This window comes from Akebia trifoliata, chromosome 14 (assembly GCF_017979445.1).
Source record: "Akebia trifoliata isolate Shusen 1 chromosome 14, ASM1797944v1, whole genome shotgun sequence".
Taxonomy (NCBI): domain Eukaryota; kingdom Viridiplantae; phylum Streptophyta; class Magnoliopsida; order Ranunculales; family Lardizabalaceae; genus Akebia; species Akebia trifoliata.
Window position 1 is genome coordinate 13,400,285 of NC_141388.1, and position 72,089 is coordinate 13,472,373.

General features: G+C 35.1%; 3 protein-coding genes and 1 non-coding gene across 4 annotated transcripts; 2 read left to right on the forward strand and 2 right to left on the reverse strand.

Moving 5' to 3' along the window:
* Nucleotides 1–3,143: 3,143 nt before the first annotated feature.
* LOC147386361 (U-box domain-containing protein 1-like) lies at nt 3,144–5,267 on the forward strand. The gene has a single exon (XM_086423757.1). It carries the CDS (start codon nt 3,175–3,177, stop codon nt 5,260–5,262), a length of 2,088 nt encoding a protein of 695 aa, XP_086279883.1. The 5' UTR covers nt 3,144–3,174; the 3' UTR covers nt 5,263–5,267.
* A 7,040-nt stretch (nt 5,268–12,307) lies between these two features.
* Nucleotides 12,308–33,769, forward strand: LOC147386362 (ALBINO3-like protein 2, chloroplastic). The gene is made up of 14 exons (XM_086423862.1): nt 12,308–12,796; nt 22,919–23,025; nt 23,637–23,764; nt 24,448–24,519; nt 26,641–26,742; nt 27,356–27,415; nt 27,538–27,603; nt 29,106–29,153; nt 31,581–31,754; nt 31,850–31,905; nt 32,007–32,124; nt 32,265–32,354; nt 33,037–33,146; nt 33,288–33,769. The coding sequence occupies exons 1-14, from the start codon at nt 12,357–12,359 to the stop codon at nt 33,424–33,426; spliced, it is 1,710 nt and encodes a 569-aa protein (XP_086279988.1). The 5' UTR covers nt 12,308–12,356; the 3' UTR covers nt 33,427–33,769.
* LOC147386363 (small nucleolar RNA Z247) lies at nt 21,073–21,217 on the reverse strand. Its single transcript, XR_015172372.1, has one exon. It is a non-coding gene; the product is annotated as a small nucleolar RNA Z247 (small nucleolar RNA).
* Nucleotides 33,770–42,405: 8,636 nt separating the features above from the next.
* UGP3 (UDP-glucose pyrophosphorylase 3) lies at nt 42,406–56,405 on the reverse strand. The gene is given in 18 exon segments (XM_086422040.1): nt 42,406–42,775; nt 42,910–42,970; nt 43,995–44,157; nt 44,251–44,342; nt 44,447–44,521; nt 45,121–45,216; nt 45,427–45,504; nt 46,762–46,856; nt 46,994–47,085; nt 49,664–49,822; nt 52,214–52,380; nt 52,794–52,860; nt 52,983–53,155; nt 53,495–53,656; nt 53,771–53,920; nt 54,177–54,360; nt 55,743–56,327; nt 56,329–56,405. Coding segments are annotated over 18 exon segments (2,592 nt in total). The 3' UTR covers nt 42,406–42,659.
* Nucleotides 56,406–72,089: the final 15,684 nt, after the last annotated feature.

Genomic DNA, 72,089 nt, shown 5'->3' on the forward strand with positions numbered 1-72,089 from the left:
GAGAGATGTTTGCAAGTATTGAAAAAAGTAAATGCTCCATGGAGGCAATTTGAGGATTTATTTTTTAAAATACCTCCTTTGACAAGGAGGCATATTCGATATGCATCCCTCCTTTAAAAAAATTTTGGACTTTGAACATGACCCATTCAAAGTTAATATAATGAGAGAGTATGACTTCTATAATTCCAAGTAGCTTAGTAGCTTATCCTACTGCCTATCTCAAGTCTAATATCTAGAATCACCAGTCAAGATGAATTTTGTGGGATATGGCTCCCAAGCAATCAGACTAAATAGTTATGGATCGGGTTTAAACCCATAGCTCTGTTGGTTTGTCACATTGCCAAACAACTTTGAGGTTGAGGCCTCGTGGATTCAAGCCCAACTTACTCATCAAAAATATAAAAATAAAAATCATTGAGATCCCAAAACCCCACTAATTCTTGAATTTGATTTGTTTTTTTTTTTTTTTTGTTTTTTGTGAGAAAGAGATTGAGAGACGTAGATCCGATTAAATAATATTATTTATTACGTTCAACTTATCAATAAGATGCTTTTTGACCGCTCAACATTGATCTTCATAAAGTATTCCAGGTCTTATTATGTGGATTTTCAAGTCTTTGGGATAAAGCTCTGTTGACGATTATATGAATATATGATAAATATTGTTCTAATCCATTTTGAAACCAATTTGATTGTTATTCAAGATTCAAGAACCCATATGTTGAGATCGGATTAAATCTGATCCGAATCCAACCCATTGACCAGGGCAATGGGTCTAATACCTTGTTGGAGTAATTTTTACTCTTTCTTGAGTAAAAGGTCAAAGAAGAGAGACTTAATTTTTTAATTGAGGGATGTGTACACGAATATCTATCTTTATCTAGGTAGGTAAATGGGAAAACTCATATTCTTAACGCTACCGCCTACACATGGTTTTCAGAACCGGTATCTCGAGTCTCCCCTCCGGATGCTGAGTTGACTCGTTTAAGTTATTTCATTTTGAATGAGTTAATCTATATAAAATAATATATTTCTAATCAAATAATTATAATTTTTCTTAGGGAGATACTGTTTGCACCCACTTTATTGTTTTTACCAACCACCAACCAAAAAAGTTGTTGAAAGATGTAATTTGAATTTTACTGGTTTCACCATTCTATCTTAATGTAATTTGGCCTTCTTCATTTTTACTCTCTCTCCCCCTCTTTCTTTCTTTTTATTCTTCTCTACATCTACGAAAGTTTCAATTAGGATTTTGTGGTACAAGAAGTAATACCTTAGAACTTGCAAATTAAGCTAGAAATGATTGTAGAAACCTCCACTCCTAATTGAAGGGTTGTTTGAAAATCTCAGCAATAAAAAAAAAATATATCAAATAACACTTCTTTTGATAGGACAGTATCAATTCACCAACATTGATTCAATAGGTTCTTACAATGTCCCAATCAAAAGTTTCCCTATTGAACCCTTTCAAGTAAATTTGATAAGATCTTATCGAGTTTCAGTAAAAATTTCGAGAGTTTCCTACCGAACAAAAAGTTAGTCTACTAAATAAATAAAAAATTGTCTTTTTTTTTTTTAAGTGTGGTGAGTAATTTAGAAAATTACCCATTGAGCCACCAGTGAGGGTGCACCCTTACTTACCTGGTGCGTGTGATACGCAAGTATTGCACGTGCCTCGAGACTAATCCTTGGACAAGACCATGGTCTATGAATCGGGCAAAGTCTAGATATGAGCCCTGTCTACAGGGATATCCCGTTATTTTAAAAAAAATGTAAACACAGAGACAAACAAAAAATGTGGTTGGAAATAGTCCAGCCTTTTTTTCTTATCATAAGGTGAATTACTAGATGCACAATCAAAAAATCTTATTTTTAGAGATATTAATTATTTAAATCATTAAAAGTTTAATTATTTATATCAAAAACTATAAAACCCATATGACTTGACCAATATTTTCAAAATAGCCATAATGTATGTGGCTGATATGGCAAGGGTATAGAATCATAGATCTTTTTCATTAGGATACACATGAAAAAGATGCATGGTTTTATACCCTAGTCACGTCAGCCGCTTATCAAAATTGTGTGCATTCATCATCATTCTTTTCAGAATATAGGATGAATCATCTTAGTTCTCGTATGAATCAATGTGATGAACAATCCACATCGGTTATCCCACCCAATTGCCTCTAAGATTGGGATGACTTAGTCGAGTCATCCTTGCATTTGACGAGTTTTCTAGCCATCAAAAGGTGGTTCATCATTGGATGGTGGAGATTGCTTATAAAAGAAAGTGTATCATTACTGTTCCTAGATGAAACATAAAAGTATCATTCCTCCACCTTATTTAGGGGTGAATTTAGAGTAGAGGTACTCGCCCCACAAGAGTTTTTAAATTTTATGGATTAATGTGCTATTGAAACAGATTTTAACCACGGACAAAGAAATCTGTCAGTATTACCCTCCCAAATATTTTTTTAAATTTTATGGATTAATGTGCTATTGAAACAGATTTTAACCACGGACAAAGAAATCTGTCAGTATTACCCTCCCAAATATTTTTTCCACTCTTAGTTGCCCCCCACAATTATTGTTTCACTCTTAATTGTCCCCACAAATTTTTTTCTACTCTTTGAGTGCCCCCACATGAGCAAAAACCTGGCTCTGCCCCTGACCTTATTGTGTCATTTAAAAATTTTCTGATACAACCGATGAGATGGCAACCGTTAGATGAGAAAATAATCAACAATTCAGACGATTGGCTACTGAAATTCAGCAAAATACGGTTGTTTAAAACACCGTAGATCATAGACTTGACTGCTTCTACAAATCGGTCGTCGTGTCCTTAGTTAAACCCACTGGTATTTGGAAATTTGGACCAATGCTTCTGGAATTATGCAACGGCTGCCGAAAATCAGCTTTGACTCAACAAATTTAAATAATAAAAAAATGGCGGGAAAGATAACAAATCCAACAAATTCTGTATTTCCTCCACGTGGCAGAAACCCACAAGGTCGTCCTTCTCTCCACCACCTATATTTTGTCACATTCATTAGCTAGTGCACAAACATAAACTGTCAAAAAATGGAACATTTTTTTTTTTTTTCAAAAAAAAAATTATGAAACAATGGAGGAATTCTCCCTAAGTAATCCAAACCCTAACCCTAGAAAATGAACAAGGAGAGTTGGAGAGAGTTCATGATGGCTTCCTCCTCAGGTTTCCTGCCTACTGGTTCCCTAATAGAGTCCTTAATTCACATCTCTAATGAATTATCTTCCATGGACAAACTTCCAATATTACAAGCGCGAAACATCGTGATGATGATGAGACGGATCAAGCTACTTTCTTCGTTATTTGAAGATATTCGAGAAACCAATAGCCCACTTCCACCATCATCCATATTATGTCTCACTGAGCTTTTCTCTATGATTCGAAAAGTGAAGCTTTTGATCCAAGAATGTATTGAGGGGAGCTCTTTGTGGAACCTTGTACAAACGGAATTCGTTTCGAAGCAATTCCATGTGATGGTGAAGGAGATTGGGAAGGCACTTGATATTCTCCCCTTGAGTTTACTTAATGTAAGTTCCGATGTTCGAGAGCAAGTAGAGCTTCTTCACAAGCAAGCGAAGAGGGCGGACATGTTTGTTGATCCTATGGAGTCCCAAAGAAGAGAAGAGCTGATACAAGTGATGACAAACACCTATGAGAAGAATGGAAAAAAGAGAGGAATTGTTGATTGTAAGAAAGTTCAAGAAATTATGTGTGACATTGGTTTGAGAAGTCCGAATGATTACGATGTAGAAATTTTGAAGCTAGAGGCCGAGGCACAAAAGCAAGCTGGGACTGGTGGTCTCATTGTGGTTTCCAATATCAACAATCTTGTTTCCCTTGTTTTGTATTCGAAATTTATGATTTATGGGGACAAACGAAATGAAAACACCCAAGAAGACTTGGAGCAACAATGCTTGATAACGTCAAATAGCAATCAAGACTGTTCTTCGTCATCTCAATCGACAATTTTCACCATACCTGATGAGTTACGGTGCCCAATTTCTCTCGACTTAATGAGAGATCCCGTGATCGTAGCATCTGGTCACACCTATGATCGCAATTCAATTGCACAATGGATCAATTCGGGTCACCACTCATGCCCAAAGAGCGGGCAAAAGCTAATTCACATGGCCCTCATACCCAATTATGCACTCAAGAGCTTAATCCATCAATGGTGCCAAGATAACAATGTCCCGTTGAGCGAATCGTCTTCTTCCTCCTCTGCATCATCCTCAGATTTGGAGCGAAGTAGCAGTAAACGAAAATTATCGGAGAAGGCCGTGGACCACATCTCGGCCACAAAAGTCGCTATGGACACTGTCAAGATGACCGCGGAGTTTCTAGTTGGAAAATTGGCAACCGGGTCCTCTGAGGTTCAAAGGCAAGCAGCTTACGAACTTCGATTACTAGCAAAAACAGGGATGGACAATCGTCGAATGATTGCCGAAGCGGGCGCTATCCCATTTTTAGTTATATTATTAAGCACAAATGATCCAAGAATCCAAGAGAATGCCGTAACTGCTTTACTCAACCTATCCATTTTCGAAAACAATAAGGTACTTATAATGGCAGCCGGTGCAATTGACAACATCATAGAAGTTTTGCAATCGGGGAAGACCATGGAAGCGAGGGAGAATGCAGCAGCAGCGATCTTCAGCTTATCGATGATCGATGATTGCAAGGTTACAATAGGGGCCCACCCCAGAGCAATTCCAGCCTTGGTGGGGCTATTGAGGGAGGGGACTACGGTAGGGAAGAGAGACGCTGCCACGGCCCTTTTCAATCTTGCGGTTTACAATGCTAACAAGGCAAGTGTGGTGGTTGCGGGGGCGGTTCCTTTGTTAGTTGAATTGTTGATGGACGACAAGGCAGGAATCACCGATGATGCATTGGCGGTACTAGCTTTGTTATCGGGGTGCGGTGAAGGATTGGAAGAATTGAGGGAGAATAGGGTGGTGGTGCCTCTTCTTATTGATTTAATGAGATTTGGTTCACCGAAAGGGAAGGAAAATTCGATAACTCTTTTGTTGGGGTTGTGTAAGAACGGGGGAGATGAGTTGGTGAGGCGTTTGTTGATAAACCCACATAGTATTCCTTCTCTTCAGAGATTGGTTTCAGATGGATCACTCAAGGCTAGAAGGAAGGCTGATGCATTACTTAGATTACTCAATAGGTTCTGTTCTCAGCCTCACCATTCTCTTGGATGAATGATTAAGGAAATAAACACAAGCCTTGAAAAGAGGAAACTTGTAAATCTGTGATATCTTTACAATGGAAATGTTGTTTTTATTGGTTTTACAATAGTTGGAAGTCCCTTCATATGAGATGGGACTTATTGTTTGGTTGTATTTTGAATGATTTGATTCTAAGTGTAAACATCATGTTATTTTCTTTGATATATTGCACTTTCAGAAAAATTGACCATTTTTTCCAAATATCTGGAAAAATATCCAAATAAGGACAAGTCAATTAAATGAGCGAATCGATCCTCCTCCCTCATCAAGAACAATCTTCAAATTTCAAAAACAAGATAGGGATTTTAAGGAGGTTGACTGTGATGTATTTTTGGGACATTTGAATAGTCCCCAAAAATTTTCCAAATTTTTTTCTGAAACTTTCTCTGATTAATCACAATCAAACTAAAGTGACCCCCACCGAATAATTGCTGAGTCCGAACTTGGTTACTATGATATGTGAATGTAGATGGAGTTTCAATGGCTAGAAAGTCAACAAATGAAGTGGAGATTTAGGGCACACTTCAGATTTATAGTTGGAATCTTTACATTAGGCTACTTTTTATATATTGGTTGATCTAATATTTTTAAGACTAATGATAAAATGTCTCTCTAAAACATACACGGTCTGTTTGTGGTTGATGTGGCAAGTGGACAGAATCGTAGATCTTTTTCTTGTGGATCCCAAAGAAAAAGATCTATGGTTAGTGCACTTGCCACGTCAACCATGTACAGACCAAGCATGTTTTTTCAAGTCAGATTATCATAACTCTATATTTAAATACCCTACTAGGGTTCATGTAATAATTGTGGCTGAATTGTCCGTCACTGGACCTTAGGAGCTCGGTCTATGGAGGTGGAATGAAAACTGTTCGCAGTTAGAACCAAAGCTCAGCCCAAAAATGCATAGGAGCGTGAGATTGAAAACGAATAGTAAGTGCAGTTTCAACAAGGTGGCGATGTTTTCGCTCGGCGACACCATTTTGAGCATGGGTGTGGGGACATGATAGGCAGCGTACAATGCCACTTGAAGAAACTCTTTGTTTTGATATTCTCCACCACCATCACATTGAAAGTAACAACTATTGGCATTGAAGGCATTTTCAACCATCCTTTTAAATTCACAATTTTGAAAAGACTTTTGAACTAATGTACATAGGGTAAATCCATGCAAACCTCATAAAATCATCAATGAATAATGCATACTAATGATAACCTTTGGAAGATAAAATTGAAGAAGGGCCCCATACATCTGAATGAACTAGTTCAAAAGGTTTAGTCGAACAAGTATTTGATTGATGAAATGGCAGTCTATGATTTTTTCCATATTGACAACAAGAACAAAAAGAAACATTTTTTAGACTACCACTAACTGTCAAACATTTATTGGAAAATAAAACTTGGAGAGTCTTTGACATGGGATGTCCTAGACGCTTATGCCAAACATCAGCTGTAGTACGTTGTCCCACCAAACCAAAGGATTGAGTGATTGAATGTGAAGAAATTGGATAAAGATCATCTTTACTTGCCCCGATGAATAGAATTGCCCCCGTTGGTAGATCCTTGACATGAAAACCCCAAGGTAAGAACTCAAAACTACAATGGTTATCACGAGTGAAACGAGAAATCAAGAGCAAATTCCTTTTGATGTGTGGAACACAAAGAACATTGTTTAAATGGAAGTTTCAGGAAGGGGATTTTAAGAAGTAATTGCCTATGTGAGATATGGGAAGACCTGCACCATTGCCTACCAACACATGATCATGGCCAGTGTATTCAGAAGTTTGAGAGAGATTTGATAAATTCGAGGTCATATGGTTTGTGGCTCCACTATCAGGGTACCAATTGTTATCAAGCCCATGCTGAAAAGTCATTGTTGCAAGCCCTTGATAAAGAGAGTCAGAATCAACAGCATGATTGAAATGGTTAGGACACATAATTGTTGTGTGATTATAGTGCCACGATTGTGATTGTGAGTATTGACAGAATTGACTTCATCATGTTGATTTCTATGATTATTGAAGAAATGAATGCCACAGTTGCCACGATTAGAGTGAGAACCACCACTACCACGTCCACGCATGGTGAAAAAGGCGTGATTATCAGCAGGAGCATTGTATCATTGAGGAAGATCCTCGTGACTATAAAGAAATGAGCGGAACTCATGAAATGTTGGAAGATTTTCTTGAGTTGAAATTGATGTATTGAAATCTTTATATTCCGGTCCAAGTCCAGCAAGAGTATAAAGAACCATATCATAATCAAAAACAGGATTTTGAATCATGGCCAAAGCTTCTGTTATAGACTTCAATTTCTGGAGATAGTCATCTACAGAGAGTGCTTCCTTCTTGAAAAATAATAATTGCAAGTGTAATTGCAAAACCCGGGCTTGTAAGCGTTGGGCGTATTGAGAAGCAAGAGCATTCCATACTTCACGTGAGGATGACAATCCAACTACTTGTGATATAGCACTGTCAGTCAAGGTTGCATTAATCCAATTAAGAAGAGTCATATTGATTTTTCTCCATGATTGGTATTCCAGGTTAAAAATTAAGTTGCCATCTATATCTGTAATTGTTGAGGGAGGTGGGGCCACATTATCATCAATAAAGGGATGGAGGTCATTAGCACAGAGTATAGGTAACAAGTTACTTTTCCATACAAGATAATTGGAATGGTCAAGCTTAATGGAAACCATATGAGCAATATTAGGCATGATGGGAAGAACTTTAGTAGAAGATGAGGTTGATGAAGCCATGCCTAAAAAAAAAAAGATGTTCGAGCCAACCTATTTTATATTGTGACAATATTAGTGCGGTCTATCTCTCCTCAAATCCAGTATTTCATGCAAGAACTAAGCATATCGAGATAGACCATTACTTCATTCGTGAAAAAGTTCATCAAGGTGATTTTCACGTTCTTTATATCTTTGGTGTTGATCAACAACTTAGGGAAGTGGCTCTGGAGGTTTGGGGAGGAAAGGGACAGTCTGTGGAGGAGGGTCATTACGGCCAAGTATGGGGAAAAAAGACTAGACTGGTATAGAAGTGAGGCTAAAGGTACGTATGGGTGTAGTGTTTGGAAGGGAATTCTAAAAGTGAGAGAGGAGTTTGAGAAAGGGATCAGATTCAAGGCGGGCATGGAAGATAAAATCAGATTATGGGAGGGTAGTTGGTGCGGCACATCGTCTCTAGCGGCTCAATTTCCGTCCTTATACGCTTGTTCTCAGAAGAAAAATGAAACAATCCAACAATGTTTGATTCGCAACAACTCCAGCTCTACTTGGGATTTGAGGCTTAGGAGAAACTTTAATGATTAGGAGCTAACTGAGATGACATCTTTCCTTGATCTCTTACATTTGCGTCTTCTCAATGTAAGTGAATATGACAGGTAGGAATGGACGAGGGCAAAGGACAAGAGATTCTCTGTCAATTCTTTTCATAAGTGGCTCAACCCTTACGCCCGAGCGATCCTTTCTGGGATCCATTATTTGGTTCAACTTTGTCCCTTCCAAAATTTCATTTTTTGTATGATAAGCTTTTCTTAGTAAAATACTAATGATGGATAATTTGATTGTTCGGGGTTGAATTACACCTAATTGTTGCCTGTTATATTTGAAGGATGGGGAGTATGTCGACCATATATTAATCCATTGCCCCTTTTCTCATCATATTTGGTCAAATTGTTTTGGTCTGTTCCATATTCAATGGGTTTTTCCTTGTAAGTTCTCCTCGTTGGTAAAAAGGCGGGTCAGTGATGCTTTCTCTTCCAAAAAGAGATTTGGGCTATTCTTCCCTCGACTATTGCTTGGGGGGTGTGAAGTGAGAGAAATAATAGGGACTTCAATAGTAAGATGAGAAGTGTTCATGATAGCTTCTTGGAGATCTTGGGCTTGTTGTACTTATGGTCGAAATAGAACATAGAGTTTAAGGGGACTACTTTTGATGACTTTGTCTTTAAATGGAACTCTTTCTATAATCATTGATGCTTTAGTTTTTCTTTGTTTTGTAGCTCTTTGAGAGGCTTCTTCAACCTCATTGTACTTTTTTTCTCTTCTTTATCAATATATTATACTTATCAATTTTTTTTTTTATTTTTACTGAAGGCTTATCTGGATCACGTTTTAAGCTTTTATGTAACAAGTTGTTGTCCTCATTACAACTGGCATCAACTTGAGGGAGGGTGTTAGCAATTAGAACCAAAGCTCAGCCCAAAGGTTCTCACACCTTTTGCAATTATAATTAGTAGCCCACATGTTCACATGTAAAATCATCAATGAATAATACATAAACCGATAAAACCAAGCACGTCGTGCCCGTTTCAAATTGTAAATGGCTTTATTAAACTTGCACACATGGGAGGGAAAAAGTGAATCGACAAAACTGAGTGGTTGTGCCATGTAAACTATTTCTTAGAAAATCGCATGCAAAAAGGCATTTCGCACATCAAGTTGGTGACTAGGCCAATGTTTCACCACGTCAAATGATAAGAGAGTTCGAATGGTAGTTGGTTTCACCACAGGACTAAAAGTTTCATCATAGTCAATGCTCTGTTGTTGGTGAAATCCTTTAGCGACTAAGCGCGCTTTGTACCATTCAATGGAACCGTCAGATCATCGTTTGACTTTAAATACCCACTTTGAACCAATAACATTTATGTTAGAAGATGGGGGGACAAGTGTCCATGTACATTGCACAATAATGCATTAAATTCTTCAACCAATGCAACCCTCCGCAAAGGACTTTTAGAGGCAACTGTGTAAGATGTGGGTTCAGATTCATTAGTACCGCGAGAATGAGCCACAAGGCATGTGGGTTACTAATTATAACTGCTGAAGGTGTGAGAACCTTTGGGTTGGGCTTTGGTTCTAACTGCTAATAAAAACTTAAGAGTTGGATCAGGTACAAGTGTTGCAATCAAGTCAATTGGCAATTTAGTTTTAGAGCTACCATTAGGGAAACTTTTGATTTTAAAATACTGAATTTACAAGTGTTGCAATCAAGTCAATTGGCAATTTAGTTTTAGAGCTACCATTAGGGAAACTTTTGATTTTAAAATACTGAATTTACGAAGGCCGGTAGGAATTTTGTTTTTGTATCCAAGTTATTAAATTTAGATTACATCTTTTGGTTCAAATGTTAAAATAAAAATTGCTAATGTAACCTTGTAAGCAGTTTTTACTTAATTTTTTTCCTAGTAAATTCAAATTATATGTCAAAGGTTAACATTGATTATTTCATTGACAAATCAATGATCAAGAGATTAATAAAATATCGTCCTTTGAGTTCACTCAAGTTAGAATCATTCTCCACCCTGAAATCATGTCTCCAAGATAAGATGGCCAAGAATGCTTATCCCAAAGTCGAGGAAGTTGTAGATTCTACATAGTTATGTATGTGATTTTATAAATGTCATTGAGAGGCGATGTCGGTATTTTATCAAATTTATCAATAATTATGCTACCTATGTATATGCCTTTGTCACACACGACAAATAACTGTTAAGGTAAGTGAGAGGTTGTTAGGATCTATGTTACCAGGTTTGTTAGTTTGTGTCCAAGTTCATAGTTCGCCACTCTAGAATGAACCTAGTATGTAGAGGTCATTTCATCTCGGGATTTAGGTTATATACATTAGTCTTTGAGAAGAAGAGTTAGGTCAAATGTTACAAAGGATGTCCCTAATACTGCCCAAATCGTGGAGGTATAGGTTGTTTTCCACGATAGGGGCCGTTGGCAGTTTCGGGTAGATTTTGTTTTTTTTAATGTTTTTGTCTAGGCAAGCAAGGGTTGGTTGTACCCTATACCCTAATGGGACTCCACTAGAAAGGAGTAGGCTAAAAGTTGTACCGCTCTAGTAGCAAATTCCGACTTTCAAGATCCTCTAAATATCGGGTCAAGAGGACAAGTGAATCTTCATTCAATCAAATTTCAGACATGGTGAAGTGAATTAGAATAAGGATCCGAAGGAGAGGTAGTTCTTTGATTAAAATTTTCTGCAGTCCAATCTTCTCTTGCTTGGATTTATTTTACGTTCCTTTTTAAGAAGAATCACCAACTCTTTTAGGTCCTCATTCATTAATTGAAAAAAGCCCCTAACCTAATTAGGATACGACCGACATGACATAATACAACAAACTCTTGAATTCCATATTCAAAATGTTAGGCATTCATGGAACATAGAACGATTTGATGCCGCCCAATGCTTTGTACTATAACCCTCCTCATTCTCATCTTTTTGACGTTTAAGCTCATCATCTGACGTTGACCTAGAACGATTATGGAGATCCTTGAATAGAGGATCAAATTACAACAAATGTAGTGCATTGAGACGCAAGTAGATTCAACAGGATTTGAATCTAGGTTGTGAGATCAACACTCCTCCACCCTTTATCAACTTAGCTAAGTTGGCACTTTCATTTCACATTTTATTACTATTATATCCCAAAAAATAAAAAGAATCGTGGTCTATGTTATACAATAAACAAGGGCTATGTTATAAAAATTGTAGGAACAAAGGATTTCAGATACAAAATATATAAATGGGAACAAATGATTTTATATTCAATATTAAAAAAGATAAAAGGGTTTTGTAAGAGATTTGAGTCTATTATGAGTAAATGAGTAACCAATTAGTCTAACGTCTTAGAATCCCTTTCACGACATTGGTTTCAAATCTCGTCCGGGACTGAGATGACTCCCCGAGTCCTAATTGAATTGTTACTAACAAGATAGATTTACTTCACAACATCGCACAAGACAAGACGATTCAGATGATACTTTGAAAATCTCATACAAGTCACTAAATCTTGGCCACGTCAATTGAGTTTTTGTGTTTTTTATTATATTAGAAAACTATTATTTAAATAAAAAATGATCTTGTCATTAAAAAACTTTGTAATTATTTATACGTAAACACATTTTAAGTAAATACTTGTAAATCGAGTTAAATGGTTTATCGAGATGACTCGTCCGATATAACTCTGTCTTGTTAATCACAACCCTAAAGGCTAAAACGGCATTTTAAATTTTGCCTCGTTACGCTCTCCACAGTCCATCCCCGCCAATTATGGGGATACCCAACAAGCTCTTATACGAGCTTCGTCGATCGCGACATCTATCGTCTTCATTCGTTATCGCTCGCTCGATTCACTCTCAGAACCCTAATTCACTCTTATCTCCTTCAAATGTCTGCAACAACCACTACTCCAACTTCAGACAGAGATCTCACTCTCAATCTCGATCGAGTGCGACTGAGAATTCTCTCGCGTTTTCGAATTTCATGTTGTTTCGGTCCCTCTCGATTTCTTCTTCGACGGACAGTCCCGAAAACTTGGATTTTAATCCAGACGTAGAATCTACAACCGAGTCAGAGGTCTTGAATTTAGTATTTAAAGGTGGTTCTGAAGTTGCGGAAGGATTGATCGGTGGAGATGAATGGTATGATCCAGTCGTTCGTACACTTATTTCTTTGATGGATGGATACCATGATCTCAGTGGTCTTCCTTGGTAAGCATCGATTGATTTTTTTTTTTCTTTGTTCTTTTTTTTGGATGAGTTTGTCTGTTCTCTGGAAACTCATATTTGTGGATTGTAAATTAGATTCTTAATGGTATGTGATCTATATAGTCAGATTATTGACAAAATGGCAGTCCAAATGTTTAGGGTTTCAAGGTTTAAGCCTCTAAATTATGCAGAATTTGATTTTAGACTTGAAAGGTAATTATATTGGAAGCAATGGAAAGAATGCACAGTCTTGACCAGGCGTTTGAGTTCTATTCATATTTATAGAGCTTTTACAAATACAAAATTTCATAGAGAGAATCCCTCCTCAGATCCTAAAATTTTTCCTCTCATGTATTTTACAGTAACAAATTCAAAATTCAGAATACAAAATACTTTTCTAAATAGGGAAGACATTAAGTGCAGTTTCCTAAATCATTGGAGGAGATTTCCTCATCTACATGAGGTGAATCAATCTCTTTCAAATTTTCTGGAAGAGATAGAGATCTGTTAACATGCACCCTCAAGCGAATGGGAAGAGGCTGAACCATAAGCTTGTTGCGAAGATTTTGAAACTGAGCTGATGTAAGACCCTTTGCAAAAATGTCGGCAACTTGATCGAGGATGGAAATATACTTGACGACAATATCATTCCTCACAACTTTCTGACACACAAAGTGATAATCTACCCCAATGTGCTTGGTCCAGACATGAAACACAGGGTTAGATGCAAGAGATAAGGCACCCACATTGTCACACCATAAGACTGGAGAAGAAGGGAGGCGAATATGTAAGTCATTAAGTAACATTCGTAGCCAATATAATTCAGCAGTAGTAGTAGCCATGGAACGATATTCTGCTTCTGTACTAGATCGGGAAACTGTTGACTTCTTCTTGGCATCCCATGAGATAAGACATGGACCAACGTATATACCAAATCTAGTAGTGGAGCAACGGTCATCAGGACCCCCTGCCCAATCAACATCAGTGTAAGCCATCAAGATCAAGGAACCTTTACCAAATAATAAACCATAATCAAGATTCAAGACTGCCTTTTAGATAGCATAGTATTCTTTTAGCAGCTGCCCAATGTGTCATGGAAGGAGAATGCATAAACTGGCATATCTGATTGACTGAGAAAGCGATATCAGGATGAGTAAGGGTCAAGTATTGAAGAGCTCCAACAATCTGATGATATTCAATGCCAACAGGAAGAGGATCACCCTCAAGATGAGATAATTGACTTTCGGAAATTGTAGGTGCCGAATAAGTTTCAGCGCCAATCATTTTTGCCCTTTGTAATATATCAACAGTGTACTTGGATTGGAGGAAAAATAATCCAGAAGAGTCCTGGTATGCCTCAATACCCAAGAAATAACTCAATGGGCCAAGGTCTTTAATTGAAAATTGATCCTGTAACCTTGAGATTAGGGAGGTTATGGCCTCATGTTTGTTGCCTGTGACAAGGATATCATCAACATAAAAAAGCACAATAATGGTGATATTGTGACCATGGAAAGTAAATTAAGAACAATCAACTTTAGATTCAACAAATCCAAGCTCTAGAAGAGAAGATGATAACCTAGTGAACCAAACATGTGGAGCCTGTTTTAAGCCATAGATGGTTATATGCAAATGACATACATAATCGGGAAAGTTAGAGTCCATGAAGCCTTGGGGCTACTCCATGTAGACTTCATCCTTTAGAATTCCAAGTAAAAATGCATTTGAAATATCAAGTTGTCGAATAAGCCAATCATAGTGAACTGCTATAGCAATGACCAACCAAATTGTAGTGAGTTTGACCACTAGACTGAAGGTTTCAGTATAGTGAATGACATCCTGTTGATCGAAACCTTTAGAAACTAAGCGTGCCTTGTAACGATCAATGGTCCCATCGGATTTTTGTTTAAGCTTATAAACCCACTTGCTATAGACCACATGCTTATGAGTGGGACATGGTGTGAGAGACCAAGTGACATTATACTGAGGAGCATAAAACTCATCTCTCATACCCTTCCTCCATTCAGGCACCTTATTTGCTTGAGAATAAGAAGTGGGCTTAATAGGTAATGTTTGAGCATGGAAAGCTTTTAGAGGATGTTTAGAAGAGTAGTACAACTAATAATCTTGTAAGTTCTTGGGACGCCTAGTGCTTGTTTGAGAACGTGCGACCATTGGGTGAGACAATTTAGTAATATGGCACGAGTCAGTAGACTAGATGCACTAGAGTAGTAGTCTCTCGAGAAACAGATGGAACAATGCCATCAATTGATGTAGGTGCAATTAATAAAAAGATGTTTTATTTCGCCAAACCAGTGTTGTATGTTTAAAGCTCAGGCGGAAATGGTGGATACTTACTCATTCATTACCGGGTGGCTCATTTGATTTGGTCTCACTTCCTATCGTTGTTTGGTCTCAAAGGTTGTTTTCCCAGATCAGTCAAGTCAGTGTTGGAATCGTGGCTGATGTGGAGAGGATCTTTCTCGTCCTCGAAGCGGATTCTTTGGTTCTTGGGTCCATTCGCAATTTGTTGGGGTATTTGGAAAGAGCGCAACCGTTGCAGTTTTGAAGGGAAAGAGTCTACCCTGGATGGTTTAGTTCTCTCCGTTTTGGAGCTCATGTTCTCTTGGAGCAAACTTTATAAGGAGTTTACAGGGGTGTTCTTTGAAGATTTTGTAGTGAGGTTGGTCTTCTCGACCCCCCTCGTTCGCTTTTAATAAATTTATCTTTATCGATCAAAAAAATTGATGTAGGTGCAGGATCATACCCCACATCAAAGTCCAATGGCTGGGGTGAATGAACCAAGGTTGGGGGTGAGAGTGCTGCAGGGGAGATGGGTGAGGAGGGAATGTTCGAGGGGTTGGGTGAATGATGATGAGGAGACAAGAAGGATGGGAGCAAAATAAGTGTTGGGGTTGGATTCTCACGAGTAGATCCTTGTGACATAGTAGTATCCCGAAAAGGAAAGGAGGTTTCGTCAAAGATGACGTGCCTTGATAGAAAAACTCGATCGGAATTTGGATCCAAACATCTATACTCATGATGATTCAAACTGTACCCTAGGAACATATTTTTTACATTGAAATTCCATTTTGTTCATGTTGTATGGATGAAGTAGAGGATAACAAGTGCAACAAAAAACACACATGAAATAGTAATCATGAGAAGTATTAAAGAGCTTAGTGAAGGGATTGTTAAATCCTAAGGGCCCGTTTGATAACGTTGTTTGCTTTTGTTGTCAGATTCTACAATTAGAAACAACTGGAAAAAGTTGGAGCAGTGAAAAACTTGTTTGATAGAGTCCTAGAAAAGTGTAGTGTTGTTTTTCAGAATTTGGTAATTATTATTTGATACAAATGCTGGATTCTTTGTATTCTGGTGAAATGACTAAAATGCCTTTAGTGTCTAAAAATGTACCAAATTGCACCAAAATACATAGAATTACCTCAATAGTTACACAATTATACTAAAAATATATAAATTTAATAATTTTTAATTAAAAATTAGAAATAATTAATTAATATTAATACATTAATTATATTGATGAAAATTTTAACGAAATTTCGGTAGCTTCTCCCTTAAAATCCTAGTATAATTTTTTTTAACCTAATAAAACAATACCTGCATATGAAATAAATAATATTTAAACCCATCAGCAAGCATAACATCATCCAAATGAAATCATAAAAAAACTATTTACTTGTCTAACCCATGGGTATCAACAAAACCTTATATCAATCCATTCAACATACACAACCACAAAAAAAAGTATATCCAAAATACAATGCATAGTTTCACCTAAATAACATTGCAATCATGAAAAATGTAATAAGACCACATATGATAAGACCCATAAAAACTATACTGCCCACCAATGCATGGATAATTTATTTGTCTTTTTTTTTTTCTTGAATAATATTTTTTCATTAGTTCATCAAAATCACCCATATCAATTTCACCTGCCCAAAGAAATGAACCTGCATATCGTTGTAATGCAAATAATGGATGAATGTTACCACATAGAAAGAAATATTATCTATTCTTTTATTGAATGATACTTATAAGGATACCTAGCAACTAGTTGTCACCATCCATCATAAAAGTATGCAATAGTAGTCACTATCAACCACACACAGAAAAATATATAATAACCCATGATCAACATAAAAATATAATAATATAAAACATAATACCCTACTAGTAGCATAGCATAATGTAAAACAAAGTATCATGTAGCCATAGTATCATGCACCCTATTGGTGCCATATGTAGAAAATGTATATTGCACCTTGTCGGTGTAGAAAAGAGCATTATAGCCCTATAATCAAACAAACATGTCCGTAGAAACTTAAAGGACCACTATTGCCTAGCCAGAAAATCAATCATCTCGCTTTCCAGCCACTCGTGACGAATATCAACTGATCGCAACCCACAAAAGACCTCCCTAAATTCTTTTTTCTCCAGCACAAAACAATAGAGATCAATGATGGGGGTTACATCCGTAAGTTGGTCCAAGAGGTCGATGCAATCTTGAATATAGGATGTTTTAACAAGCATGTTAGTAGCAGACGTCTGGGTCTGAACTACATCAACGAGCCTATCTAGTATCTAATCAAATCGCAAAGCATTAGTCATCTTCTGCCTACGGGCAAAGGGATCTGGAGTAACTCCACCTCTATGACAAACGGGCCCAGTGCGTGTGGATACAATAGGGGTAACATCATCATTCTCAATATAGCTGGCATCATCAGGAGTCAGTTCCAGAGGTGTCTCAAACTTTGGGGGCTGGGTCTTGAGTACATAATCTATATCCTTCTCATGAGCTTTTGATATAGGTGGCATGCTACAGGATGCATGCGACCACATTCGCTCACCATTAGCATATGTGCCCCCAAAGATGAAATCAAACTCCTTTGCAAACTTCAAAGGCTTCTCTCGAAATATTTAGTCTTTTGGATGATGCTATAAAAACAATATTATACCCTAAATTATATAGAAAAACACAAAAAAAACTTTAAAAAGAAATTAATCCAACAATTATATACCTCTATCACCCATCCCACCATTGCTTGAATGCATCTATGTTGCCAGTTTCAGGATTATAAGCAACGCGGTGCCAACGCCAGTATTTGAACAAATTTTGTTCTAGCGTACCCATATTCCCTTTTATCTATCCCCCCACTTATTTTCATTTGCCCTCTCTCATATTCAACACCCGTTATTTTTTTGAACTTACTAAAATTCCATAACCAATTTTGTCAAGGACTTTATGTGGTCTCCTCCCCAATTAACAAATGCATGGCATATTTCAATCCAAACTTTGTATTGTTTGGGGGTCCAATTTGCTTTTAGACCCTTTGCATTGTCAACCCTCCATTTGACATGGCCAAAAAATCGTTATAAAACCCATTCTCATCCACTGCAATACTATACAAACATCATGAAACTTTAGGGTTTTAGACCCCATAAGAAAGATTGAATTAGTCTTAAGACAATCATAAGTTATAAACCCTTACAGTCCATGAAGTCTGTTTTACAATTGATATTTCTTAAAAAAAAAAAAATCATCTTTAAACACATTTAGAGTAGATGTTTATAATCGATCGATCTTGTTTAACACTTACATATGTTTCTTTAAAAACAAAAAAATCATCTTTTATCTATCCCCTCCACTTATTTTCATTTGCCCTCTCTCATATTCAACACCCGTTCTTCTTTTGAACTTACTAGAATTCTATAATTAATTTTGTCAAGGACTTTATGTGGTCTCCTCCACAATTAACAAACGCATGGCATATTTCAACCCAACTTTGTGTTGACATGGCCAAAAAATCATTATAAAACCCATTCTCATCCATTGCAATACTATACAAACATCATGAAACTTTAGGGTTTTAGGCCCCATAAGAAAGATTGAATTAGTCCTAAGACAATCATAAGTTATTAACCCTTACAGTCCATGAAGTCTATTTTACAATCGATATTTCTTTATAAAAAAAATCATATTTAAACACATTTATAGTAGATCGACTTTGTTTATAATCGATCGATCTTGTTTAACACTTACATATGTTTATTTAAAAAAAAAAATCATCTTTATACCCATTTACAATTGATCGATCCCAACTAAAACCCTTAATAGTCGATTGATCTTGTTTTAAACCCTTAATGTATGTTGATCGACCGGTACATTGATCAATCAGAAAGAAGAAAAACAAAAACATCTTTTATACCAATTTACAATCGATTGACCCCAACTAAAACCCTTAATGTGTGTCGATCGACTGGTACATTGATCAATCAAAAATAAAAAACCATCTTTTATATAGATTAACAATCAATCGACCCCAACTTAAACCTTTAACAGTCAATCTACCCCAACTACCCTTAATAGTTGATTGTTTGAAAACATATTTACAGTAGATCGATCAACCCTTAACAGTCAATCGACCGGTACATTGATCGATCAAAAAGAAAAAAAAAACCATCTTTACAAATATATTTACAGTAGACCGATCAAACGTCAAATCGGTATAAAAAATGAAAATACCTGAAGATTACATTAGATTTTGAAGAAGATTGGTATAGTATTGTTGTCATCGACCAATCAGTGTTCGAACAGTCTCACGGAGATGTGTTTTGGGGTAACGGAGATGGGTGTTAGGGCTGCTGTGTTCAATCGATAGATTGCATGGGAAAGGGAAAAAAATCACAGAATTTTTTAATTTGTTAAGGGGTAAAACTATATTTTCTCTTCGAACCATTTTCGATATTTACTTTTCCCACAAACGCACTTAAGAAAAGCACCTGGGACCTATTTTTCTAAATAGCAGTTTCAGTGGCAAAATGTAACACAATTTTTTTCGGTTGGAGCATAAAATAGAAGTGCAACCACACTTTTGAACCGCAAACGCGTCAAAAGCGCTGTGCGGGAGCTCAATCAAATACCCCCTAAGGTATGTGTGGGTAACCTAATGATGAGGTAGAGTGAAGGGTTAAAGGTTTCACCCAGTATTTATGGGGAACATGAGAATGAGCTAAAAGTGTTATGCCATTTTCAACAGTATGTCTATGTTTATGCTCGGCTTTGGGGAGGGTGGGGAAATATGATGCATGATGCCATTAGTAGCAAGAAAATTTTGAAACTGTTTGCTACTAAACTCTCCACCAATTCTCAACAAGGCATTTAAATTTGACGAAGCATTCAAAAAAATTGGATATGAGATGTAAAGGGAAATGCCACAAGTAATGAGAAAAGTCATCGATAAAAATTACATAGTATCTACAACCACTTTTTGATAAAATGGGAATAATCCACAAATCACAATGAATTAGTTTAAACGGAGACTTGGATACTCTAGACGAAAGAGGAAAAAGTAATGGTTTACTTTTTCCCATTTGACAAGATTCACAAACGCCATCAAGTTGAACCAATCCTTGGATGGGAATTTGATGAGAACAACTAATTCGTTGAAGAATTGGGAGAGCGGGATGACCCAAACGATGATGCGAAATAGTTGTTGGAGCTCGAACATCTAGAAAACAGTATGACGGTTGGTTTTAATTGCGGAATGTGGTTGAATACAAATGGGATACATGCCATGTTCACTTGGTCCTTGGAAGAGAATCCTCCCTGTTGAGTTGTCCTTCACAATGAAACAAGTAGGTTTGAATATAAAATGGCAATTGTTATCTATGGCAAATTTGTGAACAGAAAGCAGTAGGACAATGCAAAATGTTATTTAGTTGAAAAGAAGATTGTGGAGTGGTAAGTGTTGTTGAACCTGTATGTGCAATGGGCAAACCTGATCCGTTTCCTATAGCAACATTGTCATGACCATGATATTCAAAGTGAAGAGAGAGATTACTAAGATCAGCTGTAATGTGATTGGTAGCACCACTGTCCGTGTACCACGTTTGAGGAGAGATTGATGCATTAGATTAAGTGACCATGGCTGCAAGTTTTTGAGGTGGGTGTTGATCTTGAAAGGCAAAATCCGTTCTGCAGTAGCAATCCAGGGCGGTATGGTTAGTTTTTCCACAAATCTGACATGTTGGATGATTGTTAGGAGGCCTGGAAAACGGACTATTAGAGGGAGTAAAAGGTGTTGGCTTTGGTGAAGAGGAACCAATTCTGGCACGTTAATGGACAGATGGTTGTTGAGGCTTGCCATGACCTTGATAACGTGACAAATCCTTGTTATTGCCGGGTTTGGAAGAAGAAAGAGCCGTGCTTCCCATCTCAGATGCAACTGCCTGGCTTTGATTCTCAAGCATTAACTCATAACTAAGGAGTTCTGCTTGGAATTCATCAAAGGAAAGCAATGTTGCACGAGATGCTAGAGATACCGAAGTATTGAATGGGTTATATGCTGGAGTGAGTCCAGTGGGGATATAAGAGATCAGATCATCATCATCAACAAGTTTTCCAACAACTGTGAGTTGAACGGCCAATAGCTTGGCTTGATGAATATATTCCGAACATGTTTGGGAACCTTGCCTAAGATTGTGCATCTACCACTTGAGTTGATTGATACAAGAGAAAGAATGAGATGCAAATCGTGTAGTAAGAGAGTTCCAAATTTGACATGCTGTGTCAAGTCCATAGACTGTGGAGAGAATATTCTCTAACAAAGTGACATTAAGCCAACTGAGTATATATTGATCCGTCTTTGTCCAGAGTAAAAACTCCGGATTAATCTCAAAATTTTCCTTCCCATAGCATCAACTAGATGTTTGGGAGGATAGGGTTTGGAGCCATCAACAATACCCATAAGGTCATGGCTGTGAAGGACTGGAAGAAATTGAGATACCCACAAAAGGTAGTTAGAAGGATTGAGTTTGGCAAAAACGAGATGAGCAATATTCAGCATCTTAAAGGAAGATGTAGCAGCTGGAAAAGATAAACTGCTACCTGGGTTAGATGACGATGCCATGTGCAAGACTTGCTCAAAGAAAAGAGGATCTTAGTCATGGTGTTAGCCAAGTGCTCTGATACAATGAAAGAATGCACATCCTTGACTAGGCCTTTGAGATCTATTCATATTTATAGAGCTTTTACAGTTACAAAATTACATGGAGAGAATCCCTCCTTAGATCCTAAGATTTTTCTTCTCATTTATTTTACAGTTACAAATTCAAAATTCGAAATACTTTTCTAAATAGGGAAGACATTAAGTGCAGTTTCCTAAATCAGTGGAGGAGATTTCCTTATCTACAAGAGGTGAATCTATCTCTTCCAAAGTTTGTGGAAGAGATAGAGATCTGTTAAGAACAATTTGGTTTTGTTTCCATGTCATGTTAGTAACATAATGATAGACATTTCTTGTACTGTATTTTTTTTGCATCATTAATTTGTTTCAATAATTATCATTAATAATTGTAAAATTAAAGCAAAATTTTCATTACATCTAAAAAGTTCAGGGAAAAAACTAAGCTCTTGACACAGAACGAACATCTTCATAATCTCATGGAAATTGGGTTACCATTTTATGATGAGCCATTCCAAATTGACTTCCTTCGACACTGCACTGACATGGTAGTGTACAAAGAACCATAGATTTTTTCCCTCGAGGTACATGGAAAAACATCTTTGTTTCTTTTCACACTGCTGCATCAGTGCAATGTTGAGCGCAGTGTTGAATATGGATGGCAATGGGGCGGGTTTGGGCCGGGTTTAGCTTAATCCGGCTCCGACAACTTTTGCTCACCCCAACCCCGACTTGGGTATGAGTTTCTTAACCCATCCCCGCGCCTGATGGTATTTCTAAAACTTGCCCCCGCCCCGAATCCGACTTGGTTTTTCATTTTTAATACCAACGCCCCAAAACCATTTAAAGGTGCAAAAACCTGACCCTATAGGGGCGGGACAGGGAAAAATTGCCATCTCTAGTGTCGAAGGATTGTGAGGCTAAAGAATTTACTTTTTCTTGTCACAATTCTCTCGCCTTCTATCCTACTGTTGAAGTTTTGTTATTTTACGTGCCTTCTTTTTTCTTTGTATCTGCTCAAACAATCAGTTAAAGCATCTCAAACATCTACTCTTTTTATTGTTTTCTCCTTATTTTTGTTTCTAATCTTAAAAAAAAGGGGATTCTTACTGAAAACAAGTGGTTTGAGTCGCAGGTGGTTAACAATTGCCTCTTCCACTTTGGCCCTTAGAGTGGCAATACTACCAGTGCTTATTTTGCAACTTAAGAAGCTGAAAAGGATCTCAGAGTTATTCCCTAAGTGTGAGTGTAACAATTTACTTTATTGCAGCTTTGTAGCTTATTATGTTTTCCTTCTGTATATTTGTTAGTGTTTTGAACCATGTTTTAAAGTTCCAAGGCACACTTGAGGCATTTTGGGTTATTGAGGCAAGGTGTAAGTCTCAACAAATTTATTAAAATAAGTCCTAAAAAATAAGTAAAAATTATAAAAAATAAAAAATATATATAAATGAAAAATAACAAAAATATAATTTTTATTTATTTTTTAGGACTTGTTTTAATTATAAAAAATTCATAAAAAATAAAAAAAATTGTATAAATGAAAAATAACAAAAATATAAGCAATTTAGCCATGGATTTTTGCAATTTACCTTTGCGGTTTATAGTTCGAGCTTCTATTTGCATATAAAAGGTCTTGTTACTAATGCTTTTATTGCTAATAGGTGTACAAAGATCTCTTTCTTGGGCTTGGACCCATTGCTCAATTGGTTTTACACATTGCAAAACTACTTTGAGGTCGTGTGTTCAAGTCCAACTTACCCATTAAAAAACAGATCTCTTTTTATTGTAACTCAACAATTCAAATTACATCTCAATGATCTTTATCTGACTTCCTTATGTATTTCTCAAAGTGCCTCTCCCATTCCCACCACCTTTCTCAGGAAAGAGTTATGCACAACAATATTTGCTATTTCAGAAGGAAAAGCGAGCGATTGGATGCCCCTCATATTTATGGTTCCTAGCGTCTATTTCAGTCCAGGTAAAATACATGCCTGGACTATATAAGAATGATATTTCATTCAAAAGAATGTGATCTTATTCGCTGGGAAAATAATGTAAGGGTAAATTACACTTTCATCCCTTATGGTTTGCTATAATTCTACTCCGACTCCTGCCTAACATTTTGACTGTTGCACTTATCTCCCCTATAATTATCTAATGGGTTAACTTAACCTTTTTAAAACGTAGTTTTTTTTTCATTATAAAAATATTCCTGTGAAAAAATGGGTTCATTAGTAAAAGTATGAGAATGATAGATAGGATCATTTTATCCTTTTAAATTTTAAATTTTTTTATATTAAAACAGATAAAATAGTTAAATAATATCTGAGCTTTCGTTAACACTGATTGTGACAGGAGGTAATTGCAATTGTCAAAACGTTTGGGGTTCAACAAAGAACTACACCAAACCATAGGGGGAAAAGTATAAATCACTTTTGTGCTAGAATCCTAGTGTTTTCTTGAATTGAAGTGCTATGAAATAGCATGGGACATTTTGTATGGATTGGCAATAATGACTAGTTCTGTTCCTGCCTTGCATGGCCTGTCAAATTTACTTTATGCTGTAGAAAACATGATATGGTTAGAACTCCATAACTTTTCAATCTGATTCATCTTTTGCTGATTGATATTCTTTGGTTTTGTCTCGTGTGCCATTCACAGGTTCCATGCTTTCTCTTGTGGATGACTACCATTCGAAGGATGTCACTTGATCATCATCCTGGGTTTGATTGTGTAAGCCACTGACACATATATCTCTTACTGTATTGTCAAATCAACAGCTGTCATTTTAATCATAAGTTTTCACTTTGTAGCCTAACACCTCTAAAGAAAGGAGAAACACGTTAGTCTTTAAAGTTGCTTCCTTTCCAAATTCTAATAAGTGCTTTAATTGCTTTGCTGTTTGCAGTGGCTTACACCATTCTCAATCTCGATATTGTACTTTTTTTTAGTGTATTATACTTGTCATTGTCATAGTCAGTCATCATCCTCATCTCGGCCCTATACTAACCATTTGGAGTTGCATATGTGAGTCCTGTTCTGTTATAACAGACTGCTTCATTTTAATGACAAAATTCACGCTATCCCCAATTCCCCATGTTAGTTGCATTTAAGGCACATATGATGTGCAGCATATAGAACACTAGTGAACTAGACAAATAACACAACCTGGGTGAGAAATAGTATCACAAAATCCAACTGAGCACTATGAATGTTTCCTCTGTTGGTCGTAAATGTATTGTGATTAGGGCTGCAACTCGAGTTGGTTGGGCTGGGTTGGGGATCAACCAGTACACGACCCACACTTGACAAACATCAACCCGCACCCGTGCCTAACCCAAACTCGGGCATAAAATGCCCAACCCAAGTCAGGTTGGTTCGTTCCTCATTAATAATGGAAAATTTAGTAATAATAATGGTTTATATAAAGATAAAAATGGTATGTAAAAAAACATAAAATATAAAATATAAAATTATTTTTCCTAAAAAAGATGATGATGATTAACTAAAGTTTGAAATGTGAATGAGAAAGAAACAAAGATATATATATATATATATATGAGAAAACTTTCGTTTTTAATAAAATTTTAAAATATGAGTTAGAAATTTTGGATTGAGCTGATTTTTTGTGAGGATGATCTCTATGATGGGAAGATCATCCAAAAAAAAAAAAAAAATCAGCCCAATCTGAAACTTCTAACCCCATTAAAAGTGATTTAGAATGTGGACCGTCGATTTTTTACCATTTTTTATCACTAATTTGTAAATCACTTTTGATGGATTTAGAAGTTTCTGATTGAGCTGATTTTTTGTGAGGATGATCTTCTCATCATAGTGACCATCCTTGCAAAAATCAGCTCAATCCAAAACCTCTAACCCTTATTTTGAAAAACGAAAGTTTTCTCATATGGCCCTTGAACCTGACCCATATATATATATATATATATATATATATATATATATATATATATATATATATATATATATAATTATAACCATATTAAGTTCGGGCCAATTTGATTCAGTCAAAACTTTTTTTCCCAAACCTGAGCCCGAACCCTAGCTAATTGTGCCTAAACCTGACCCAAGGTCAGGTTGAAATCATCGGGTTTGGGTTTGGCCTGCCCAAGTTGCAGCCCTAATTGTGATCTCTTGTTCTGGCGAATTTCATTCTTTTTTGTGTGGGATATGTATCTATTCTATTTGATCTTCATACTTGTTTTGTCATCCATTAGGATGTTAATTTAATGCTATGTATGAGGGCTTGGACCTGTAGCTCGCTTTGTATAGTGCAATGCAACTTTAAACCGAATGGTCCATTTGAACTGAAAAAGGAAAATTTTGTTAAGCTAAAGTTCTTTGTTTATAACTGAACCAAATCTACTGTTAACTGAATGCATGAACACATTTTCCTTCTTCTGTGCTTCATTTTTATTGATGAATTACTAGGACTGTGATTTGACGACCCCATTGCTTGTCTGATTTATCCTATGTCAGAGGTATATCTCCTTGTTTGTTAGTGGAATTATTGTAAATCATCTAATTAACTCTTATTGGTGAAAATCTTTCTAACCTAGCGACTAATTTTGGTTCTTGGACCTTCTTTCTAACTGGAATTTGACATGGTCAACTAGAGAAAGTACACATAATTTCTATTTATCAAAAAGAATCTCATAGTTATTATATTTGCTTCTTTTATTTTTGTTCTTTTGGTGTGCAGGGAGACGATGCTTTACCAACTCTTTGATTGTTTGGCGCACTAGGAACATTTTGTTTTCAGTTCTCTTTTGAGAATTGTTAATTTCGGTTTTGACTTTCATTTGATATGCAATTACTGTCACCTTTTCATTTCAGGGTGGCACATTATGGTTCCAGGATTTGACTATATCCCCACATGGTGCTTTAGGCATGGTTTTTCCGATTCTGATTGCTGGTCTGCATTATATCAATGTTCAGGTATTTGACTGTATTCATCTCTCCTTTTCTCTCTGATTCTGAATCTTATAGTTAACTTTCTTTGACCTCCAATCTCAAACTTTTGGGATAAGGTTTAGATGATGATGATGATGATGGCATTTGAGAGCTGTAGAACAAGGACATATTTTATTAGAGTTTTTCGTGTCTAACCAATGCCTGACAAACTTTTTCAATAACTCCTAGTTTAATTAAATATGTTGCTTTTAATTTTTAGTTTTATATGGTTTATATGATTTAATGTATAATATCTTATCCAACTACATTCTTTGTGAATCATATATTTAATGTGAGCAAAACTATTTTAAATAAATCTTCCAACATATGAAGTAAAGTGTATGATGGGTCGGGATTGTGAGGGTTATTGCATCTTCCGGTCGAACACTTACACATGTGTATGCGTCTATGTTACATAGGTGCTAACCATGAACTATTGGTATGGATATTTTTCTTACAAGGTCATTTGAATGCTACTACTATGATTGCTCTAACACTCTCAAGATTTCTAGATCTTTCTGTAGTATAGTCGTATTTTTCACGAGTTCTTGTAATTTCAAAGAAGATTATGCTGAACTTGGTTTTATTATGTTGCCAGATATCTTTCAAGTCAACTAGTGTTGGCAAAATGACTGGCCTGCTTAACTTATTGGCCAAAGTGAGTTGGTAAAGTACATTTGTATGTTTATATTTCATTGGGACTAATTTCATTATTGCTCAAGATTTAGGTTTATTTGACTGCGAGTTGTAAGATGACAAAACTGCAATATTTTGTTGTAGTACTACAAGCTCTATTTGGATATTCTGACACTTCCTATATTTCTGATTGGGTTTTGTATTCCTCAGGTACATAACTTTTCTACCTTTATAAATTTCTGTCCATTGTTTCCAGCTATTTCATTCCTTTTTAATTTTTTTACTTATTCTAGGGTTTTCACATTTATTTTCCATTTTAGTTTTATTAAATTTTGCTTTGGCATGAAAATGTTTCTTTGGAAAGTTGTGACAAGACAATGAAAACAAAGATATTTAATCACAAAACTTTTGTGTCATTCACATAGGAATATTCTCTTTTTATATATGCTGGAGCATTCTATACAAGGAATGTTTATAGCTACAATATCCCCAAGATTGGTTTTCTATACTAGGAAGGTTTACAATTACAATATTCTCAAGATTAGATATTTACAATTGATTTCCTTAATCACAGGCAATCTCACAACTCAGCAAATTATCTCCTTAATCATAAGCAATCTGACAACTCAGCATATTTTAGGATCTGATTTTATCTCACCAGAATTAGCTCTAATAAGTTGTTGCATGGATAAAATGATAAATGGCAAATACATAAAACATAACGGTTGTCCCCCTCCTTTGTCTCAATCTTTATACCCCATAAAGAAAGTATCCTGAGGAGAACTTTTATCTTTATTACCCACTTCTTCCTCTTTTGAAGAATACCCCAACTTTCTTGCCTTTCTTCTTCTACCCCTTTCCAAACATACTCCTACTTTGTATGGTACCTTTCCTCTTCCCCCATTTTCCAATAATACCTCGCAACTTTGTTGTCTTTCCCCTCTCTTTCTCTCTCTCTGTCCCCCCCCCCCCCCCCATTTTCAATAATACCCCTCCAACTTTATTATCTTTCCGCTTTTACCCCCTTAACCCCAAAGAAGATGTCTGTGCAGTAGGCGCGGGCTAACTCTAGTATTTTATTTGCTGCCCCAATTGTAGAAATGCTGATGATTGTTCTCAAAATACTTGATTTCAGAAAAGAAAAAAATAAAAAAAAACTATAGAAACTACCCTAGTTGCTGAACTATCCATTAATGTCCATGAGGACACTTTCTAGACAACAGATTTGGTCTTGGAAAAGTTCTAAGAAGAAAAAAAATGGTGCTAATGGTTGTTATTTGCGGGATATTACTACGAGACTTCAAAATATTTTTTGTTAAGTTGCCAAAAAAAAAAAAGATTTGCACCAATATTGTTGAGGAATGATTGGCTATAACCTGTCTTGATTTAACCCTCCTCTTTGTTATTACACATTTGGAAAGGATGGAACATATGGACAACTGGCTAAAGCCTGCTGTTGCTTTTCAATATATTTTGAACTAGAAATGAATGGCCATATTTCAGAGATATGCGCAGGCAAGGGCCACAATATACTTATGGCTTTCATGTTTGCTTTCTTTAATTATTCTATCATCTCTCATTGGATTACTCACAAGTTCTTTTTTATTCTGCCTCGCACATAAATTCTTTTCCCAAGAAAACAGTCACGAACCTATATGTTTGTTCCTTCAAGTTTTTTAAGTTGCTTATACATTTGTTCCTTTAACCTGCAGGGGAGCTTAGTCTACTGGCTGACTAACAGTTCGTTAACTGTCATTCAGGTTTGCTCTCACACTTCATTTTCTTTTATATTGAGGAGCATTTATTGACTATACAATGACTTGATTAACTGTTTATTAGCCGTGCCAGTCATATTGGTGATGACAACACCAGCTATGCTATCATTTATACCTTGATTTGCTAGTTCATTTGTTATCTCATTTGAAGAAGAGATGTCCTGAAAACTTGAGAAAATAAATCATGGTTGTCATATATGACCTAGCAGTATGTTAATGTTGCAAGAGTGATGATAAAAATGTTCAGGTTGTTTTTTTATTCACATTCCAAAATGCTAATTTTCTAGGATTTTTTTTTAAAAAAAAAGCAAAACTTAACCAAAAGTCAGCCTAAGATTCAAAAAACAACATGATTGTTTTTCCAGAATTTATGAACACCAGTGGACCAATTTTTAACCCCACTTGCATCTTGAGACTCTCATCTTCTTTAACCTCACCACCCTCACAACACAAAGCACTACCACCACCATCAACCAAACTTTGTCGGAAATTGGTTTCATCAGCACCCACAGTGGCTCAAAATATCTTCTCTTCTCTCCCCCCTCCCCTTCTCTCTCATACACACACAGAGTTGAGCTTAGAACGACCCAGTTGAGTGGGTTAGAATGTTTTATGCTTCTCGCCCTGTCTCTATTTCTTCCCTCACTTTTTGTTTCTCCCTTTCTCTTGCAAGGTCGTCGTGTGCAAATGACTCAGCTGAAAGCAGAGATCATTTAATAAGACCTGTTCAAGATTTGAAAGCACAAAAAATAGAGATTTCTTCACCTTACAGAAAATTAATCCATCTACAGTAAATGGACACCGAAGAGGGAATTCATTTTCAATTGAAGTAAAATCAACTTAAAAAAGAAATCTTCCTAACTTTACCTCTGAAAGAAGAGGTAATGGTTTAGTTCAAAGGATTGCAATTTTTGCTACTTTGTGGCTTTGCTTTTACTGTGTCTTTTGTGAGGCTTCCATGTCTATGAAAGAGAAGATTGTGTATAAAATTTTGATTTTCATAATAGCATTTATCAAAAGAGGAAACCTGAGGTGTTGTTCATGAATACCTTTCCTCGTTGTGCAAGCCCATATTGCCACATAGAGCACTAAGTGGACTTACTCATCTCATGAATGTTTTATCCCACCCTTATGTGAACCTACACAACAAAGGTCAGCTTCATAGCTTATCAAATCATCTTGATAGGTTATTTTTATCCATTATATTTGAATATTTTCTATCAAGAGCTTCATGGCTACAAATCATCCGATGGGATTTTTTTTTTGGTGTGAAGGTCCAAACTACGTGGATGAGTGGCCATAAAGTGGGACTGCCAATATTTGGCATGACTAACGCATATGAGAGAAATTTGTAACCATGATCTCCCGTTTCCTCTATTAACAGAAATATATGTCTAACTAGTGAAGGTGGTGGCGCACTAGGTCCATGTGCAATTGCTAGGTCAAGTGCTTAGGTTGTTTCCAGTTTAATGGTCCAGATGTATGAATCCAGTTTAATGGTTCAAATGTATGACGTATCAAAATGTGGGGAGAAGGAAAAGAATACGCAGCTTCCTCACTATGACAAAACCTTGAATCCACAAGGCAACATAAGAAGTATTTCTGTAAATAATTGGATTTCAATTGATAATGGGAATAACAATGAAGTAAAACATCTGTTACAATAGCTTAAATAGACTTATAGACTCATAATTTCATTCATCTTTGAATTACCACTGTATTTACCCCAAATAGTAAAATTTTAAAAATAGTAGAAAACGAAGAAATTTACCCAAATATGTACATTTGACTGAAATTTTCCCTTCGAAACCACCTTTTTCAAGATGCCTAGTAGAGACAATATTGTAGCTCTCATCATTAATTTTTCAGATTTGTATTGTAATAGCCTTTCTGATATCAGGTCCCAAAGTTATGTCCGTCAAAAGCAAGAATGCATGGAGGGACTATTTTTTTTCTCTTCTGGCTTTGTTTGTTTGATCTTGTCCTACATCAGTGCCTTACCTTCTACTTGAGAAGAACTAGTCCTTGAGTTTTTCGTTGGCTTTGCTAATGACATGAGTATGCCAACTTGCTCTTCGTGGGGTCATTGAACCTCTATAGACGGTCTACCAAAGGCATACCGGTACACATGCAGCTATGTGGGATCCATGTTTTATTGGTAGGCACCTTCCTAGTTGACCTGTCAAATGGTACAAGACCCTGCACTTGCAATTGATCTACAACTATTGCTGTTCGTAAACTGCATATAGAACCCAGATTTCAATTTGCTTCTATGAATGACAGGATAATATTCTCTGCTTTAGATTATATGGGCTTAACTTTCTTGTCCATATGTTGTTTATGAGATTATTAAAGTTAAATAATTATTTACAAGATCTAAAACCTTTTCTCACTGCTTTCTCGATTTTGCAGCAATTGTCTCTAAATCATGCAATGGTTCGTGAGAAGTTGGGGCTCCCCAACAAGAATGCTCCAGTGAATAGTGAAATGTCTGCAGACTTGGGTGCACCTGAGATAAGATATTTGGGTGCACAGATGGAGAATAAAATCTCTGTGCAAAACCTATCCCCTGATGAACTGCTTTCTGTGAGTAGTGAAATGTGAAAAAATCATCAATTCCATGAAGGTTAAATGTCATTTTAACTTTCCTCATATCTTTATGATGGTCGAGAATTTTGCAGCTTTCCGTTCAACTCTTAGCTAAAGGGCATAAAGATAGAGCCATTCCACTGCTACGGTAACATGGTTGTTTCACACTAGTTTATTGTATAAATCTAACCAAGATCTGTTTCTAGTCATTTGTTCTAGTTGTACCTTATAAATAGCTTTTGGCTACAGACTGGCACTTGAGAAGGATCCTGACTATGTCCGAGCTTTGGTTGTTCTGGGACAGACTTTAATGCAAAAAGAAATGTTGTCAGAGGCTACTGAATATTTTGAGCGTGCTATTTCCAAGGTTTGATGTTCTTTAACAGTATATCAGTTTCTTATATCCTTCGAATCTGATACTAGTGTTTCGGGATGGTCTTCTATTTGGTAGTAAGATTATCTGTGGTCAAGTCTGTCTAATCGAAACCTGTGATGATATTTGCTCAGCTATTTCTTGTTGGCTATCCAACAAAAGATGAGGAGGTTGATCTTTTGATTCTTGCATCTTCATGGGCAGGTGTCACATGTATTAAGCAGGTGAACTTTAGCTGTACATTTTCAATCTTTAGCTTAAATTACGATTTCAGCTTCTCAAGATAAAGCAACATATGAGTAGACTATTTGTTCTCTCTTATATGCTTTTAGACACAGTAGCGAAAGAGTGTGGTCAAGCACTTTCATTCCCACCTATAATGTCAAATGTCTCCCATCTCTCACCAGCGTGTATACGTGATTAGTATTCATCTACTTTTCTTGCAGAATGCTTTACATTATTGTTCTGTTCAGAAATAAGTTATGAATCAAATGGTTATTATCAAATGTAGCGAACCAAACATATTCATTTCTACTTTAACTTTTTACAACACCCTCCACATGTCTATAATATTTGAGATATCCCCCCTAAAACTTTCAAACTAATAGTATACCCCTTTGACCTGGGTCTTTATTAATAGACTAATGAAAAATGACCAAATACACTTGATTTTTTCTTCCCTCAATTTGCCATATTCATCTCTTTTTTACCCTATTCATCACTTCAACCTTCAAATGCCCTTATCTTTGTCTACCCCTTCGAACTGGGTTCATTCTTGAGTGGCAAACCAAGAACCGTACTAAGCTTCATTCCTCTTTACATGGGCTCCATCCATGAATCATACTCAATTTGGCTTAGTCTTTATTTACAGTGGTTGTATTTTTCTTTTATTGTTTTGCCTGACAGGGGAGGAATCTAGAAGGATTGGAACACCTACAAAGGATAGGAAAATTGAAGGAACCACATGATCCCAAAAGCAAAGCCCATTACTTTGATGGTTTGTTGTTGCTAGCAAGGTACGGTTACCAGAACTCCATGTTGGACGTCTACTAATCCAGAGTTCAGGCATATGCTTGAAATCTTGACTTGAATCCATGTTTATTTTCTTAAAAATCTAATTATGTCGCCTAACTGAACTAAATATATCTGGTTTCTAGTGCTCTTCTTAATGAAGGTCAGAAAGATGAAGCTGTGAAGTATCTGCGCATGACTGTTGCTTATAATCCAGCCAATAATGTATACTTACAACAATGCCTAGAGGAGACCGACATTTTTGCTAGTGATAAAAGAAATTAAAAATGATTAATATCAATAATTCTTACATCGGGTATTTGGTCCATGGGGTAATTTATTGGTTTGTTCCGAGTAGTTTATTTTTGGCCATTGTTTTGTTCATAGAGGAGCTGCTTACCTGTACAATAACAAGAAGTGTTACAAATTCGTTGTACGATAATAAATGCCAGCAATTTTTGCCAATCCCAGAATAGTTGGCTGATCGATCTGGTCGAGGTTTGGGTTGGGTTTGTTTTGTTTTGTTTTGTTTTATAGAATTCAATTTGGATTACCTTGTTAATAATGCAGGCCATTTTATTGAAGAAAATATCTGGACTTTGTTTAAATATTTTTAATTTGTAAGATATTGCCTCTTGCCATTACATGAAATCCTTTGGAAATTGAGTGTAAGCAAAGAATATATTATAAATTAGAATAAAGCTGAACGTGCTGGTCTTGTTTTGGTGGGTGGTTATGTAAGTTAAAACTTGACCCTAGTGGACTAAATGTTACTGAACCAGATCATTTAATTAAGAGAGCTTCTATTGGCACCGCAACTTTTACTTATTACACCTCAAGTAGAATAATAAATAAAAAAAAGTAAATGGCTGAGAATAAGTAAAAAGTTCGGGTGCCAATAAAAACTCTCTGGACTTTTATTTGTTAGATTTAAGATATCCTAATTGTAAACATCAGTTGAAGCTGTTTGAATGTGTTATAATGTTGAGGAAATAATTTGAACCAAACTTTTGTAATGTTTGGATAGTGTGTTTTAATCTTTAATTAGAGTGTCATTAATAATTTAAGAAATTGGTGTGCAAAAGTAAAGTTGGAGTGCTAATATCAGCTCTCTTAATTAACTGTGGGATCTAGTGGATTCACTTTCAAATGAGAAGATTTTGCCTTGAAAGCATGTATTGTAGGGTGAATTAGACATGCCCCCTGACCTAGTTCGTTCGGACTTTTTTTATTTTTATTTTTTATTGGTAAGCAGGCACTATGAAGGGCCCCCACACTATATTATTAGTAAAAATATGTCATCGAGGAATGAAGATACATGATCGGTCCTCAAGAAGGAATTCAAGACCAATTTAAATTTTCAAAATGTCCTTATCTTCATCCTCCAACTGAAAACTGATTGATTTTTTCTTTCCCCAGTCAGTCATCTTCATCCTATTTTAAGGTTTGTTTTCAACCTTGCAATTTTAACATATTCAATCTTCAAATATCAAGAACAAGATAAGATTTTTAAAGAAGTAGGAAGTGTTGAAAACATGTATGATTTATCCCATAGATTGAATGGAAATGGAAATGAAAGTAAAAGTGAAAGTGAAAGTAAAAGTGAAAGTGCTTTATTTTTTAAGTTGTGTAAATTATTTAGTCCCACATTCGATAGAAATAATTTGAATGTAACTCTTATACGAAAACTCTCACATAACGTAGTAAGTGTGAGAAAGATATGGGTAAAGCTTACGCACACATAAGGGCTCATGAGTTCTAAAAGAGATTTGAACTCATTGGTCTAAAAAAACCTTAGTACGTATGTAAGTGCGCACAAAGGGGTGCAAATCTCACATGGGTGCTTGTGAAATGCTCACTTTTATTAAAAATTTGTTGAGCCTTTTACTTTAATTAATTTATCTAGGGAGTTGATCTCAACGAATTACAACTTGTGACTATTTTAAGAGACACAAGTGGTATCACAACTCTACAGACATGTATGTCTATTCGAATAGTCACAACTCAAGTTCACTTTTCACAAGTCTTGGTGATTGTCCAAAAAGACACTTCTAATTCTATAAATTCTTATTTGTTCCCTTTTTCTTTTTTTTTGTTGTTGTATATCTTCAAGTTTTTAATTTGCATAGTACCCCTTTTATTTTCAAAAGATTTCTTCATTTGTCCTTAAGAGTACAAATCATAATACAAGTTCAATTGTACGTATACACTAGGAGCGTTGTCTTGTACACGTGTGGAGCATTGTATCCTAGAAGACAGATGTTCAAAGATTGTTAGCACATCACAATGGTGAAATCTATTTTAAAACTGTTGTGTCCATTACAAGCCTCGTTCCTTTCAACATTAAAATAATTTTTTACAATATTTATAATTTATTTTGTTATTTTATTTCACATCATTTTTTATTTATTTTTTCTAATCTAACATCACGGATATAATAATTTTAAGACAAAATTAATTAATATTTATGTGGAATAAATTTTCAAAAATCATGAATCCTACAATAAACCATCATGAGAAACTCGAAAAGTTTGATGAGTTAGATTTCAAGAGATGGCAACAAAAAATGTTGTTCTACTTGACAACACTAAATCTAACTAAATTTCTAACTGAGGATGCCTTGGTTCTACAAGAGAACAAAATATACATGACTACTATTGCCGCTATCGAGGATTGGAATCACTCTGATTTCTTATGCTAAAATTACATCCTCAAAGAATTGGACAACACATTATATAATATATACAGTACAATCTAAATTGTTAAAGAGTTGTAGGAATCCTTACGTAAAAATACAAAACAAAATATGCTGGAACGAAGAAATTCATTGTTGGTCGATTTCTTAATTTTAAAATGGTGGATTCCAAGACAGATTGGACAACACATTATACAATGTATACAGTACAATCTAAACCATAAAAGAGTAGTGAGAATCCTTAAATAAAAATACAGAACAAAAGAAGCTGGAATGAAAAAATTCATCGTTGGCTGATTTCTTAATTTTAAGATGGTAGATTCTAAGACTGTTATGAGTCAAGTCCTAGTTAATAGAACTTTTCAGGTGACATGTATAATTAAAAAATTATTGCCATTTTGGAAAGATTTCAAAAATTATTTAAAGCATAAACGTAAAGAAATGAAGATAGAAGATTTGATTGTAAGGTTGATGATTGAAGAAGGCAAATGTATGAGTGAAAAAAGGCTTGGAAATCAATTTATGGAATCTAAGGACAATTTTGTGGAGGATAAAAGGCCTAAGTCAAACTTTCACAATGAAAAGAGGAAATTCTCCAACTAATTGTTATGTCTGCAACAAATCCGGACATCGAGCAAATAATTGTTACAAATGCAAAGAGCAAGACTTGATGGCGTTGTAATCGTCATCTTGAGCAAGAAAGCTCGTAGAAAATCCTTGAGTTCCTTTGGAGAAGCATCAGGAAATACCCTAAACGTTGAAGAACGAGAAAGGGAGATTAATAGAGGAAGCAACAATGGATGCTCAAAGTCAAGAAAAAACAAGTCCAGATCTCCACTAGGAAAAAAGGGATAGTTGTTGAAAGTTCGACAAAATGGGGAATATGAAAAGGGATTGCAAATCTGCCAAGAAATAGTCAGAAAACAAAATCTGCCAATAAATAGTCAGAAAACAATATTCAAGGAGGTAAAGATTTGGTAAATATCTCTGATGAAAATATCTCAAATGCTTTGATTTTTCTTGTGATTCTAAATATGAATCTTGGGTGATAAATTCTGACACATATTTTCAGTAAAATCTATTTAGGCAATGATGAATCTTGTAACATTGTTAGAAGAGGTGATATTCAAAAAAATCAATCGAATGAGACAGAGGCGGAGCAAGGATTTTCTTGTAATGGGGGCAAATTATCATTAGCTGTATAGTTGAAGAACTTGAATGGAGGGAGGTGAGGGTGTGGGGGCAAAAATTAGAGGGAGATGAGGGGTGTGGGGGCAAATGGGGAGAGAGGTGAGGGAGTGGGGACAAATGGGGCATGTAATTAGTTGAAAATATAGGGGTGTCTCAAAATTTTGTGGGGGCAATTGCCCCCATCAGCTCCTTACTAGCTCCGCCCCTGGAATGAGACAGTGTTGCAGTTGAAAGATGCCAGGCATGTGCCAAACTTAAAAAGAAAATTAATTTTGATTGGCCAACTTGTTGATTCTAGATTCTTGAGAACTTTCACGAATGACTTGTGGAAAGTTACAAAAGGGGCTATGATGATTGTCTGGGGTAAGAAAGAAAGCATTCTCTATACAACTTTAGGTGTTAGGGGTAGATAGTAGCACATAGCATCGTAGACTTGGGCACATGAGTGTAAAGGGGATGAAGGTTTTACTTTCGAAAGGAAAGCTGTCAGGATTGAAATTTATAGAATTGGGTTTCTGTGAAGATTCTATTTATGGCAAACAGAGAAAATGTCAGTTTCTCAAAGCTTAGAAGGATTCCAAACGTGAACGACCAGAATTGGTTCACATTGATGTGTGGGGACCAGCCAGGGTATCTTCTCTCGAAAGCTCTCTTTACTTTATGACTTTTATTGATGATGTATTTAGAAAATTATGGGTTTATTTCTTGAAGTATAAGTTTGATGTGTTTGACGTGTTCAAGAAATGGAAAGCTTTGGTTGAGAATGAAACAAATCTAAAGATGAAATTGGGAGAGTACTGCAATGATGAGTTTGAAGAATACTATGCAGTTAATGAAATTAGAAGACAAAAAATGATTTCCAAAAAGCCCCCAACAAAATAGAGTAGCTTAACGGATGAACAGAATCATTCTGGAATGTGCCAGGAGTATGAGTATTTATGTTGGATTACCCAGACAGTTTTGGACAGATGTTGTTAACACTGCAGTTATCTTGATTAACAAAGGATCATTAGTTGCTTTGGAGGTGGACTGCTAGAGGAAGCATAAACTAGAAGAAAGGTAAACTTGCCACACTTAAAATCTTTGGTTGTATCTCTTATGTCCATATCAATTTAGAAAATATGACTAAACTTGATCTTAAGTCGAAAAGGTGCACTTTTATTGGATATGGAATTAATGATTTTGGTTAACAATTATTTTGGGATGCTGAAAATCAAAATATCATTAAGAACAAAGATGTGATATTCAATGAAAATGTTATGCATAAGCATAAATTGGAATAATAAATGGAGAAGGAAGAAATAGCAAGTTTGTAGAACTTGAGGAGATTTTTAATAAAAATGTTCTGAAACCTCAAAGATGAAAATGTACAAGTTGAACCCCCAGACTCCTCCCTTTGAGAGGAGATCAAGTAGAGTTATTAGACTTCCAATACGTTATGCACCTTCTCTACATTATTTGTTGTTGACTAATATTGGTGAACCAGAATGCTATGAAGAGGCTCTGAAGGGTCAACACCAGGGAAAAGTGTGAGCAAGCTATGGATGATGAGATGGATTTTCTTTCATCAAACCAAACATGGGATCTGGTTCAATTACCCAAAGGAAAGGTTGTCTTCCATAAGAAGTGGGTTTACAGACGAAAAGAAGAAAATGATGGTTCTAAAAGGCTAGGTTGATTATTAAAGGTTTTCAATAGAAGGCAGGTATCGATTATACTGAAATTTTTCTCCTATTGTTAAGATATCAACTATCAGAGTAGTTTTGAGTATCGTGACTATAGAAGATTTACATTTAGAACAGTTAGGTGTAAAAACTATTTTTTTTTCATATTAATTTAGAAAAGGATATTTACATGCATCAGCTACAGGGATACGTTGTATCTGGAAAGGAAAATATGGTATGTAAACTCAAAAAGAGTTTATATGGTTTGAAGCATGCCTATACAATGGTATAAAAAAATTTGATAGCTTCATGTTTGTTAATGGTTTAACAGATGTCATGTTGGCCATTGTTATTATTTTAAGAAGTTTAAAAATTCTTATCTCATACTACTCTTTTATGGTATGATATGCTTGTTGCAGGGTCAAACATGAATGAGATTTTGAATCTCAAGGAACAACTATCAAAGGAATTTGCAATGAAGGATTTGTGTGTTGCTAAGCAAATTCTTGGTTTGTGAATCAGTAGAGATTGGGAAAATAGGAAGTTGAAGTTGTCACAGGTTGAGTATGTTTCAAAGGTACTCAAGGGATTCAATATGGAAGGTGCTAAGCCAATTAGCATTCCCTTGGCAAGCCACTTCAAGCTTTCAAAACATCAGGGTGCGGTGATGCATGAAAAACATGATTATATGGCTAAGATCCACATGCCTCAGTTATTGGCAGTTTAATGTATGCCATGGTCTACACAAGACCAGATATTGCTCAAGCAACAAGATTTATTAGTAGATTCATGAACAACTCAAGAAAGAAACATTGGGAAGCTGTCAAATGGATTTTTAATATTTAAGAGGTGCTACTAATACAACACTATGCTATGGAGGGACCCAAATCAGTTTGTAGAGGTATGTTGATTCAGATTTGGCAAGGGATACTGATGGCAAGAAGAGTGCTACAGGGTATGTATTTACTTTGGGTAGTGCAACAATTAGTTGAGTCTCATAGTTGTAGAAGATAGTTACTATCTCGACAATAGAATCAGAACATGTCTTTGTAATGGAAGTTTACAAGGAAATGGTATGGTTACAAAGTTTCTTGGAAGAATTGGGTAAGGAGAGAAAATTGCAAGTTGTACAGTGATAGCCAAAGTGCAATTCATGTTGCAAAGAATTCAACTTTTCATTCAAGCACCAAGCACATAGATATTAAATATCAGTTCATAAGATCTATCTTAGAAGATGGGTGATTTACTCTAAAAAAGATTCATATAAGTCAGAATCCTGCAGATATGTTTACAGAAGTGGTTACTTTGGAGAAGTTCAAGACCTGTTCAGCTTCTATTGGTCTTCAAGCTTAGAAGACAAGGATGATTCACACTGCGATTGTTGCGGAGGTGTTATTTCTCAAATGCAGTATGTTTATTGGGGATACTCTTAATAAGTCTCCATGTGAAAGACTTGTGGATTGTGGAGTCTGATAGTACTGGTCAATAAGGAGGTATTGTTAATCAAGCCACACGTCCCCACCAGTCGAGCTATTTTCAGTAAATTTCCAAGGGTATTTTTGTAATTTGCAGCTGAGTTTTTTTTCTCTTCATAGTGGAATCGGTGTGATCCGTGGACGTACCTCAATCTTGAGGGAATCATGTGAAAATCTCAATCTTTTGTGTGTTATGCATCTTGATTTACTTTTCTTTGTGTACTATTCTTCGATCAATCTCTACACATCTTAGAAACAACAAATGCAAAGTCCACAACCAAAATGTCCATTCCCTTCGGCTTTACTCTTCTAAGATTCATGTTCCTAAATCTTAATCCAATCATTGTGCATGGAGAAAAAAGTTTATCAGGTTTGCTTAGAGAAAATGTTTTTTTCTCCGAAATTCGAGTTCAAAACACAAAAAGGGACATTAAAAGGTACACATTATGCATGAAAATCCATAAAACAGGACCTGATACAAAACGGACTCCTTGCTTGGCAGCATAGGACAACAATGGTGCTGGGCACACCCTTGTTGTCCCTGGCCGCCCAGTAAAAAATGACTGCTAGATTGGTCTCTTAACATGATTTGAAATAGGAAAACACATTGAAACTATGATTGGACTAAGTGAAGCATATTAAACTAATTTCAAACTTGCTTAGATGGCCTGGCTGCCCAAGTAAAGCCAGACTTGTCAGCGACGTGATCAATTGAAGTAAACTAAATCAAACATGAACAAACCTAGAAATTCCAGATTCCCGCATAAATTGAGGTTGATCACTCCTAGTTCTAGGTCACCCAGATATGAAAAATCTCAAATCCACTTTGTCTAAACCAAAAATATATTTGAGCTTAGAATCCAGGGTAAAACAACTGTGTCATGATCCAAATCCAAAGTTTTCAAAATTAAAGCCACTAAACATCCCTATTCGAATCTTCAAGTTAAAAAAGAAACAGCACAAAACAATAAAATAGAAAATCAAAATATTGTATTTTATGCATTTCCTGATCATCATTTTGAATCAGGACAGCTAACTCTCAATTAAAGCATCATTTCATCACAGGAGGATTAGTGTTCATTGAGTTTTGGGGAATGAGCAGATCTGGTGGTCTTGTGGTATAAAAAAACTTATTCGAATCAAATTATTGAGTATTTACACTGATTACATGACGGAAATATGCACAAAATACAACAAACTAAACATAAAAATGTCAACATAAATTCTAGAGAATACCTTTGAAAGTTTATTGGTGCCTTCAGATTATAGCCATGGTGCTTGAAATTCTCAAGAAAAGTAATTCAAAAGGAGACTAAGAAATCGCTAAAAAGTGTCCAAGAGAAAAATCTAGGCCAAATAAAATGCTCTTCTTTTTGTCAACCTAGAATTCTAGAGATAAAAAAAATTCTATCGACTAGATAGACTCAAACTAAAATGGCATCATTTACAGGACTTCAAAGAGGGATTTTCAAATAAAACTCCCCAACACACCTAGGCCCAATACAAATACTTGTTAAACAAAATTACACTGAAGTGAGCAGCTTAGGATAGGAGTATGCACTGCCCCACAACTGGCTAAATTCTGATAAGTTGCTGCAAAGTAAGTGTGTATGTTGTCCTGATGTTTTCCATTCATCCAGGAAGCATTTTCAAGTCATCTAAGCCTTTTGCATGTCTTCCCAGACAACATAATGGATCAACCAAGTCGACCCAACAGTTGAACCGGGTTCACCCACCCTTGCTTCTTCTCTGGTTTGAGTCTTGGTTTCATATGTGATAGGCAACACCCTTTTGAGCCTGACCATTGTTTTTGGACACTCATGATCATTTGATAGGGACAGATCAAGCATCACCAGGGACGGAAGGAAGGCTCTATGTATCAACAAGTGATCTTGAGTACGTGTTCTTAGCCCTGAAAGCACAAAATTCCAATTGAAACGAATTAACAAGTGGTTTAATTGGTGGAATCTGAATTTAGAGATGACAAGAAGTTTGCTTACCTGGCATCCTTCCAAAGCTTTTAGATGATGACATCAGTGGTAAAACAAGGAGGCATGGGCGCATACTTTAGACAGAATTAAATGGAGGACAAAATTCATTCAGCCAACCACATTTTCGAGATAAGACTTTGACGACAATGATGGAAAAAAAGAAGATAAATTAAGTAAATTTCCTCGTGGGAGATGACAATAACGGAAAAAAGAAAGAAGAATAAAATTAAGTAAATCTCGTAGTAGGAGATTCTTCAAATTGAAACATAAACTTTTATATTACGTGTCAACTGAAGCCATATGACTTCTATACATTCTGATTAAATAAACAGCAAATGAAACCCTCCTAGTCTTACAAGGCTCTAACTCAACATTATTTTACAAAAAAATATACGAACCGTCCAGAGAGGTTTAACTTCCGTTCAACCAATCAAGATGGAGCAGCCAAAGATGTGATGTCAATCTGTGAACCACGATTCACATGATGAGGTTAAGGGTTCAATTATTCTGACTCTACCATTTCAAGTTGAACATGCGTGCCCTGTAACTTGTACTTCCAGAACCAGCTCCCTCTGTCCTTCATTTTCTTTCCTATGGCATCTAATTTAACTGATAAACCTGAATTGTGGATGAAAATCAAAACATGATGAGTCAAACATAGGTTCCCATTTGATGTCTAACATTTGTTTTAGTCGGCAGAAAGAAAGAAAGAAAGAATGCTGCATGTTGCCTAAGGAATTAGATTTAGGAACCTGAATTTCCTGTTGTAATTAGCAGTTTGTAGCCATTTGGAACTTCGAAAACATGATTTCCCTGGATTGACAAAAAACAGAACACATGTTTTAGCATTGTATTGAAAAGATACAGAAACAGATAGATAGTCAATGATCAAAGCATATCTGGTAATAATTTGATTTGTAGTCGACCACAACCATCCTTTTTGCAGATCTTACTGAGAACTCCAAGGTCAAAATTTTGCCTGGTTAGATGATTGTAATCATTGAACTATATACTTTTTCACTGAACCATTTGCTTCTGGTTAGGGCATAAAATGAGCCGGATTTTATCCAAAATCCAAATTTAGCGGGATTTGGGTTCTTGGAGTTGATCAGAATAAAAAAGTGGGTCGAATATGGTTTGATGTTTCATGATCTGAGTCGGATATGAATCCATCCATATATACGCCTAGATCCGAATCATATATTTCTTTGAAAATTATACTTTTAGGTTTTTCAAAATATCCTTTTCCACTACTTTAACACAACATAAGCTCTTACAAAATAAAATAATTATATCACCTGAACCAAGCAATTTGATCAGTCAGATCCAGATCCTGATTAAGTGAAATCAAAATGATTTGGATATGGTTTGACTAATAGGATCTGAGTTGGACTCGGATCTAGATAAAGAAATTTGGATCGAAATATGTATATATTCATCTCCGAGCCGAATCTGACCCATTTTAAGCCCTACTTCTCGTTAATAGACTATCCAAAGAATGCGGCTAGTCAGATGACACCAATCATCCAATCCACTTGAGTTTTGATCATAGGACATCTCCTATGCAGTAATTCATTGACGATAATCCTAAACCCCACGCATGAGAACCATGTTTCTGATATTCCATTCACAGGTGGTTATAACTTTTTCTTACTTTAATTATAGATCTATCCCACAAAAAATATGTATGTTGTTCCAATGTCAATAGTTCAAACCCCACGCATGAGAACCATGTTTCTGATATTCCATTCACAGGTGGTTATAACTTTTTCTTACTTTAATTATAGATCTATCCCACAAAAAATATGTATGTTGTTCCAATGTCAATAGTTCAAACCTGTAGCACTACATCAGTTGCCTCAAATTCGGCATTTCCATGCAGTATGATCTTAACTGTCTCGGATCTCTGAACGTCATGCTTCCAATAAATATTCTCAGCAGAATTCCAGTCGATCCCTCTATTCAAGACCTTGACATTCTGTAGCTTACATCTTCCACACCTACACCCAAGAACAAGTAATCCTCATTTTGAATGTTCAATTTTGAAAACTATATTATTCTTGAAAAAGTTAAAAATAGTGTCAATATATTACCTATGCCCATACTGTAGTATGGGCTCATCATTTTCATCTATCCTAGTTGAGCCCATGATGTTATCAGCTACAATAATCAGGCTTCCATCAAGCTGGATGAAAGAATTTAAAAAAATAAAATAAAAATCAGCCTGCTTTAGAGATTAAATATAAAAGCCATGCATGTATGAATAGGTGTTAATATGGGAATAACTACCTGAACATTCCTCCACAAGAACTCCGCAACCTCTATTTGTAACTCAGACCCCTCCGAAATGGAACCTCCATAGAACTGCAACATTAGATGATGTATTGGATGCTTCATTCTTTGGGTGAAAATATTTATAAGCATATGGGTTTTGTTAATTTTTTTTTCCATCAGTAAAAGCATATTTCATTAGAAAGTGGTTGAGGTGACCAACAGAGATTACAGAATGATAAAGATTCAAGTTAAACTACAAATCCACTTCCATCTAGCCATGAAGTCCTCAAAGAAGACACCTTTGAACTCTTCAAAGGCTTTACACCAGTAGAATAACAGACCTTTAATTGCACAATGATGTTAATTAGCCAACCAAGAAATTGACAATTCAACTCATTTCAGGAAAGAAAAAGACTAGGCATTCATTAATCATTGGAAATGAACTACAAAGAAATATTGTACAACTAACAAAGCATTCAAAAGCTCTTAGTGAGTTGCCAATGGCATCATCTAACACAAAGATATTTTCTACAAAACTTTTTAAATTTCTTACGTTTTAAAGACAGAAGCCTTAATTATTGGTACTCCAGCTACATTTCTCAGTACTTCATTGGAGACTAAGAAAGATATTGCACTAGGCTGATGGTAAAACCTTGAACTATCAAGCAGCCAATCAGTTGCAAGCTTACCTTCTGTCTGGTGACCTCCCAAAGTGGGCCCAAAGCAGGATGCAGAAGAATGAGAAATGGTGGTCCAGAATGGAAGTATTTGTCATTATCTTCAATCTGACAAACAATAATGAAAAAAAAAAGGCTAATTTAGCACAGCTTTGCAAAAAAGAAAAAAGAAAATAATTAGGTTCCTCATACATCAATCAAAAGAGAACAAACAACGGGAATTTATGACAGGCGGATAATCATTATGATATCCACCCCACATCCATAGGAAAGAAGATCAGCACTATAGCACAGCAGGTCTCATTTCAGATAAAATACCTTGGGAATTTTTATATCACAGTGGGAAAGAAGATCAGAGGCATTCCGTATAATGTCCAATAGTGCACCATCTGGGGTCTGCACATCAAGTTAAAATCTTATTAGTAAAGAGGAACATTATATTAGGTCCATTAACATGTCTAGTTTCAGTAAATATATATGCATGAAATTATAGATACCCATTAAGGATGATATCTAGGAATTTCATGTGGCCTCACAAGACCATTGTGTGATCACATAATGAATACCAAACCCAGCAATGAAGGTTCCTACCCTAATTGGACATTGAGGTTGCTGGAAACTCTTGAGGTTTTTTGGGGTATCTTGCTCAAAGGCAGGCCTCTCATCCTCCTTTTCTTTTATTAATAAATTTCTTGAACTATAAAAAAAAATGTACGGTAGCTACTTACATTAAACTCAATAATCACAACAGCTTCGTAAGGAATCTGTGGCTTTCAGGAACTGGAGATGTGACTAACCCACCAAGGAGATAGTACAAAGATAAAGGACGAGATGTGACTATAGTGAGGACTCCGTTCCGAAGCAGCAGACCAGATGAAAAAGGATACTTTCTATTGAACTTCGGAAAACTGCAGATGTGGGAAAAAAGGAACTTGGATCATTGGAAAGAGTGGTAGAAAGATCTTGTAGAGAAGTCCCCGTCTCGGCTGTCTTCTCATACCTGTCTATCCTCCTCATTTTGATTAATTGAAATTATAGACTGCACTCTGTGAATCTCGAAATTAGATCGACCTACCAATCATTTAGAGCTCTTTTGAAACCAAAGTCCCACCTTCTTTCTAGTGCTGCCCCCCTCATAAAGTTCACTACAGTCATCATCTTCTTACCAGATAAGGCAAACAGAGATGGAAATTGAACCTTGGGAGGAAGAGGAAATATTGAGGCAGCTTGGAATTGTCGGCTCAAGTGAGGTGAAAGCAGAGCATTGGCAGAAGGATTCTAGAATACTAATGGCTCTCTAGATAGTCTTTTAACCACAGAAGATTCTATGGTTGCTTCATTGATACGTGTATGTGTGTGTGTGTGTGTATGTGTGTGTGTGTGTGTGTGTGTGTGTGTATGTGTGTGTGTGTGTGTGTGTGAGAGATAGAGAGAGAGATAGATAGCGACCAAGTGTCATTTGTCATTTCATGGGTTATATATAAACACAAGTAACAATATGAACATTATCGATACCAGAAGAGGCAAATATATGATTAGAATGTTAATTAGACTTATGTTTGAGCATTTTAGGATGCCTTTTAACAAAGCAACAGCTAACAAATCATGTAAATGCTACCATATATGACAGTGGCAATCAAATAAATCATAAACCTGGTGCAAAGATGTATCAGTATGTCTTCCTTTCCTTTTAGCAGATGATGTAACTCTCTTTCTTTCATTGTACACAATAAAGGTGTCAAGCGCATCTGTTAAATATAATTAGCCACGAACAATGTTTTTGTTAATGCTGGCCAATGAAGGAAACAAAGTACCCAAACAGAACCACAGAACTAGCAATCTATACAAAGCAAATGTGTCAATAGAGATTTGAACGAGATTATACCTTCTACACCTTTATAACATCGAGATGAATAAGTATTCATAAAGTTATCAGCAATATTTTGCATTGTGCATTCCAGCCTGCCACCAGGAACACTGCCACATGAAAACAACATACGCATCAATTATTGTTGGCAACCATTTACCCCAAAAGACTGATCTAATGTGGAAGGCGCAACTATGAATATAAGAGGGCCATGGGTCGAACTGGGGCACACTACACGAACACATGACACCCAGAAGCGAAGGCGGATAACACAACACTCAACAATTATCACTTCTTATATCTCCTTAGTTAGGATGTAAGTGTATACTCTTCTGCATGAAATAATAAGTAAAAAATGGATCTTATTCTTAACCAAAAAGGAGAAGATTTGTTAGAATATTAGAGCAAATTGCTGGGGTCACTTAACAATTTATGATTTACTAAAAATATAGGAAATTAATTTGGGTAATTAAGGCAAGACCAAGAGCATATTTTCTCCTCTGAATTAATTATAATAAAGCTATGAAAATTTTCAAAAAATTGTGATATACCACATAACAGAACCACACGTTCAATGTCCCTTTAAAACATAAGAAACTACTCAATAAATAAGAATAAACCATATCTTAGATATTCAACAAATTAGATCTATAAATAAAAATACTACTAATTACTGAAACATATCAACTTTCTTCCAGATTTGGCACCACAAATGTTTAAGGAGAAAGCAGATGATCAATTGGAAGTTCTGAACGATTGAAAAATGAAAACTGTTCCTTATCATCACCTTCAATAGTCAGAATACTAACCTTGTAACCTATAGTCTTGGAGGCAATGTATGAAATATGAATTAAGGAACACCTTTTAATAGGTACCCATTTTCTAACAATATGTCACATAAAGGACTAAGATTTCAGGGTACACACAGTGAATGTGCAAAATAAAGCCTATCCTGTGTCTCAAACTGTTGCTATCAAGAGTTCCCCTATGTCCCCAATCCACAATGGGCCCCTTTATCACTCCTATTTGTACAACTAGGTGGTACCCATGTCATGCATTGGCATGGCTTCCATCATTATACATATGAGAGGGGATAAGAATGAACAGGCATATATTAACTGTCTATAGACCATAACAAATGGAAGAATAAAGAAAGTAAGTGATAGAATTTTTACTATGAAGATGTGGCTTCCATCTCTGCAGGTGGCTATTTCTTCACAAAAAGGAGTGCATTTCGGCGGGTTTTTTTTTTAAATATAAGGCAGTGTTTGTTTGCGTTATTTTTCAGCACTTATTGCTGAAAAAAATTAAATTCAGCACTTTTTGTCAAAATAACGCGTTTGTTTACTCTATATTTTCAGCGCTTATTGCTGAAAATAAGTGAAAAAAATTCAGCACTATTTTGATGCTGAAAAAAAATGCTGAAGCGGTAAGCACTTCGTTTTTTTCGACACGGACAAGTATGACCTTCGATTTTTTGAGCATGGACAAGTATGCCCTTATTCTTAAAAGGATATTACCTCTTATATCCCATGGATAAGTATATAAACACCCCACAAATTAATAAACCCACACCATGACTAAATTATTTTGTCTTATATAGGTTAAAAAATTTGGAATGAGTTGATTTTTAGTGAGGATGATCTCCTCATTAGTATATAAGCACCCCACAAATTAATAAACCCACACCATGACTAAATTATTTTGTCTTATATGAGTTAAAAGTTTTCGAATAAGTTGATTTTTGATGAGGATGATCTTTACAAGGAGGAGATCATCCTCATCAAAAATCAGCACATCCTGAAACTTCTAACCCTATCAAAACAAGTTCAAGAATCGTAAATCGTCCCTTTTTATAAATAAAAAAATTATTTTTGACGAGTTAGAAGTTCCAAAATGGACTGATTTTTGGTGAGGATGAATTCTAGAGACCATCCTCTCTAAAAATTTGCTCATTCCAAAAACTTTAACTCATATAACAAAAAAAATTGGCTATGGTGTGGGTTGCCCTTATTAAGTCATAGGGTGCTTTTATAATTACACATCCTTCATTTCCATAAAAAATTATTCATCCAAAATTAAGTTCTTTTAATGTTGATTTCAAATTTTGGTGACTTGTATGACATAGTATTTTTAATTTGAAATTTGTGGGCTTTTATAAATAGAAGTTATTATTTATAAATTGAATATTTGAGTATTATTTATTATTTAAAAATGAATTGTATTTTAATTTTATAAGAAATAATATATTTTATTGTGTTTGATAAAAAATAGGTATTTGAAACATGCAAACAATGTATAATATGATTGTAAGGGTAACAAAGACAATTTACCAGCTTCAGCAATGTGTAACAAACATGATTCAGTATCTAAACAAACAACTTTTTCAGCACTTAAATTCAGCGCTTATAAATTTCAGTGCTTAATGCTATTCAGCACTTATTTTTTTCAGTTTAACAAACAGCACTTAAGTTTCTTTGTTGAACAATTAGCATTTCATGTATGACATAGTACATCTATTTAACTTGTAGAAAATCCAGTTTCCTCTAATGTGTTTTGAAACTTATATTATTCAGCATCACATCACATAAGTTTTTTTATTTATTTATCAGAATGACAGAACTACCAAAGGAAATTTATGCACAAATAAAAAAATAACATCAGAAATTTATAAGAGAAAAGATGTACCTATGTTGGATTCCAAGATGATCGACATATACAATAGGCTTTTTTAGATTAAGCACCATTCCTGGTAAACAGGTGGCATTTTTACTTGATGCAACTTTCTCCGCAGAAGCTAAATCAATATACAATATGTTTGTATTGGCTGGGAATTCTGCCTGCAAGCTTAGACACAATGAACACGGTTCACATTGAAGTAAATCTCTTGCTTATATAGACATGATAACAGGACTGGAAGAGCATGAAGGACAAACTGATTTCAAAACCACGAAGACAAAACGAAGAGATCATAGCCATGTAACAGGTGAAAAATAAGTATTGCACATTTTAAATTCACTCCTAAGACATAAATAATGTATCAACCCAATATACTTAATGACTTGGGCAATCCCAACTCTTCGGGATAAAGCTTCAACGATGATGATGGATGAATCCAATATACTTAGATGACAATCATTGAGATAAGAACACGTATGCCATCAACTGCAAACAGAACATACTTGATCATATCATCATCACCGTTGTAAATGCAGCTTACTCAGGCAACTATTGATGCCTTGGGATGCAAACTACAATCAAAATGTAACTGTGATGGACTACAGTAATATTACATTTATAATATATAAAAAAAGAACTCAAAAGACTGGAGAGAGAAGATACACAAGAGCTTTTGTGAGGTTCAATGCTGGATTTTGATGTGACGACTACATTGTCATGCTCCTTGGAGCCAATTCATTAGTGCAACTTTTATATAAGTTGGGTTCTCCTTCCCAGCGAGATTAAGGTCTTTAAATAGAAATTTACAAGCAAAATATCTTTCTTAAAACCAAGGGATCAATTGATTCCTTACCTGGAAATATCGCCATCCAAATATCAAAAGATAAGCTTAAATCCAGATTTAAATTTTATTCCTCAACTATCGACAACACAAATGATAATGTCCAGTCTCCCAACTTCCCCAATTCTCAATATGTTCGACTTCTCATGATGACTGGTTCAAAGTGCCTATATTGGGCACCCTCAATCATCATCATCATCATCATCCATGCTTTATCCCATAATCCCATACTTGATCATAACAAGACATTAATGGGGAAAACCTCCACAATACTTTTCAATTCTGTACAACTTAAATATGAGGTCTTAACTTCAGAGAATCTGAGTAAAAAAATAAGAAAATTGAAATTGCTTTTACAGAGCCAAGTCTCCAAAGTCTGGAAGAACAAGCTATAAGCACAATGACACCCATTTGTTCCCTGTACAATAATAGGGGTAACTTTATCGTGTTGCTTTGTTATTTTTTTTTTTTTTTGATAAGTGTAATATATTAAATGAAAGAAAATAAAGTACAAAGAGGCCGAGGAAGCCTCTAAGAGAGCAACAAACCAAAAAGAAAATAAAGCATCCGTGTTGCTTTGTTATTGCATGTTGTCAAGAATGATGGGGATCTACTTATCAACAAAAAAAAATTGATGGGTTCCATTTAATCCTCAATATTTGAAGTCTTATTATGAGGCAAGAAAATATGAAATTCGTCATTTATAAGGTCAATAACTAGCATTTCACCAAAAGTCTTCCAACAACAACAAAGCCTTATCCCAATGATTGCTGGCTAAATGAATCATGTTCCTCCATTCCACTTTGTCCAAAGCCATGTCTTAATTGAAAGTAAGTTCATATCTACTTTGACCATCTCCATCCATTCATCTAGGTCTGCCTCTCACTCCTTTTAAGACTTTCAATTTAAGTATTTCTTATAACCGGAGCTGCAATTGATCTTCATTGAACATGCCCAAACCACCTTAGTCGACTTTCTCTTAGTCTATACTCCTACGTTGTCTCAAATGTGCTTGTTTCTAATTTTATCTTTCCTAGTCTTTCCAATCATCCATCTCAACATCTTCATCTCTACTATGGTAAATTGTCTAACATGACGCTTCGTGACAACCCAACATCCAGCTCCACAAAAGCATGGCTGGTGTTACTGTCATCTTACAAAATTTTCCCTTTCAAATTTTTTTTTTTTTATTTTTTTTATTTTTTGAAAAGTATAATATATTGAATTTTCCCTTTTATTTGATTGGTAAGTATCTGTCGCATAGAACTCCAGAAGCGCGCCCAAGATTTTTTGCTTAAGCTGTATAAAGTAATACAATACAAGCAAAATAGATATATTTCCGTAAGGGTGTAAAATTGTTACATCATCAAAAGTAACTTTTAGGGTATCAGCCATTCAAGCTTGACCTTGATGACTACTAAAAGGCATTGTGCATGGGACAAACGGAAACTACTGTAAAGCTGAAATAACGTTATGGATGATGTGAAAACTGAAAACAGTGAGCATATACAACACTTTTAAAAATAAATCATATGCTGCCATATTATTTTTTTGGTGACATTATGAGATAAATTAAAAAATTCCCAAAAAGTTTAGATGACACTATGGAAGATGTAACAACAATGACCATGTATAACATTTGTCAAACTAAACCATGAAGGATGCTGCCATACAATTTTAAATGGATCTCAAACCTTATGGCAAAAAGTATAGCATACCTGAGAGGAGAAATAGGTCCATCTGTGATACCAAACTTATCAAATTCTGTGTATTCAATACATGATAAACCATATGCCCACTTTCCATCTAGATTCTTTTTCTCAATGAGAACATTACTTCCTTCTGTAGCCCCAAGTTTCCGCTTACAGGATGCAAACCCTAATTTCTGCAACGTAATAAATTAGAAAGGGGTAGCAACAAAACCATAGAGAAGTTAAGAAGTAACGAGAATTGTTGCGAAGAGGAGTAGTGAGCAATGAGAATTGATATAAATGTGTTCTGGGAACTACTATAACATGCTTTAAGGAGCATCTATTTATGGACCTGAAAGATACCAAATCCCATTAACCATGCCCAATAGCATGTGCCATAGTATTATTTTTGTTTCTATTCCCCCCCCCCTCTTTTTCTCATTCACATAATATGTGAAGTTATAGGTAGTATGACAAAAACTAGAAATGTATTGGCATGACCATGTGACAATACAATGCTCATGAAAATGCTGAACACAACTATAGCTTAATTGATAGTAAGGGCCAAAGAGAGCACAATGGAAATAAGTTTGGTAAATGTATGCACCTTTCCATGCCTGAGACCTATTCCTGCCAATGCCAACAGGGTCAAATCTGTAGCAGCCACAACATTACTGCAAAACACCACAATGACCAATATTATACTCCAGAATTTATGGTCAATGCTAAGCAGCAATACAGATCTTAAATATACATATAAAATCATCAGATGAGAAATAGATTATTAAAAGTTAACCTGACTTGTCGTACAGTTGCACCTTTTCTTCTATGGCTATAGAACCATTGAAAAATGCCTTTGTCATATGCGAGTTTCCATATAACACCGTGGCCACCAGGTTTGCATACTGGAGTGAATGGTTTCCCAACTAGCCATTGACCATCTTCTGCAGCAACAGTTGGAACAAGAGGCTGGCAGTACACAAACCAGTCGACTGAGCGCACAATTTTATTTATATAATCAGGAAAAAATTATATGTGTATATATATATATATATATATATATATATAGGTTGGTTTGAGGTGACTCATGAGAAAACACGTGATCTCAACCGTGTAAACACGAAATCCAACTGTCTGATTTATACGTATCCAGATAACACAAATCTCGAAGATACTTATTTTGATGATGAATCTCAACAGTTGGATTTCATGTTTACATGGTTGGGATCATGTGTTTTTTCCATGAGTCATTCTTCATGAATCAACGGATCCCAAGGTGAAGAGATTCCCCATAGCTTTCCAGACAACCTGCTCAAAAAGTTGAAAACTCGATCGACCTCTCCCAAACCATCCGAGTTTTTCACATAGTGATGTGATGCGCTCATGGTTATTCTTAGCTGAACTTGTCATGATTGCTACAGGGGTGATACATTGCTTTCCATAGATCTTGAAGTATAGAAATTCTCTTGCCTGGAAATAGTATTCAGCATCCATAGTAACCATCCAAATGTATGTTAATTCATCTTTCTAAAGAATAAAAGGCGGAAGTGAGTGTCGCAGGGTTTACAAGCAGAGGTCTTATACCTGAAGATCTCTTATAAGACCTTCCAATAAAGTCCGCCCACAATAAGGAAGCATCGCAGCAGGAAGACATTCACCTGTGTCAGGGTCAACCAAACTAAGCCTGTCCGCAGAGCCTCCCAAAGGATAAATTTCACCAAGTTCTGGAAGACCCTGGGAATTACAAAATCTTGATTATTATTATTATTATTATTATTATTATTATTATTTTATCGGTAAGTTGGACTTGAACCCACGACCTCAAAGTTGCTTTGCAATGTGTCAAACCAATTGAGCTATGGGTCTAAGCCCTCAAAATCTAGCTTATTGTTTGAAAATAATCAGATATATCTAGATTGACAAAGTTAGCAATAAGCTTCTAACTCCTTAATTGCACATACTGTTAAGAAACAATGTTCATCATGCTAACCTCAATTCCCCACAATGCTGCTTGAGATGCATATTCGATATTCTGAGAGAGATCTAATCCAGAGGGAACATAGATTTCTAAAATTTGGCATTTTGTTGAATCATCCAGGTGAGCAGACCAACTCATGCTCTTCTGAACTTCAGATTTTGAGGGGTACATGAGCTCTAATACTGTGATCTGATATCTGCAATGCATATGTACAAAAAGTTAACAAAATATTTTGACATTATATAACTGCAACCTAACAATGCAAACTATTTAAGGAAGTTGCAATGAACCCAATAGAAACACGTAGACGTAATTGCGATAATGGAAAGAAAAAAAAAATTCAAGCCTACAAATTTCCATATAAACAAAACCACGTAGCACCCTTCCGTATGTTTGGATGCAGGATTAGGCCTGACTGATCAGACCAAAGCCTAGTACATATTGTTTTTATTTTTATTTTATAAGACCTAACCCAGAATCTTACAACGTGTGGCTAGGAGTTTAAATAGTGGCATTAGGCTCGACGAATTCTTTCGTTGGTTCAACATCAGATTCCATAAGCAATGGTTTGCATTCAACTGAGTTACGTGTTATTATTATTATTATATTTTTTTTGATAGTTTTCTATATTTCCCAAAAACCAGAGCAGAAAACAAAACAAACGGTGATCAAGAAGACCAACCAAACAACAAAAAGATAAAAAAAATACAGAAGAAAGGAAAAACACCCACACCCCAAACAAACTTACCCTCCTCACAATAACAGACCAACTCCCATCTTACAAGCAAGTACTCAAAAAACAACCCTTTAATTCAACAAAGAAGTTACACCAAAATAACATAATGGAGCACAAAAACCTACATCCATACCCTTTCCTATACACTTAAGCCAGATATTGTACATGAAATTGTACTCAATAGAAACCTTATCCGCTTGCTTAGTGGATTATTCAAAAAAATTGAATACAATGATGAATTGTTAGAGCATCTCCAACGGTGTCTCAAATTGGGATGAAAATTCCAAATTTTGAAACAGCCTTCCATAAACGTGCTCCAACACACGTCTCAAATGGACTCTCAAATCTAGAATATGCTAAAACTGATGCTCTATTTGACATTGATTTTAGCATGTATAACAATTTGCTAAAGTGTTTTTTAGCTTATAAAAGGTGCCTTTTGAATTATTATTTTTTTTTACCAAATTACCATCCAAACAAATAAAAAAAATACCTTTTGGATTTTTTTTTATCAAATTTCCATTCAAACCATACCAATGGCATTGTTTTAGATGAAGCATTGGAGAGGCACATGCCAAATACAGCATTTTTGCACTTTATTGTCTCAAAAAATGAATTTGAGAGAGGCAAATATAGCATTACCATTGGAGATGCTCTTAGACTACTATTTGTTGGATATTAATTTAAAGTACCACCAGGTTTAGAAATTTCACCCAAAATCCTGAAATTGAGGTATTTCATTTGGTTTTGGCTAATAATAAAATTCAAAATTTGACCAAATTTAGCCGAGTCTTGCAATGAAATTTTGAAATTTACAATGAAGATGAAGAAGAAGAGTGTACCCGATAATTCCTCCAATGCAATCGTAGAACTGTTCAATCTCTCCCAGCATCCTAAGAAGATTTTTCAATGCTACAAGAACTCCATCTCTCTTCCTTCTCTCCATCTCACCACCACGACCACTCAGCTCCCAATTCTCCACCATTTCCGCTAAAGCATACAAAGCAGTTCTCAATGAGATTCTCTTCGATCCAAATTCCCTATCGACCAAATCCAATTCAGAACTAAGAACATGTTCTTGTCCAGCTGAAACCAAACACTTTATCAAGAAAACCTCGGAGAGATCGAGATTCAAAGAAGATAAAACCCTAGAAAATCCGTTTTTTATACTAAAGAATAACTTCACTCTGGAATCACTGTCAAGAACACGAAGCTTCTCATTCAAATTCTTCGAATTCGAAAGCTTCGATCTTAGAACTCGCAACCGTGCAATTTCTTTCTGGAAATCGAAATCTGGAATTGGCGCGTAATCGACCTCAGCTGTTGACACGTGCGGTTTGTGTGAGACTCCATTAGAGGGAGAAGAGAGGGAGAGAGAGAAAGAAGAGAGAGGTTTGCTGATATGAAGTGTTCTGTAAGTGGAGGAGAGTAAAGGGAGAGAGAGAAGGTGCGAGTGATGAGAGGAGGTTGTGGTGGTGGTGTAGGATAGTAGTAGTGTGCGCCATGCGCAAATTAGAGAGAGGAGACAACAGAGATGAGAAACATGGTGGAGGAGTAAGGGAGGGAGATTGACTATTTGAAGAAAAAAAAACAAGAGGGAGTGGAGGATAAGACGAGATGCCGGAAGTATATACTGAGAGGCGCATGTTAGTGTCTCTGTTGTCGCTTTCTTACTTGCTCACCTCATCTCTTTACTCCCATTTCTGATTGGTTGTGTTGCTTTCCCAATCACATTCTGTTTGATATCTTTTATTATTTGCTAAAATACGCCAATGTTTTGGATTTTTCTAGTCTCAATCGACGGTTAAGGAGTTTCATCAAACAAAACTGTTGAGATAAGAGGACAAACTCAGATTTCCTAGAGATATGTATTTATCTTCTAAACATTTATTTTAAGTTTAGCATCTCAACTGTCAGCAACTCTGTTCGATTGACTAACTTTTCCGTGTGTGTGGTATCTATGGAAGGTGCGTGTTACGCACCAAGACGGATCGTTTTAGGCTTAGCATGCAATAAACGAGACATGGTTTTGTTATAAAAGTCCCATCACATATTTGTCTTCTCTTGAGATTATGACCACCGTTGAAGTAATATGTACGTGTGATAATAACGGCAACTATTAGGTGGTTGATTTTGGCGGAGTTCCATATATTATCCTATGTCCTAATTTTTAGATGACTCATTCTATATTTTGAAATCCAACAGTGTCCCGTTCCTTTAGCAACTTATGTTGCCGACATGGCACATTTTTATTAGTGTTTAAACACATCGGCTGCGTGCTATGTATAAAATGGCTTGATTAAAAGACCTAGGTGTTTTAAACTCCAATAAAAATGTGCCACATGGACATCGTATCTAAACTATAGGAATGGGACACCATTATGGATCTTGAATCTTTTGAAAAAGGATTTAGTACTTACAAATCATAAGTTATCAGTTTGTTACGACAACCTTTTTTTTATGACGGGAAGTCCCAACTAATAGAGATGAGACAATTGACCTATTTTTTTTTTTTTTAAGAGTATCATATCTCATCTAAATCCCTTGGGGATATGTAATATCCCACAAATCACAAATACCAAGTAAGCTGGAATAGATCTTGTGGGGTGATTAACAAGGGAATTTGTTTAACATTTCGCACCACTAACTAAGGATGTCAATGGGTATTTGATGTACCCAAAACTGATTAATTGATTTTGGGTCTACCAATATGGATCTAATCATTTTTAGGTCCAATTCTAAGTAGTTATCTTAAGTACCTGATAAGAATCAGATCTTAGTTAGGTACCCAACTAGTAAATTTATAATATAATTAGAAAATTAGTGGTCTAGTTAAATATTTATAAAGAGATATCTTGAAGTAAATGTAGTGATGCTAGGGCTATCAATGGATATAAGTTGAATCGAATATAAGGGTATCCAAATCCAATTTTGAAAATTTGTTTTGATATCCAATTTCGAAATTCGACGGATATCAACAACCAACGACCAAATTCAAATTCGACTAATTTCTTAGATATTTGGATAATATTCAATTCATTAAAAAAAAAAATCATCATCTTCAATTACCTTTACTAGAAAACCTTGAATTTTAATTTACTTTTTTCTTAAATGGATTTTGGGGATAAAATTCAAACATTTTTTAAGGAGAAAAATCACGGTCTAAACTTGCTTGATGTTGAAGATAGGGGATTTGGGGGAGACAAATCAAGAGTTTTGGATTGAGGTTGAAAGGTGACGGATTATGATAAGAAAATCAAGGATTTACTATGTCTCGAGAAAAGATTTAGGTATAAAAAAATCAAGGGTTTTTTGGATTTAGGATGAAGATGGATATGGGGGATAAAATCAAGAGTTTTTGGCTTTGAAGTTGAGATGATAGAGAGTGAGAGAGAGAGAGAGAGAAGACATACTCAGAGTCGTCAGAGAAGATGGCTGGCCGGAGTAGGTCGGCTCACTCATGGCTCCTATTCCTTTGTCACAAGTTTATTGACAACAGAGAATGGAGAAAAAAAAAGAATATATAAAACAAATATAATTTTTTTAAATGATTTTTTATATAAAAATTATAAATACAATTGTTATTTATATTACAATTTGGATAGAATTTTCTCGGATTGGATATATCAACAACTAAATCTGTATCCAAAATCTGTTCAAATGTTAAAATAATATTCAAATCCGATATCCAAAATTTCGAATACAAATTCAAATCGGATAAAAATATTTGACTATCCATTGACAGGTCTAAGTGAAGTGACAACTTTACTAAGTGGTAAAATGTGTGGAGTGTTGTGCCCGCATTCTAGGTTCAAACTCCCTTGAACCCAACTTCATTTGCTAACCACTAACCCTATACCTCTAAAAAAAAGTAATTATAGTTGAACTAAAATTGCAATATTAAGAAAATATGAAGTCTTTAATTTTTACCTTCTCTCTTTGAACTTCCATTCTTATTTTTGCACAATTTCAATAATAAATAAATGGTTCATGCTATAATTTTCTACGATTTTATTTTCAAAAGATTGATTTGTTAGAAGAATTTATTGTTGATCTTAATTTTATTTGAGGAATTACAAGTTAAATTGTTACATTTATAAATAATTGTAAATTTTATTGGATATGCATGTGTATTTTTTTCTCATTCAAGAAAACATTATATATCTTAATGGGTATCTTATGAGTACAAAATGGGTATCGGGCATTTGTAAGGTTGGTTCTGGTTCCAAGGATCTCATACATGGAGCTGAAATCAATAAGAACTGGAATCGAGACGTAATATAAGTTCCCAGAACAGACCCATCAACACCCCGACCACTAACAATGGGATATTTTTGATGTCTTGATTGGGTTTGTATCATAGTTGCATTCTAAGTTGCTAACCTAAAATACTACCCTTTTATTTAAAAAATAATCGTGGCTATCATCATTATATTTTAATCCTAGTAATTGTACTTTACCCTTCGACTCACTTCATCTTTCTATGCTCATTCATCACATCTACCAATAGAAACTTACTCATAAACATCTTCTTTTAGGTTCGCATTCATATATGTATAGATTTCAATCAATACAAGAAAATGATGTTACCTTTTTCTAAGTGATAAAGAAGATAAAAAATAACGGCAATACAACAAATGACATGTTTTGGCTAATCAAGAAAAAGATGAAGAAGAGGAACGTGACAAAGGAGTAAAATCTTCTTTATTTTCTAGTGCAATCATACAAATGGAGTGTAATGAAGAACTTTTAATGATGGGTTGTGTAAGAACCAAAATAAATTGATACTTGGAATTGACGTATGAACATCAAGATACGAGTTATATCGATCTAACCTAAATACAATCTGACCCAATTTGATCTAATTCAAAAGAAGAAGAAGTCGTTTGAGTAACTAGAAAGGTTCGGTCCCTTCATGGGAGCTGAACCCTAGTGTTCCAAACCCAAGTGGTTCGGTTCCTTCTTTGGAGCCGACCTACTAAAATAGATAGTTGATGAGGTTTGGCCCCTACAAGGGAGCCAACCCTCACTTAATAAAAACCTTAAAGGGTATGACCACCGCTTGGAAGCTGACCCCCTTGCAATTTCTTAAAGACGTTTAACCCTGTCATGGGAACAGACCTCCTTGCAATCCCTTAACTTCATGGGAGTCAACCCCTTGCAATCTTTTAAATAGGTTCAACCCCCTCCCGAGAGTCAACCTCCCTTGTTTCTGTAGTGCCCTAAATTTTAACACAAATCCCCATGATTTCATATGAAAATCCAAAATACTAAACACACAAACCCAAAGATGATAAATAAAGTAAATAGACAATACGGTGATAACATATAATATCGGAACAGAAAAATCTAATGAATCTAAAATTTGAGTATAACAATAATCATAAAATAATTTAAAAGTAAATTAAAACTCAAAGAAAAATCTGCCAAAAATAAAAGTTGGCAAAATCTCGCACTAACATCAAAGCCTACTCTCAACAACTCAATTTAAAAATGAAAGTAAAAAAAATCTTAACACCTAAACTATAGATCGAACTAATAGGTATAGCCCTAATGGTTGCCTAAGAGTTGACTCTGGTCATCAATGTAATTACTAGAAAGTTAAAACTCCTCTACAGGTTCTAATTGTTCCTCGACAAGGGTAGCATCGACAACTGAAATTGATTGGGTGAGTAACAAGGGAGTTATCCAGCAAGAAACCACTATCTCAAAACTAATAATTACCTAATATGGGGGAAATCATGTTAATATATTTGGAAACATATGCAAGTTTTCAAATAATAAAAATAGTAAAGCGATTATAATTATGCTAGAAAATAACTGAAGCAAATATACACAGTTTTTAAGGTAATCTCAACATGTACAAATAATCATAATAAACATGTTTAAGTACAAGTAGTGGTAGTGTGTCCGTTAAAAGTTTTGAGAACCATGATTGGATACGTCCCACTCAGAATATGAATATGTTCCAAAGTTCATCGATGTGAAACCCCATCGTTAATTCCTAATTTTGTAATGGGTCGCTACATTTACCACATTGGGTGATCATTTATCTAGCTTAGGTTGGCCGTTGATTATGACCATAAAGTTTAGGTACTTTCATAAAGTATCAATATGTTTGACTATTTTAGACGATTAATGATTATTGACTAGTTATTTTCATCTATGCCTATCAGGAAAACATATGGTTCTTTATGACATCTCTATACTTCTATAACTTATCATTACATCACATAGTTCATCATAAAGATAGTGAAGAATATCTTGGATCTCAGTTGTGACGCTACTCCCTTATGCATCTCATACTACATAGGAGTTTACCATTGCAACAGTTCATCCTAGGATAGTGAGTCACTCCGAATATGATATTACAGACTATCTCGTTATGCATTCACAAACACTTTAATAGATCTAAAATAATTATATATAAATACTTTTTATTTTTTAAAATAAAATAAAATAAATAACATACAAGTGTGTGGAATGGATATCCAGTTTTCAACATGCAACAACCCAACCTGTAAAATAAATCACAGTACTCATCGCCTCGCTATAACAAAATTTAAACAAACATGCAACCACCACCTCGTGATAATAAAAAATAAAACTTAACCCTAGATATCCTTTCACCAACACACGCACAAAATGAGAGTCAACACTTTCTTTCATAAGGCATTGTATCGTACCTTTCAACATTTCAAATCACTTCGTTTCCGAAAAAAATCATCAAAATCCTCAATAGGCTTTGAACGAGTAAGAATTGAGTTTTAAACAAGTTCAAATGTCAAAAATCATCTTTTTAGATTATTTGGAGAAAATAACTGAAAACCAAATAATTTTTGTGACAAAAATAAGTTTATATCAATGGAAAAACATCTTTTGTCGGTGGCACTGATGAATTCGATCAGTGGTACCGACAGAACCTTCTCCAAAATGAAGGTTTTCAAAATAAAGTTGTGAGTTTTGGTTCTAAAACTTAACTTTTTTTCCAACCAATTCAAAATAAAAAATGATTTTTAAAGCATAAATTAATATTTAAATCATTAAACATCGCAGTCGAGCATGCTTTTTGTAAAGATATCACACTTTTCCTAATTTTTAACAAAAATAATATATTTTGGATGAAATCTATGATGCAAATTGAAATTTATGACTACCAACAAAATCTAGAAGTTCCCTACCTTATATCAATGCTAAAAACTCACGAAGAACGTGCAGGTTTGTGTCGAATCAAAGTTTTCCTCTCAGACGTGATCAAAATTCTTAACTTTTTATTTATCCTTGAAGCTTTCGACGAGGAGATCATTTTCTTCTCCTATGATGAACCTTAATGGAGACTCTAGCTAATCGAAAAGTGAGTCGGGAGGTATTTGAAGGCTAGGATTTTCTCTAGGGTTTTAGCTTTTCAGAGAAACAACTTATGTAATAATAGAAAATTTTGTAAATTTTTCTTAAGTTTTGATGTAGCCACAAAATCTAAAAACCAATAATAGTCCAAAGAGATATAGAACAAGAAGATAATTTAAGTAGAAAGCCAAAAAAGAAAAAGTCCCATGTTGTAGGCCTGGCCCAATATAGATACAAAAGGTTATTACCTTCTGTAAAAAAAATACTCAAAACTCTATTTCTTTGTTAAAATTAAAATCCCCTACAATGACCCACACGACCTTTATTTATGCTATTAGGAATATATATCCCTAATAAGACAAGAATTCATACTTAAAAAAAAAGGCTACAATTTAAATAAAATACTAAAGACTTTTTAAACCAACAGACTTTTGCACGAACTTGCAAACCAAACACAATTCCTCTTATTGAAAGAAATCCACCTACTCTATAAAGACTCTTAAAATTAACCTATTGGTAATGTTTCTGTTGGTAACCACATCATTCTCCCCCACTTAAAGAGAATTCGACCCTTGACGAATTTGTGCATCGCTAATCTTCTATTTCATCATCTTCACCATGATAAGTATATAAATCCAAGATATTGAATACTGGTGAAATGTAAAATCCTTCAGGAAGTTCGATATGATAGAATTATGATTAATTTTTTAAAGAATTTTGTATCGTCTAATCTTCTTATATTTCAACTCGTTGTATGTTCCCATTGAAAATCTCTCTTTACGCCAATAAACCATGACCAAATCACCTTGGAATATATTTTGTCTTTGATGTATGTTTGTAGCTACCTTATATTCTATATTTTTTTCTCTAACATTTTTCGAACTTCAATATGGATCTTTTTGATGTTTGCGACAAAGGCCTTTGCATATCCGTTCATCCATTTAGTAGTTAGTAGTAGAACCAAATCAAGAACATTATTTAGTATTTGACCATACACAGTCTCAAAAGGTGATTTGCCCGTAAATCGATTAATTGAACTATTGTAAGCAAATTCGACTTGAGGTAAAAAAAGATCACGTTATTTCATATGATCACCTGCAAGGCTTCTCAAAAGATTGCCTAGGCTTCGATTGGTTACCTATGTTTGTGGGTGATACACACTAGAGAACTGCAACTAAGTCCCTAGTTTTGCCCATAAAGTTTGCCAAAAACAACTCATAAATTTTGTGTTTCAATCTGAAGTGATTGTCTTTGGGACACCATGAAGTCACACAATATCCTCAAAGTATAGATAAGCAACATGACTTGCATCCATGACCCTTTTACAAGCCACAAAGTGGGTCATTTTAGAGAATCGATCAACTACCATCATAATTGAGTCAACTCTATATTGTATACGAGGTTAACTAAGTACAAAATCCATGTTGACATCTACCCATGGGACTTTTGGAACTGGTAAAGGTGTATACAATCTCGTATTTTGTCCATGTCTCTTGGAAATTTGACATATCTGATACCTTTCAACGAATCATAAAACATCTTGGTGAAGCCTTGGCCAATAATATTTGTCCTCGAAAAATGCTAAGGTCTTATCACAACCGAAATGCCCAGCTAAACCTCCTGTATGTAGTTCGGTGATGATGGCATGACGTAAAGAACTTTCATGAATACATAACCAATTTTTTTAAAAAAAAATCCCGACTGTAAAGTATATTTTGTACTTCTCCCTTGCTTTGCATCTTCCTAATGTACCTTGAAAAAAATCATCTTTTGCATAGAGATCTTTGAATACATCAAATCCAATAACTTCTACTCGCATTGTCCCTAACATGACAGTTTTTTACTCAATGCATCGGCCACACGATTTTGACTCCCCGTTTTATAGTGCAATAGAAAAGTATATTATTGTAAGAAAGAAACCCATTTGGCTTGTCGCTTATTGACTTTGTGTTGGCCATTAATGAATTTCAAAGACTCATGATCCGAGTAAGGTATAAATTCCCATTGAATTAAGTAATATCACCAATATCGAAGTGCCTGAATGATTGCATAAAATTTGACATCATATGTCGAGTACCATTTCCGAGTATCATTCAACTTGTCGTTAAAAAAACAATTGGTATTCCTTATTAGCTAAGTACGGTGCCAACTCCAATATGTGAAGCATCACACTCAACTTCAAATATTTTATCGAAGTTTGGTGTAGCGAGCACTCGTGCTGAACTCATCTTTTCTTTAACATGATCAAAACTTTTTTGAGCTTCCAATATCCAAACAAATATTCCTTTCTTTAAGAAATTTGTTATAGGGGCCACCAAGGAATTGGAACTTTTAATGAAACACCTATAAAACATGGCAAGTCCATTAAAGCTTCAGACTTCACCAATGTTTTTAGGCATTGGCCACTCAATGATAGCTTTTACCTTCTTAGGATTAACTTGGATACCCTCTGTCGATATCACACAACCCAAAAATTGTAAATTATCTGTCATGAATGTGCACTTCTTCAAGTTGATAAATAATTTTTCTAATTATAATGCCAAGAGCACCTGGTGCAAATGATCTTAGTGATCTTCTAAATTTTGACTGTAAATAAGGATACCGTCAAATGCACTATAATAAACTTGCCAATGAAGGGTCACAACACATGATTCATCATGCACATGAACTTGCTTGGTGCATTGGTGAGGCCAAACGACATCACTAGTCATTCGAACAAACTTTCATGATTTTTTAACGCAGTCTTCCATTTATCTCCTGGTCAAATTCTAATTTGGTGATAACCACTCCGAAGATCAATCTTAGAAAAAATGCTTGCTCCCAACAACATGTCTATCTAGACGTGGAATTGAAAATTGATATTTTACTGTGATTTTGTTGATAGTCCTACTATCAATGCACATGGATTCATGCTTTCCTGAATTAAGTCCTTTTATATAAGTTCAGATACTTGGTATTGTAACTCATCATGTTCTTTTAGACTTATCTTGTAAACTGCTTGATTTGGAAGGCTTGATCCGGTCAATATGGAGTTGAATGTCCCGCATTGGAGGTAAGCTTGGTGGTAAATCTTTTGGCATTATGTCATTGAAATCCTTCATCATAGCCTCTAGTTATTTAGGAACAGATGTCAGTGGTGTCGAGTCTTTCCCAACTAGAACAAAAATCCTCCCGTCATCATGTGTTGTATTTTCAAACTCACTCAAAGTAAGCAAGTTAGATTGTAGACACCCCAATTTGCACGAACTTATTAGAAAAATCCAAATTTCTTCGAATTGATTTCGATTTAGAAGTCAAGTTTTTGAATGGACCCGCATTGCTATTTAGCAACATTTTCATGCATACATGCATCATGTCACATAATTTTGCATCATCAACCTTGTCCCTAACCCAATCTAATTTCATAACACCTCTATGATTCAATCCGGATTCATATCCATTCTCTATTAACCGATCCATTACCCACACCTTAACCCAAGGTCCAAACCTATTGTCCATAAACTAAATCCTTAGCCATAATACCCATAATCCATAGCCCAAGTCTATCCCCTAAGCCCAATACCAAGTTCATTCTAAACTCATTCTCTCACACCCCCTTAAAAGATGACACATGTTGATCTCTCATAAGCACCCAATACCTAATGCATTATCAAATTGAAGAGTCAACTCCCCCTTGTGAAATTCAAGAATGCCCTTTCTAAAAAGGTTGGTCAAACCAAAAGGGTTATTGGATCTTTATTAATAATTCATGAAGTTGAAAGAACTTCCAATCATACCCTCAAAAGGTGAGAGTCTTCAAGTACATACATGGAGTTATCTCATTAGTCCATTTCAAAAATATACTTCCACCATTGTTTTATGAGTTATTTACAAATGAACCAAGATCTACTTTTCACCTACCACTTTACCTTTACACATGTCATTCTCCTACTCACCCTCCTAAAAGTACTTTTATTCTTCCATTGGTCCATTTCAAAAATATACTTTCACCCTTGCTTTATAAGTTATTTACAAATGAACCAATGTCTACTTTTCACCTACCATTCCACATTTACACATGTCACTTTCCTATTCATCCTCCCAAAAGTATTTTTTGTTCTCTTACATCTATTTACCAAAAATCAAATATCAAATAATATTTTTAGGATTTCTTCACAAATGTCATCTTTACCCTCACACAAATGAAAAATTAAAAAAAAAATAACTTAAACCTCATGTCCATTCTCTTTATTTTTAGGGTTGGACTACTTTATCCTCAAAAGTTCTTCAAAAATTCTATAAATACCCTCATTTTCTATGAATAATTTATACTCTCAAGTCCCCATTTCTCAATCTAAAATTTTATCAAAATCCTTACTCACTCTTTCATCTCTCAACCTTCAACTCCTTAACCCTCTACTACACCATTCAACTCTTAAGTTCTTCTCTCAAAGTTCAAGTTCATTCAACACTTCCAAAGGGACAAGGTGGGTGTAGGTTAGATCTTTTTTTTGTTTTATTTTATTTTAACTCTTGCATCTTCTATCCATTTTTTTTCTTTTTTTAGAAGTCTTTAAAATGTAATGGAGAACCCTCCTTCATCCCGAGTAGATTGAACCTCAACCTTTCGCATGAAATACTTGAGGTGATTTTGTCAAAAGGATAGAGGTTGAAGTCCTTTTTAACCCATTTTCTCTCATGCATCATATGTACACTACGTATACACACTACATATGTTTGACTATGATCAAGAAAAGTGTGACTCTCTCGATAGGGTTGAAACACTAAGTTTCTAACCAAACATGCATGCATCAAGATTATGGATCTAAGGGAATTCCATCCATGGAACTTCTCTAAAATCTTAAACCAACATTTCTACCCATGTAAAATATGATGACTATATGGGATATCTTCTTCTATAGGATATTCCTCATGTCCACACTGACATTAAATCCTCTTTCATAGAGGTATAAACTCACCATATGCACACACCCACTTCATGTATCTCATGCATTTTTGTTGTTATGTTATCTTTTTAAAAATGGTCAAATTTAAAAAATAACCTTAGGTGGAGAAAATGGGGTACCTAACACCTTTCCCATTCTCTAATCGAATCCCCTTCCCTAGATCTTAGGTAAACCATACATTTTCCATTAATAAAAGTTACTACAATGCCATGAAAAAATGATTTTCAAAAAATTGATTCGGGTGCCCATTCACACCCATTTCCAAAAAAGAAAGGTGGCGACTACAAACAACGTAACATTGAGGTTTAAGGATGAACATTCTCATGTCTACATAGATCATTATATTAACTTGACTTCCGGTATCAATTTCTCTTTAAGTGATACAAGTATGATTTTTTTTTCCTATGAAGTGTGAAGGTCTAGGTATTTTCGTACCCATCATGTATGGTGTGTTGATTGAATCACCACGGTCGTCCCAACAACAAGTGGCCCATATGCATGGGAACTATATCTCACCAAATCTTGTCTTCATAGGCACGAATGGAAAAGTGAATAAGACATCACTTAGTTATCGGTACTTCATTCCCCTTCTGAAACCATCCAATCTAGTATGGTTTTGAATGTTTTTCTGTGTAGTTAGTGCTTATCCTCCATCTCTTCTGAAACAATATTCTCACAGCTACCATCATTAATAATCACATTGCATGTCTTTCTGTCGGTAAAATAACATGTTTGAAAACATTGGTTCACAACCAATCTTCACGAGCAAGGGTTCAAGGCACTGTTAGAATACATCGGATAACCAACGTTTGAGCATCTACAACTTTTGTGATAAACTTTTGTTCCTCGTCAACTCCTTCCTCGTTATGTACTTGTTTTTCAAAGAAATGGTCATCTTCATGAGCATATGCTTCATTTTCTAGTGTTGTGTAATTCACATTCTTTCTTAGTGGACATTTATTGGATTTATGTTCGGGCTCTTCACAATGATAGCAATTGAAAAGAGCCGGTCGAGCATAAGGATTGGAGTTCCCGGTTTGACGTCCACTTTGAGTAACATGAGGAACTACATTAATAGTTCTTCTATCAAGTTCTTTTAGGACCACCTTAGGAGGAGTAAAACGATTTGGTGGTTGTCCTCGACCAATTGAATGACTTCTTGCGATTGATTGTGGAGTACGGTTGAAGTATGGTCAATTGTTCTTTCTTTTAAGCATATTTTCTACTTGCACTGCTAATCGATAGGCATATCTCTAAAATTAAAATCCATTCTTTTAAAACTCAAAATCTTGACTCAACTTAGTGTTTATCTAGTTAAATCAAGTTGAGGACTAGCGAGTTAATAAAAATACATTAAATCTATAAATTTAAGGGAGAGATTTCTCCAAAATTCTAATGGAAGAACATTTTCCTTATTAAGTTGACAAGGAAAGTTTTCCTTTTTGGACCACCTTATTCATCCAAAAATATAATTGGATGCCACGGAGATGCAGATTATAAATTTAAAAAAAAAATTAAAAATAGAATTTTTACCATTTAAATTTAGCTATTTTGATAGTCATCCATTTTTAAAGCTTATTATTATTATTATGATTTATACCATGAAATCTACAGGGTTGTAGTTTGGGATTGCCAATGTACTTATCTTTATGGGTCAAACAATACTTATTGAGACTTGTTGGACCCATAGATGGATTACAACATTGGCTATACAACACCACAACCCTCTAGGTTTCATGGTAAACCTTAGAATTAAAAAAAAAAAAGAAAAAAATATTTTTACTTGATCCAAAGTGTTGAAAATGGATGGCCACTATGGAATGGCCAAATTTGAAATTAAATTAAATGGTAATTTTTTATATATTTTTTATTAAAGTTCGTTAAATTTTTTTGATCTATATCCTTGTGGCATTCGATCATGTTTTTGGATGTCACATGTATAGGTGGTTAAAAAACTTCTTTTACAACTTGGAAAAAGAATTAATTTTCAAATCTTACAGTAAGTTAGAGCAGCTCCAACATGTATTCCATCCCAGTCGTCATCCCATCTCAATTGTTGTTTTGGATGCCAAACCTTTCTGAGGGTTCTCCAACATAGTCGCCATCTCTTATTCCACTGTGGATAATTAAGCTTTCAAATTCCCAAATGAAAGACAAGTTTGGATACTCCATTTTTTTGCTCTAAAATATTTTTGAATGTTGGTTTGGTTTTTGACAGGGGTATGGTAGCTTTATGTCCATTGCACAATGTTCTTATCTTTTTTTAAAAAAAATCCTAATTTGATTTTTCTTCTTGATCTTTTGTTGGGTTTCATCCTTGAGAATATTGATAGCATCTTCGAATTTTTTCACTTCGTTAGACTCTCTATAATACTCATCCCCCAACCCAAAACCAAATACGATTTTATGGTAATCCTACTATTTTTTATTTCAATCTTCAATTTTGTTTAGTTGATCTACTTTATGTTCTGCCACTATAATTCTCTTCAACATCCAAAATCCTAAATTAGATTTCTTAAAGAATCAGAGTGTTTGTATTTCTCCTATACTTACATGATGTGGGGCCATGTAGCATTTTTTTTATTGGGGGTTTCAGAAGTTAGGATTTGTAAAAACCAACCCATGGTAATATTTTTACTCCATCACTCATGGTTGATTTACTCTATGTTCTTCCATTTTATCCTTCTTTAGATTTTTTATTCTACAAAATCTATCTAATGGAACCAAGGGTAAATTACCATTTTGTGAGTTGAATATGACAAAATTACAATTTTGACTAATGTCCAAAACATAAAAATTGATATCGCATGTTTTTCAAAGTGACGATCTCGTTGAATTAAAGCAATGAGTTCGTTGTGAACCTACGAGATAACTCTTTTATTATTGGCTGGATTGTTACTTTGAAAGAAAATCAACGATCTCACGACTTTAAACCAGTGAGATCGTCACTTTGAAAAACATGTGACCTCGCTCTTCATGTTTTATGAATTAAAGTGAACAATTAGTCGAAGTGGGAATTTTGTTAAAAGTTGATCTTCTTTGAGGAAATTGCTCTAGAAGGGGAGCAACCCATCATAAAGTTAAAAAAAGGGTATTTATTTGTATTTATTGAATAATACCCACACAATTTGTAGAACCTCTAAGAGTAAAAAAAATCGAAATATATTTTTTTATTAATTCCTTATCTAGGTTTCCCTTGTTGCATTGGGGTGGCAAATGAAGTTTTGGGTTCGTAGGTGGGTTAGTCATGTTACAATTTAATTGGTGGACTTGATCCATTTTGGGATTTGATTAAATCAATTTCGTAAGGGTTACATTTAATTTTGGGGTTCTAGATTTTTATTATTATTAAATGCCAATGATATTTGAATTGGAGATATTTTATTTATTTATTGTCATTGACTAGTTGATTTATATAAATGGTAAAAAATCCATAAGATTGCAAATAATATGTGTTATTAATTTGTTGTGTAGATAGTTTTTCAATTTGGTAATTCTTTCACTAGTCTCTCTTCGTGAAAGATTCACCAAAAAATTATTAAAATCTCGCTCAACAGTCTTATGACCATGATGATAAAACTAAGCCTGCAATGAAAAGAGCACAATGAGCTACAAATTTTTCTTAGGTCAAGGATTTTGTCCTTTTATCTGGATGGATCAACACGAGCAAAGATATTATCACAAGGAATAAACAAAATCATTGTTCCTTTTGGAACCATATTTATGTCTATATTAAGGAGAATGGAGAAACCAAGCATATTAAAAGTTCTCCTATGAACCGTTGATAAAAAAAAATACAAAGTGGTGCAAATTTGTTGCACGACACAAACAAATTAAAGGAAGACAACAAAGTAGACAAACTGAGCAAGACAATGTAATGATCATTTTATTTGAATTACAACAATTATTTTTTCGAGTTTTAATTTTTATGATTTTATATACTTTTTTTAGCTTCTTGAAATGAAGCAAGTGTATGTGTCGATTATGGGAAAATCGTTTCAGTATGAGCATTGTAAGAATACATTGAGGGATGAATGAAAATAGATTGATACCATCAATGTCATGACGTCAAAAATTGTAGCGACGTGAGTCCTCTTTTGGCTTTTCCTACAACTCCATATTTGATTATTTAGAAAATAACAGTGAATCATCTACCAATATTGATCAGCCATTGGAAAAAAATGTCTCAAGGAAGACACCTAAAAAAAAAAAAAAGGCACAGATGGCGCTCAAAAGATGACTGTAACAATTACTTTGGATAAATATATGCTAAAGAAGATAGAATCGGAATGTAATATAGCTAAATGACAAAAGAAAATATTGGCTTAACATGATAGATAATTTATGATTGAGGCTGAAATAGTTCAACTAAATACTCATATGCACGGGGAGTGAATAATGCAAATTGATACTACTACCATGAATCCAATCATCGCATGATATTATAACAATCTTCATATAGAAATTTTAGCAAAAAATATTTAATTTTCAGTAAATGTGTAGTTGATCATATTTCAAGAAACTAAATTGGTGGTATTAATAAAAATATTACATTCTAAATTTAAGTAAAAAGGTAAAATTTAAATTCATAATGCTTGAAAAATTCAAATTATAACAAATTTGCATGTATATATATATGGGGATGGTTCAGCAGCCCTAAAGTTTGCCAAGTTTGGTGCTAAACATTTTTCAAAATATGGGTTAGAAGCTTTGGAATGAGCTGATTTTTTGTAAGGATGATCTCTATGATGAGGAGATCATCCTCACCAAAAATCAGCCTATTCCAAAACTTCTAACTCCATCAAAAGTGATTTACAAAAATTGGACGGTCCACGATTCTTCAACTTGTAAACTAGGGTTAGAAGTTTCAAAATGAGCTGATATTTTGTGAGGATG

Coding starts and splice junctions, on each gene's coding strand:
- LOC147386361 (XM_086423757.1), top strand. CDS start 3,175: ATGAACAAGGAGAGTTGGAGAGAGTTCATGATGGCTTCCTCCTCAGGT.
- LOC147386362 (XM_086423862.1), top strand. CDS start 12,357: ATGGGGATACCCAACAAGCTCTTATACGAGCTTCGTCGATCGCGACAT. Junction 12,797..22,918: donor GATCTCAGTGGTCTTCCTTG/GTAAGCATCGAT, acceptor TTTGAGTCGCAG/GTGGTTAACAATTGCCTCTT. Junction 26,743..27,355: donor TGCATTATATCAATGTTCAG/GTATTTGACTGT, acceptor TTATGTTGCCAG/ATATCTTTCAAGTCAACTAG.